General features: G+C 48.6%; 2 protein-coding genes across 4 annotated transcripts; one reads left to right on the top strand and one right to left on the bottom strand.

Moving 5' to 3' along the window:
• Nucleotides 1-15,121: 15,121 nt before the first annotated feature.
• FITM2 (fat storage inducing transmembrane protein 2) lies at nt 15,122-20,655 on the top strand. Its single transcript, XM_082670650.1, has 2 exons — nt 15,122-15,337; nt 17,349-20,655. The coding sequence occupies exons 1-2, from the start codon at nt 15,165-15,167 to the stop codon at nt 17,962-17,964; spliced, it is 789 nt and encodes a 262-aa protein (XP_082526776.1). The 5' UTR covers nt 15,122-15,164; the 3' UTR covers nt 17,965-20,655.
• Nucleotides 20,656-26,877: 6,222 nt separating this feature from the next.
• Nucleotides 26,878-48,437, bottom strand: GDAP1L1 (ganglioside induced differentiation associated protein 1 like 1). 3 transcript variants are annotated; one of them, XM_082670347.1, is made up of 7 exons: nt 48,234-48,437; nt 42,624-42,816; nt 41,418-41,591; nt 38,548-38,645; nt 37,633-37,765; nt 27,617-28,288; nt 26,878-27,519 (listed from the first exon to the last, which is right to left on the bottom strand). In XM_082670347.1, the coding sequence occupies exons 1-6, from the start codon at nt 48,411-48,413 to the stop codon at nt 27,945-27,947; spliced, it is 1,122 nt and encodes a 373-aa protein (XP_082526473.1). In that variant the 5' UTR covers nt 48,414-48,437; the 3' UTR covers nt 26,878-27,519; nt 27,617-27,944. The 3 variants fall into 3 exon arrangements, with proteins under 3 accessions (XP_082526473.1, XP_082526474.1, XP_082526475.1); XM_082670348.1 differs by having other exon boundaries at nt 37,651-37,765; XM_082670349.1 differs by lacking the exon at nt 48,234-48,437 and adding an exon at nt 43,081-43,157 and having other exon boundaries at nt 37,651-37,765.
• Between the last annotated feature and the right edge of the window lie 12,562 nt (nt 48,438-60,999).

Here is a 60,999-nt window from a genome sequence, read left to right as displayed (position 1 = left end):
CTGTACTCCGGTGTTGAGAGTTTCATTTTCTCTTCTCTGATTACTTGTATTCTCCACAAATAACAAGTGACGCTTTTGCGATGGGAATGGACAGATTTACAAGGAAGATGTTACATAAAAAAAACCCAAAGTTGAAGCACTTGTAACCCTTCAGCCTCCTCTTCCAGAGACCTTGGAGAATTCCCAGGCAGAACCCAGTCTCCGGGTGCCAAGCAGAGCCCTGGCCCAGGTGGCGATGCAGGGCTGGGGGCTGGGACCGGGCTACTGGAGTGGGGTCCTCCCCAGACACATGGAATTCCTGCCTCAGGCAGCCGCCCGACCTCAGCCTTGGCGGCCCAGACAGTGCCTGCTGCCAAAGCACACACCTTCACGCTGGGGCAGCTTCCCCCGGCCCAGGCTGACTGCTGGGTGCTGGGAAAGTGGGGCAGACAGAGGCAGGGGGGCTGGGAAGTGCTGACCCTGACCTCTACACGGCTTTCTCATCACGCCAGAAGGACAAAGAGGCACCGGCTCCAATCTAGCCCTTCTCTGCCTCCAGTATGCTGGATGTCCTGGGGCAAGTTCCTATCCTTCTCTGGGCCATTGAAGCAACTGGACTGAGGGCTTTTCTGCCTGTGGTGGGCTGGGATCCACGACCTACCAGAGGGAGCTCTGCAGCCCAGAGGAGGCAGAAACAAACGGCTTTGGCACTAACGACCCAGGAGCGTCCCGATGATGCCCCGCTTTCTCAGAGCACTTCGTACGGACCTCTCCCATGTCGCCGGCACTTGCAATGGTCCAGAGCGTTACATCCATGACTCACTTGGTCCTCACAGCTGCCTGTGAGGCCGCAACCCCGCCCGTGGACAGGTGGGGACACAGAGCCTCAGTGATTTGTCCTAGGGCCTGGAGTTTGTCTGGTAAATAGGGTTCTGGCAGTGAACATTCTCGCCCACTTACAGCATGCACACGCATCCACCATGCACACACCACACACACATGCACACACTCGCACACGCATACCCTCCTCCCACAAATCACAGAGACAGCTGGCTCCCCTAGCCCCTCAGATCCTTTCTGATAGATGCCCTCAGGTGCACTTGCATAAATATACAGAAACCCACCCTTTACACATTTAATCATATTAACATATATAAACTGTATTTGTTCTTATCTCGGTGCTCTGAACCGTTTCAGGCACTTTACCTGGAATGAGGCCATTCAGTCTTCAGAATAACACTATCAGGTCGGTACTATCATTGTCATCATAACCATTTTTCTATACGTGAGGAAACAGGCACACAGAGGTGAGCTGCTGGCCACAGTGGGTGGCAGAAGTGGGGTGGGCCAAGCTGGTCCCATTGCCTCTCCACAGAGACAGACAGACAGACAGACATCTGAGGAAGGCACAGCCTCACAGTCCAACCACATATACAAAATCACCATCTCCTACCCCATGTATTCACACATCCAGGGAAACCCAGAAAATCGCACTGGTGGCAAACACACAGCGACATCCCTGGCCGCTCCACCAGGTAGGACCTTCCCTGCTGTCCTCGTTGACTAAGCCTGTTCCCAGGTTCACTTCGGCAGGCTGCCTGTGGATAAAAATGTTAGGGGTGGAGGTGGGAAATAATCTGGGATGGCCCAGATTAATGCCCTGGGCTGGGATCTCATTTCGGGGTAAGAACTTTTCTCACCCCTGGAGAATCTCACACTGGATTCAGCTATTGCTTCATCCTTACCTCTACTGGAATTCTCTCTGGTCTTGGGCAAGCGAAGGGGAAATTCTTCTAGATAGCAGTAGTATTTGAGGCAGTATATCTCAGTGACTAACACTGCTGGCTTTGGATCCAGACAGCCTAGGTTCATGGCTCACTAGCTGTGTGACCGTGAGCAAGTTACTTAACCTTTCTGTGCCTTGGTTTCTATTCTATAAAATAGGGCTGCCTCGTGGCATTGTTTTGAGGATTCAGTGAATTAATACACTTAACACAAAGTCTGAGTAAGCAGTCAATAAATGTTAGTTATAATAATAGCTAAAAATAATGACAACAACAATAGCAGTTAACATTTATTTAGCACATACTAGGTGCCAGGCACTAAATATTGTAAGGGTATGATCTCATATAAGTTTTGCTCCAGTTTTATGGATTAGGTATCAGGATCTCCATTCAACAGACGAGGAAGTGGAAACTCAGAGAGGTTAAGTACCTCACCCAAGTTCCCACAGCTAGTTCCAGTGGAAACTGGATTCTAATGCCAGGTCTCTGATTCTTATCCCAGTATTCTTTTCACCCAGTAAAGTTGCTTTTAAGAACAACCTGTGCTGTTCTTATCAGAACAGCACAGGGAATATAGCCAATATTTTATAATAACCATAAATGGAGTATAACCTTTATAAATTGTGAATCACTTTATTGTACACCTGTAACTTATATAATATTGTACATCAGATATAATTTAAAAAGAGAGAGATAAAAAAAAGAAGAAACTGTGGGGCAGGAGCCTGCTGCTTGAGCAAGGAGGCTGAGAAAGTTGGAAGGCCCTTAGAGATCTTCAGGGTCACCCCTTCATTTGCCAGTTGAGAAAGAGGTTCAGAGTGGGTGAGTGACTTGTCCAAGGTCACACAGCAACTGGCAGACTCAGAACTGCAACCCAGGTCTATGTCACTCCAAATACAAACAAGGGAGTGAAGGAGCTGGAGGGAGGGGTACACATGTGAAAAATAATAGTGGTGATCCAGACTCTTCAAAGCTCTTCAGGACTTCTCTGGTGGGGCAGTGGTTAAGAATTCGCCTGCCAATGCAGGGGACACGGGTTCGAACCCTGGTCCAGGAAGACCCCACATGCCGCGGTGCAACTAAGCCCGTGCTCCACAACTACTGAGCCTGTGCTCTAGAGCCCGCGAGCCACAACTACTGAGTCCGCGTGCCACAACTACTGAAGTCTGCGTGCCTAGAGCCCGTGCTCCGCAACAAGAGAAGCCACCGCAATGAGAAGCCCACACACCGCAACAAAGAGTAGCCCCCACTCGCCGCAACTAGAGAAAGTCCGCGAGCAGCAACGAAGACCCAATGCAGCCCAAAATAAATAAACGTATTAAAAAAACCCCAAAAAACAAAAAAAAAAACTCTTCAGTCAAATGCTCCAGACCCTTCCAAAACATAATGGAGGAGGAAATCAGTAGAGACTCAAAAGATATACATTTTTTATATATGGGCAAATTTTTTTACGGACTTGACTGTTTAGAGATGCACACTTGGGTGATAAAACTAAAAAGAGACACAGAAATACTATAAAAGTCAAGCTGTGATTGGGGTGGAATATTTAAGGGGCTTCTATTTCTTGATCTAACTGGTGGTTACAAGTGGTTTGCCTTATTGGGTCCCATGTTTGTTTTATGTGACTTTCTGTATTTATGTTTTATTTTGCAATAAGAAGACTTTTAAAAAAATAACAGCTGTGGTAATTTATACCATCGTACCTTCCATCTGTTACCACCATAACCCTGCATGAGGATTTTAACCTTCTTTCGACAGTTAAGGATGTGAGGTTCAAAAAAGGAGGCAACTTCCTCACAGTCACCCAGCAAATAACTCTCGGAGCCAGCCCTGTGGTTGGTGTGTCTCTGCAGCACTACAGTGGCTGGGCTGCGGGTGGTGAGTGGTTCCTGATCCAGCAATGGGGAGTTGGAGAGATCTCACAACAGATTCAGAGACACCGACTCCTCGGAAAATAAATAAAGCACACCCAGAAGCACTTTTGAGCTCCTAGGTCTGACTCCTGCTCTCTCTGCATCCAATAAGCCATGTCACCTCTTTGGCAGGTTACCCAGAGGGAGGCAGGATGGTCTAGTAGTGGGCAAGGACCAGAGCTGTGTCATTGGACTGGTGACCCTGCTCTGGGTGACCCAAGGCAAGTCGTGAGCTCTCCCTGAGCCTCAGTTTCCTCATCTGTATAGTGGGAACAATAAACAGGCACTACATTATGTGGCTATAATGATAAATTCAGTGAGATACGGGAAGTGTCAACACACAAAGCAAGTTTGTTTAGTGTTAGCTACTAACCTCCCCAAGCAAACACTGTGTGACTCTATTGACAAGATACTCAGGAACAGGCAAAACTAATTTACATGGTGAAAGTCAGAGCAGTGGCTACTTTGAGGGGTGCTGACTGAGGGAGGGGCATGAGGAAGTTCTAACTGAGGGTGCTCTATCTTTTACATTTTGATCCAAGTGGTGATTACATGGGTGCATGTGTATAAAAATTCATCTAGCTGTACACTTAAGATTTGGGCACTTTAAGTTATACCTTAATAAAAATTTAGAGGTATAGATGGTTTTAAAAGTCTTAGTTTAATTTAAAAGAGTTCTTTCAACAAGTATCAAATTAAAGTCTTACATAAGAAAAAACACACACACCAACAGAAATATCCCATTTTTTGTCTCCCTGACACACACTTTCTACCCAATACACATAAATATTATACCCAATACACCCACTAAAACCCCCAACACTGTACACACATTGCCAAAGACCCCAACGTCAACACAAACAGAAGTCACAGCCCAATAGAGCAGACATGCCTGCACTCCCACTCAACCCACAGCACCTCCATCTGTAAATATAGATGCTGTTCCACTCTGGGTGCGTGGAAACACACCTTACATGCAAACACACAGAGGCACACACAAACCAAACCCATAAACCGAATTGACTTGGGCAGATTCGTGAGTCTTGGCCCACCACTTCCTCACCATAGGACCTAGGGCACGTCATGTACTTTCTCTGAGCCTCAGTTTCCTGATCTGTGAAATGAGCCCAATAAGATCTTCTCACATGAAATGAAATAAAATAAAAAAGAAGACCATGAGCAGACAAGCTTATTGAGGGAAGGAGCTGTGTGACTGGTCTCTGTATCCTCAATGACTCACATCATGTCATTATTAGTAAACTTGCATGTGTTGTCAATTCTCACCAGATTAATCTTAGATTTGATACAATCCCAATGAAAATTCCAGCCAAGTTTTCAGAGGAAATTGGCAAGCTGATTCTAACCTTCATGTGGGAGAGCCATGGCCCAAGAATTTTCAAGATACTCCGTTAGTCATAGTATTAGTAATATGTGATGATTAAGCAGAAAACAGAACAATGGGGGGAGGGTGAAGTTGGAACATAGGGGAGAGCCAAGAGGGACGGCAGTACACGGAGGGGGGACAGCATGGGCAAAGGCTCTGAGGCTGGAGGGCATTTGGTTCATTTGCAGAACTGAGAAAAGACAAATTAGGGAAGACTAGAAGGGACAGAAGTGTAAGAGGTGGTCCAGAGATGGGAGCAGAGGTGAGCAGAGACCGTTTTTGCAGCCTGGAGGCCTTGAACGCCACACCAGCTGCAGAGCTGGTGAGGACCTCAGATTCTCCTTTGCTTTGCCCTGTGCCCAGTCCTGTTGCCCTACTGGGGGTAGGGGATGGCAGATGGGAGGAAGCAGGGAAAGTAGACCATGGCTTAGCCCTTCAGGGAGATGAAAGCGCCTCACCCCAGGGTGACCTCCTAGGAGCTGGTTTCCCATGGACCCCCAGAACCCCAAAACCAGAGGGATGTTCCTGAGGGGTCCCTCTCTGTCCTCTGCCCCCCAGTAAGCATTCTGACCCAGGGAGCCCCTCATCCTCCTGGGTGTCAGAGAGGACTAGCCCCCTTCCAAAAAGGCCGGGTGAAGGGGAGTACCTGGACGGTGGGGCTGATCCGGTGCGCTCAACCCCGAGGGGGCGCCCGGTGCTCCTGTGCCCTGGCCCAGCCATCCTGGCCCAAGGCTACCAGGGGTCAAGGCCGTACCCTCCGGGGCCGGCGGCCGGAGGACTGGGAAATCCACCTCTCCGTCCAGCCCGGACAGCTGCAAGACCAGGTGTGGCCACGGAATTTGCTGTGTCGCCGGTCTGCGCAGCTGGAGCGGAAAAGCCTCAGCGTCAGCGCCCCATCTTCGCCACCATTCAGGCCCCGCATTCCTGCGCCGGGCGCCAAGTGGGGGCCGGCGGCCACATCCAGAAGCCCGATCCGAAGAATTCAACAGGGCGGGGGCGGCTAGGGACCCGTGGACCCTCTGGGACTCCTCACTGCTCGGAGGCATGAGAACTGAGCCAGACGTCCCATCTGTTCAGTGGGGATGGTGACACTATAGGCCTTGTCTATTTCATAAGCTATGAGCCGCCAAAGATTAGCATCTTTATTCTAGAGGTGATCATCTATTGTGTGTCTACTGTGTGCCTGATACCCGGCAAATAATGTCTCCCTTACTTGTCTGGGCAACAAAGCTGGCCGGGTACCATTCTGGTTTTTCAGGGGAGAGAGAAATGACTAGTTATACAGGTAATAAACTCTGGGTTTAGATTTGAACCCATATCTGTCTGACCGTATTCTTCCCTAACATACTACGTGGCCTCTACACCCTGTCAACCGTAAACTTTGCAGAGCGTTGTGACTAGGTGGCCGTTATTTCAGCAGGCAGGTGAGGTCGGACCTGGGAGGCAGTGTGGGCCAGTGGTTAAGGTTTTTGCCCCTGGGGTACACTGACCCTAGTCTGAATCCCAGCTCTGCTGGATTGCTAGCTGTGTGACCTTGGCTAAGTTTCTTAGCCTCTCTGTGCCTCAGCGTTTCCATCTGTAGACTGGAGTTGATCACAGTACCTACCTGTGTGGTTGTTGTGAGAAGCAAGAGAGTCAAGTACAGTAAAGCACTTAGCACAGTGCCTGGCACCTGGTGAAGGCTCAGTATATGTTATGTTATAAATCAATGTTACTTCCATAAAAAAACAAAAACAAAAAAAACAACTAGCTAAATGTTTAAACTAGAAAAATAGAAAATTCATGTTTAACTCTGGTTTAAGAATAGGGGCATTAAATTACTATGTAGGTGCATCTGGATTCTGTGCTATGCTTTGGTGAGAAAGACTGCAAAAACAAAAACAACTTGTTCTTCCCAGAACCTAGGCATTTTATTCACAGTTTGGTGTTCCTTTTTTAAAAAAAAATTACCATTTCTTAAATTGTGAAATATAACAAATGTACAAGATTTATAAAATACAAATTATAGTTTAATGAATTTTTTTTTTTTTTTTTTTTTTTGCGGTACGCGGGCCTCTCACCGCTGTGGCCTCTCCCGTTGCGCAGCACAGGCTCCGGACGCGCAGGCTCAGTGGCCATGGCTCACGGGCCCAGCCGTTCCGCGGCATGTGAGCTCCTCCCGGAACCGGGGCACGAACCCGTGTCCCCTGCATCGGCAGGCGGACTCTCAACCACTGCGCCACCAGGGAAGCCCCTAATGAATATTTTTAAAGCAAACATCTCTGTGACTATCCCCAGGTAAAGAACACTGCCTACACCTGCAAAACCCTCTGATCCCATGCCCTCTAACCCTATCAACTGTTAGGGTTAGAGTTACCCTCTGTCCTACAGGTAACTGCTGTACTGACACTGGGGTATTCACTTCCTTGCTTTTTTCTTCTTCTAACTTTACCAATGCTCGTTCGGGGGAAAAAAAAAAAAAAGCCAGCCCCCTCCTTCCAAGCCTCAGCCCTGTGACTGCTTCAGAGAGGAGGGTCTGGGGTTTGTAGCACTCAGTGGCCAGAGGAGAAAGCAGGAAGGTAGTCAGGGTCCTTGGCCCCTCCTGCCACTCTCCCTGTGGCCTGAAGATGAGCAAAGCCAAATCCCTGCTCTGCTGCACCAGCCCTTCTGACCCTGTACCCAAATGGGCCCAGAGGATGCGCAGCCTGGGCTTGTGTGTGTTGGGGGCACAGCCAGTGGATATAACCCCCTCCCAGTTTGGCAGTCAGGCAGCCTGGCCTCTGGCAGCTGCTGGCTTTGCTCAGCTGCCTCACCCTAGGGAGTGGCTAGCCATCCCCTCCGGCCGGCAAGAGAGGTGGCCAGAGGTTCAGAATGGGGGAGGCATTGCAGAGGGGAGCTCAGAGAGAAGGAATTTGTGCTGGGGATGAATACTTCTGCTCTCTGGCTAGGAAATATGGCCAAAGAGGGCTGCCTGCTGGGAGGATTATTGGGCTGCGATGGCCCTTCCCGCCAAAGCGGGAATGAATTATTTCATGCACACCAGCCAAGAAAAAAGCACCTGCTGGTTGCCTTTCCTGGAATGACTGCTTCCCACAGTTCCTCTGGCCACCCTCTAGCCAGTCCTTCCAATCTCAGCTTAGACAGAAATCATCTCTTCCTCGAACTCTTCTCTGACCCTTCCCTGATCCTACGGGGTCCTCTTCTCATGGCCCCATACATCCTCTCCTTAACCCGTTATCGTTCTACCGCGGCATCTTGCAAGGCCTTATGGAACAGAAACCCCTTTCACAGCGATTTAAAATCTTGGGAACCCCTTACTAGTAAAAAAAATTTTTTTAATTCCATAATTATTATTTTCTGCTGTTTCTCTTCTGTTTATAAGGAAGCAATTTAAATTTTAAAATCATATTCTTTCATCAGCATATTAATAATTATTCTTTTTTTTTTTTTTTTTTTGCGGTACGCGGGGCCTCTCACTGTTGTGGCCTCTCCCGTCGCGGAGAACAGGCTCCGGACACGCAGGCTCAGCGGCCATGGCTCACGGGCCCAGCCACTCCGCAGCATGTAGGATCTTCCCGGACCGGGGCACGAACCCGTGTCCCCTGCATCAGCAGGGGGACTCTCAAACACTGAGCCACGAGGGAAGCCCTATTCTTTAATTTATTTAACAAAATAAATATTTTTTGAGTGCTTAGTAGGCGCCAGATATGGTTCTAACGCTTGGGATGCCTTAGCGAACAAAACAGGCAATGTTCCCTACCCTCTAGAGCTGATATTCAAGTAAGGGAGACAGAAAATAAACAAATAAGTACATTATGTTTTTTTTTTTTTAGTACATTATGTTTTTAAAAGAATCTTTGATGATACTCCTAATCCATAAAGACCTTCTGCCTTTTGCATTTAATCAAGTGATACAGGCCAATTGACCCTTAAAACAGACCAAGATCACTGTCAAAATAAAGATCTCTTTTCCAGTGGAAACACTCACATTTTTTTTGGTATTCTACCCTAGCAGAATTTTTTTTTTTAAACATCTTTATTGGAGTATAATTGCTTTACAGTGGTGTGTTAAGTTCTGCTGTATAACAAAGTGAATCAGCTATACATATACAAACATCCCCATATCTCCTCCCTCTTGTGTCTCCCTCTCACCCTCCCTATCCCACCCCTCTAGGTGGACACAAAGCACCGAGCTGATCTCCCTATGCCATGCGGCTGCTTCCCACTAGCTATCTATTTACATTTGGTAGTGTATATATGTCCATGCCACTCTCTCACTTTGTCCCAGCTTACCCTTCCCCCTCCCTGTGTCCTCCAGTCCATTCTCTATGTCTGCATCTTTATTCCTGTCCTGCCCCTAGGTTCTTCAGAACCATTGTTTTTCTTTTTTTTTTTTTAGATTCTATGTGTTAACATACAGTATTTGTTTTTCTCTTTCTGCCTTACTTCACTCTGTATGACAGTCTCTAGGTCCATCCACCTCACTACAAATAATTCAATTTCGTTTCTTTTTATGGCTGAGTAATATTCCATTGTATATATGTGCCACATCTTCTTCATACATTCGTCTGTCGATGGACACTTAGGTTGCTTCCATGTCCTGGCTATTGTAAATAGAGCTGCAATGAACATTGTGGTACATGACTCTTTTTGAATTATGGTTTTCTCAGGGTATATGGCCAGTAGTGGGATTGTACCCCAGCAGAATTTAATCTTATGGATCAGTGGTAATATGGTTATAAAGAAGAAAAATTCTTTACAAGAAGGCAGTCAAAGCTTACATTTCCTTTTATTTAATCTTTAGTTTACATATATTCATATATTCATGTTCAACCTGGCCAAAGCCCAACTGTAGCCTCAGATGATTTCCAGGCAACCATTCACAAATTTAGTGAGTTTACATTTTCAAAGAACTAAAACCACCATCAAAATAAAAAGACAAGTGATTTTCAAAAAATTCAAAAAGCAGAGTGTTTATTTGTCCAAGAGAGACTCAGACTTCAAGATAAATTCTATAATCTCCAAACTGTTGCAACAAAAGTAACATACATGTGGAATTTGCTTATGGAATTACACTTAGCATTCAACAAGAAAATGCTACTCTTTTGTAGCAGACATATTTTTGCTTCTAGTTCTCCATTTCTGTAATAAACATGAAGCCATGTGCTTATAAAACCTGACCCTAAGAAACCTAAAATATAAAATTCTGAGCAAAGGTCATAATTATGATAATCTGATTTAAAATTTTTAAACCTTATGAGATGGATCTGTAGAGATTTAGTTGACAGTGCTTCACAGTATCAAACTTTTCTTTTTATGAATAACTGCAAACTGACTTCTTTTGGATGAATCTGACTCACCCATATTTCAAACTAACATTTTAAATTTCCATGTCTAGTTCTGTTGTTCCCCCTTCATTTACTCCTGGAGATATTTTCTTTAACAAGAAATTCATCTCCTCCTTGGTTATTCAGTGGTTCAGTTCCCATAGGAGTGGCAGGAAAAATGCTTGATTCTTTCCCTTTATTTACTAGTTGTCAAAATGATGAGTTGATTTCTCCAAAGGTATCCATTAGTTTAAGTACATTATGAATGTCTGGATTTAAACATATGTGTGTATTTCCATGCATTGCAGTTAATACTCTTATTGAGGCTCAAACTGTCCCACCTTTGGCCTGTGAGCCTTTCTGATTGGCTTCTGTGTCCTCCTGAAATGACCTTAGCAGTGTTTGATAGCTTATGGTTTCCTTGCTTTCCGGTTTGACAAGATGGCCCCGGCCTCATCTTGCCTCAAGCCTGAAAAATGGTGTCTGTGTGTGTGTGGTTTTTTTTTTTTTTTCTTTTCTTTTTGGCTGCACGGCTTGTGGGATGTCAGTTCCCCAACCAGGGGTTGAAGCCAGGCCATGGGAATTAAAGCCCGGAATCCTAACCACTAGGCCACCAGGGAAATCCCCAAAATGGTGTTTATAAACAGCAATAAATCTATGGGTATTAAGGGAACTCATCTATCCAAAACACTGGAGGTCTTAACATCTAGCCCAATGCTTGGTGCATAGCAAATTGTTAATAAGTGTTGGTTGGCTAAATAAATTAATGATGATCACCTTCACTAGATTTTAAGGTCCTGGAAGTGAGAGGCCATATAATTCGAACAAGTATTTGTTGAATAAATAAATGAAGGAATGAAACCCAACAAATTAGGCGATACCACTGAAGTCTCAGGCAGGGCAGAGCCCTGATATTCGTAGTCTTCTATCACCCCCTGGTGGGGAAGGGCAGGTCATGGTTCTCCAATGCCTTCAAATCTAGCGAAGTGTTTTTCAAACTACAGATCCCCACCCACTAGTGAGTTTTAAAATCAATTCAATGGGTCATGATCAGCATGTTTAAAAAATTGAATTTATAATTGAATAGAAAATATTAGAGTGCCTCACACATAGTAGAGGCAAACTCTGTCATGAACTGTCATAAAGCTACATTTATAGCTATACCTATATATTTATTAGCATATATATTCACTTATGAATGAATACATATATTTTTATATATATACAATATATATATTTATATACATATATATATTTATATGTGTACTGGATCACAACCAGTGATTTGTTGATAAATGTTTAACAACTATCTCTCTGGGGAAAATGTATAAGTATGTATGTACATAAGTGTATTATAAATTTCTCTTTTTTTTTCTTTTCTTTCTTTTTTTTTTTGGCTGCATCGTGCGGCATGCAGGATCCTAGTTCCCCCACCAGGGATCGAACCCATGCCCCCTGCATTGGGAGAGCAGAGTCTTAACCACTGGATTGCCAGAGACGTCCCCAAATTTTATTTATTTACTATTTATTTGACCACACCGCAGATCTTATTTCCCTGAGCAGGGATCGAACCTGTGCCCCCTGCAGTGGAAGCGTGGAGTCCTAACCACTGGACCATCAGGGATTCCCCAACTTTCTCTTAATATAAAGAATGTGTAGCCATAATTTTAAAATAATAAAATATACAAATTCTCTTTACTGTAAATTCCATATAGTGAACTGATTCTCCCAGAACGCTTTCACTGATGTTTGCTGGACTCTTGTATCCATCGCCAACCTATAGTTTCAGTTCAACCATGTTTGACAAATGGAGCTGCATACCAGTCTAGACAGTCGACAAACCAAATAAAGCCCTGATTTATAGCACCTGCCATTTCCCTTAGTGTAAATACTCCTACCAGGGCTGGTTTCAAGCTACAAATGTGACACCAATGAACACACAGTTGGGAAAAGTTGCATGGTAACATACTATACAATAGATGTAAGCAACCTCAGGGGCATAGGTAATAGTGAAACAGAGTAAAATAATTTGGAAATGATGGGTTTTGAATAGTTATTGTGCATTTAATTGTTCATTTATATAATGTGATTTTTAATACTGGCTTTAACGATCAGCTGGCAGAAGTCCGGAAAATTTAACAATCTGTTCTCGCCATCCATATGAGTTCGCTCCAGCACACAGCTGGACCCACAACATGAATATGTATTTCTTCACATGGGTTGAAGTTTTTAAAAAAGAAAAGAAAACTTCAGAGACCTACAAAATTTCAGGTCTGGGTGTAGCTCAGTCTTCAAAAATTTCCAGGGATTAAGCTGTAGAGTTTCAAATAGAACAAACCCGTTTCCTTTCTAGAGAAATACAAATCCTGAAACATACAGGAGGTATGTTTTAGCTGGTTCCTCTGGGTGATGTCTAGAGTTTCTGTCACCTAGCGCCCTTTCCCCTTTTCTTGGGGGTGGGGGATTAGCATCTAGCATTTCGTCAAGGGGGACCACTTAGCTAATAATGTCCAGTGTATCTCCCTGTTCTTTATTTTATTTATTTATAAATTTATAAATTTATTTATTTAGGCTGCATTGTGTCTTTGTTGCTGTGTGCAGGCTTTCTCCAGTTGCGGCGAGCGGGGGCTACTTTTCATTGAGGTGTGCAGTCTTCTCATTGTGGTGGCTTCTCTTGTTGTGGAGCATGGGCTCTAGGCGCGTGGGCTTCAGTAGTTGTGGCATGCGGGCTTAGTAGTTGTGGCTCGCGGGCTCTAGAGCGCAGGCTCAGTAGTTGTGGTGCATGGACTTAGTTGCTCCGCAGCATGTGGCATCTTCCCGGACCAGGGATCGAACTCGTGTCCCCTGCATTGGCAGGCGGATTCTTAACCACTGCACAACCTGGGAAGTCCTACCTCCCTGTTCTTAACCATTATGCAGCTTGCTATGGAAAGTAACAATAATTCAGCACCTGACAATCTTCAGGAGATACAGACGGTTTCAGATACTATTTATAAGCTGCCTTCACAATTAACATCTTGCCAGCTGTGTGGTTTTTATCTCCAATCATGAAAAGGCAAATTAGTATAATCACCAGTACCTTTGCTTTTTTCAACCTAGCTTTTTGAAGACCCAGAGACGTCTTGCTACATAAAAACTATGATCAGAGAAATGCAATTTACCGATCACCTTGAGACAGTTTTAAGGCATTAATACTTTTACTCCTATTAGTTTATTGATTCCCTGCATGAGAGATTTTAAACATCATTGTATTATACGTGTAAATCAGGCCAGTGTTTCCCAAAGTGCAGTAGCTATCCTTGGTTTAGGGACACGAGATTATTTTAGGCAGTTAGAGATGATGCATATTTCAATAGAAATTTTTTTTTGTAATAGAAAAAACATAACTGGCACACAGAATCTATTATTCCATGGATATTTCTGCTTGGGAGGCTATTGAATAAGTATCTCAGTTTTAAATGTGTGTTGTTTAAAGAAAAATGTTAAGGAATAATAGTATTGGTGGTATACGGACATAGCAAAAACAGTTAAGGTGGACGTAATGTGTTGAATGGTGACACCCCCCCCCAAAAAAAGATATGTCAAAGTCTTGATCCCTGGTACTTAGGAATGTGACCTTATTTGGAAATAGGGTCGTTGCACATATAATTAAGGATCTCAAGATGAGATTATCCTGATTTAGAGTGGACCCTAATCCAATAACTAGTGTCCTTATAAGGGACAGAAGGAGAGAGGACACACAGAGACACAGAAGGGAGAAGCCCACATGAAGACGGAGGCAAAGATTGCAGTGATGCAGCCACGAGCCAAGGAATGCCAAGACTGCCAGCAGTCACAGAAGCTAGGAGAGAGCTACGGAAAGGGTCCTCCCTCAGAGCCTCCAGAAGGAACCAATCCTGTCAGCAGCTTCATTTCAGACTCTGGTCTCCAGAACTGTCAGAGAATAAATTTCTGTTCGTTTAAGCCAACATAGTTGTGGTAATTTGTTATGGCAGCACTAGGAAACTAATACAGTGGCAAAGAAATGCCGCAAGGTTGGGAAACAATTAGACACCCAGCCATGACAGGGGATGAGTGGGTTTAACTCTGTGATAAACGAGTGACTGAGTCATCAACGCCCTCATCTGATGGCCGTTAACCCCCAGCGTCCAGCATTTTCTCTCAATACCAATCACAGTTGTTTTAAAAGTGAAAATAAAGCTAATAATTTAAAATGCAAATCTAATGGTTATTTTATGCATTTATTTTCTCATGTCCGTATGTCTGGACCACCATAATGAACCTCGAGTTCATAAACTAACTCGGGAAAGGTTGATCTCCTCTTGGCTCCCCATGTTACAGATGAGAAAACTAAGGCTCAGATGGAGGAAGCATCTCCAAGAGAGACTAAATGATGCTGGGACCACTGCTCCAATTCCTACAACTCTACGTTTATTCTTCCCCACCTCCAGCAAATATTTCCACAAGCGCTTTTTCCTCCGATCAGAGCAAGGCACAGAGGATGTGTGCCTTTCCTTACCGGGAGCATGTTACCCTGGCGGCGGGATTTCGAGAAGGCAAGGAGGCAAGCGAGGATTTTGGAAACAGGAGCGCTGCAGGGGCCGCAGGTGGCCAGGAGGGGGAGCGCGCGGGCTCCGGAGCGCGAGCGCGCGGGCTCCGGAGCGCTCACGCTCCTCGGGGGCGGGGCCTGCGAGCGGCGCGCGTGCGCTCAAAGGGAGGCGGTGGCGCCGGCCAAGACGAAGGGCCAGACGGTGGCCGAGAGGGCACGGGGAGGCTGACGGAGGCCGGCAGGTCGGGCATGGAGCACCTGGAGCGCTGCGCGTGGGCCCTCAGGGGGACGCTGGTGCGGGCAGCCGTACGGCGCTACCTGCCCTGGGCCCTGGTGGCCTCCATGCTGGCGGGCTCCCTCCTCAAGGAGCTTTCCCCTCTGCCCGAGAGCTATCTCAGCAACAAGCGCAACGTCTTCAACGTGTGAGTGCGCCCCGGGTCCTCTCCTGTCCCTGCCGTAGCTGTCGCCTTGCCCAGAGAGCCGGGGGTTAGCTGCCCTGATGGACGAGTCATTGGAAGGGGAGATCCTTCTCCCCTTCGTGATAGCAGCGTCTGCACGCGTGTCGCGATGGAGGGACCCCGGAATAGCTAGTGTCACTAGCAAGTCGCGTTTGCACACCCAAACCAGACAGTCTGAGCTTGACTGGGCAGGGTGGTGTGTGTGTCTGTGTGTGTGTAGGGGTGGGGGGTGGGAAGGGGGGTGAACCGGCCTGTGTCGCTGCTCCCCCTGCCTCCCTTTGTGGGGTTAGGAGTTGGCCCCTGCCCTGGGGGAGATGCCACCTCCCTCCTGCCTGCCAATGTCAGACCCTGCGCCTCCGCCCTAAATCTGATACCCCCCAGCTGCTGACAGAATCCCATCACACCTGGGTGGGGCAAGCAGACCTGCCTTCTTTCGCCAGCACCCCCCGCCCCCCACCTTTGAGAGCCTGTCCTAGCCCATGCCAACCCCCGTTCCAAGACAGTCGCCCCGGAGTGGAACCCTCCAGTCCGTGACCTTACCCCTGGATCTGCTTGGATTTTCTCAGTAACTCAAAGTTCATGGCAGTGGCCTAGGAACACCATCCCAGCCGGGCCCTTTGAGACTTCTCCTTAAGTCCACCCACCCCCTCCTTTTTTTTTTTTTTTTTTTTAAATCTCTTGGATTTTAAGTTTATCGACGCAAACACCGTTGCAATAGTAAAGGGAAACTCTGAAAGATAAAACTCCTCCCCTGACGTGAGCTTCGACTCTCCTTGGGAGGTGCAGTGTCTGCAGCATCTCCCAAAAGTCAGTCCAACTTTGGTTATCTACTTAAAACCCTGGTTTCTCTCTCCAGCAGTTTCCTCAAATACCTGACAGGTCTTGGCTGTGGCCAGATTCTTGCATATCAGTCCCAGGGAAGATTTTAGCGACAGGCCCTTGGGTAGTGTCTGAAGAACCTTTGGAACCCAGGAAGAGTCCTTCTGTCCTTTGTGCACCTTCCTTCCTCACCCACCCTCAGGCTGGGCTGAGAATAGGTTATGAGAGTGGTCATGGCCCCAAGCCTCTTGCATATGTGTTTACCGCACCTGGTCCCCAGCTCAGCCACCTTTGATGAGGGCAGGGGAGGCAGACAAGACAGCTGCTGCTTGATCTGGCCTGGATGAGCTGGGAGCCGAAGAGCCTGGCAGACAAGTCCCTGTCTTTTGCGAGTTGCCGTGGATTCTGGTGTTTTGCTCCACACCTCTATGCCAGTTAATTATTGAAAGGGAACTAGTGAATCATTGGCTCTGGATTTAAAAATCGTTGGGTCCCCTCAGTTCTATTTAACAGTTGAGGAAATGGAGGCCTGGAGGTGTGGTAATAAGTCAGAGTCAGGATTTGAACCTGGGTCTTCTAGCGTGAAGTCAAGCTCTGTCTGTTCATTTCTACCACATAGGAAAAAGCCTTGGTGTAGAAAAAGCCTGGGCTTTGGGGCTGGCCAAACCTTGGTTTAACCTGGGCTTGCTGGTCATGTGAGTGTGGTCCTGGCAAGTTACTGAACTATTCTTTACCTATAATATGGGGCTAGTGACACCTTCCCCCCGAGGTAACTGTGAGTATTCTATGGGAAAGTGGATGTATGTGAAAGCTCTGTAATTACTTGCCTCAGCAAATAGCGTAGTGCTTAAGATCACAGAACCTGGGTTTAAATCCCGGCTCCACCACTGATGACCTCTGCTTTGGGCATGATGCTTCTCTGTGCCTCTGTTTTCTTCTCTGTAAAATAGGGATGATAGCAGTACCTACCTCATAGAGTTGTGTAAGGATTCAATAGTTAATACACTTAAAGTACTTAGTGAGTGAAGTTGTGGTCTATAGCTTTTATCACCTATTTCTCCTTTTTCCCTCCCTCGAGAGTCCAGAGTCCTGAGTGATGACATTGTTCCCTCTCCGCCATGTCCCCGTCTTCACTTCCACTTTCTTCCTCTGCCAGGTATTTCGTCAAAATGGCCTGGGCCTGGACCTTCTGTCTCCTCCTGCCTTTCATCACCCTCACCAACTACCACCTGATGGGCAAGGCCGGCCTGGTCCTGCGGCGGCTGAGCACACTGCTTGTGGGCACGGCCATCTGGTACGTGGGCACAGCCGTCTTCGCCAACATTGAGCACTACACAGGCAGCTGCTACCAGTCGCCAGCCCTGGAGGGGGTGAGAAAGGAGCACCAGAGTAAGCAGCAGTGCCACGGGGAAGGAGGCTTTTGGCATGGCTTTGACATCTCAGGCCACTCCTTCCTGCTCACCTTCTGTGTCCTTATGATTGTGGAGGAGATGGCTGTGCTGCACGAGCTGAGGACGGACCGAAGCCACTGGCTTCACGCGGCCATCACCACCCTGGGGGTCGCCCTGGGCCTCCTGACCTTCATCTGGGTGTGGATGTTTCTGTGCACGGCCGTTTACTTTCACAACTTGTCCCAGAAAGTGTTTGGCACCCTGTTCGGTCTGCTGGGCTGGTACGGGACGTACGGGTGTTGGTATCTGAAATCCTTCTCTCCAGGACTTCCTCCCCAGAGCTCTAGTTTGAACCTGAAGCAAGACGGTTACAAGAAATAAAAGAGAAGCAAAAGGGCTGACAGCAGGACAGTGGCTAATAGATTTTCCACTTATCTTTCTTAGTTATCGACTAAATTGTTGATCCCGCTTCCTGGAGGAAGCTTACCAGGCAGTGTGTGGGGTGGGGGTGGGGTGGAGTCTGGGGGGCGAGCAAGGTCAGGCCCCAGACTGTCCCTGGTGGCATCGCCCTGTGTCACAAGCACCGCCACTCCCAATCAGGCACTTTGCGTTGCTGGCAAGACTTGACCTTAATCTGGAACATCCCTTTTGGCCGAAGAGGGCCAAGCTCTGGCTCAGCGAGAGGGCGGGATTGGGAAAGCCTCTGTTGTGTGGCTGAAGTGGGGCCGGGGCCTCAGGCCTCTCTTCTGCTGCCATCAGATGCTCCCTGATTCTTCCTTATCTTCTGTGTCAATGGCTATTAGTGGTGTTATTTAACAGTAGTTCCCTCTGGTCAGTTTTGCAGAAGCATTTATTTCCAGCAGGGTTCTTTATGAAACAACCAACTGCCTGAAAGACACATTCTGGTTGTAGTATTTATTTCGTCCGCGGAATGTCAAATATTGCAAGTGGCTCGTGATTAGCTACCAAAACAGTTAACCTGGAGTGCCTCTGCGACAGAGTATTGGATGATTTTTAGGTAACGAACATTGATACTTTTCTGTCCATGTTGTCTATTATATATTGGTTTTCGGAGCAATAAGGTTACTTCCCCCCCCCCATTGTGAGTGAATGCTTTATAGTTTTTGATAACAATCATGGCGTTTGTTCTTTGTTGACAGAACTCCAGAAAATGACTCACGACTCTGCACTTTGGCACATGTGTAGATTGCTTTGAGGGTTTTTTAGAGCACTCTTGGCCTACGGTATTGAATTCAAGCACACGGGACTCTTTTCTCTGTTAGGAATAAAACCGGAGAGCAGACGTTTTCATAACCTGCTGAATTTTAAGCTGAGTCAGGGTAATTTTGCAAAATGCATATTGGCACTGAACCTCCCCTGACCACCCGTCAGTGGTGTAGACTGAGTGGTGCTTCAGAGTTGTGTGGTAATAAGCCTTCTGTTCATCGCTGTGGCCCAAGGCACTTTTACCCTTTTGGACAAGGTTATGCTAAGTCAGAAGTGGACGAAAATATCTTCCCTTGCTTCTGATGGCAAGAAGCCAACCTGTCTGCAAAAATGTCCCTGATAAATGGCGGCTTGACTTTGGCCCACCCTCCTCTTACTTGGACCACCACCCAAACCAGACCAAACGGGCCTGTCCATCTGCCCTTGAACTCAACCTTTTATTTCCCCTTGGCAGCACTTCTCAATTTCCAGCCTTGTCCTTGTGTGGCCCTCACCTTGGGAGTGCTGGGAGTGGTGAGATGCCCTGTCCCCTGTGCCCCACCAAGGCACAGTTACTGCTCTGTGATGAGATACCCCTTCCCTCTCTCAGGGTGTCTCTTAAGCCTTTCGAACCAAGCCCCTTGCGTTTTGGATAATCATCCTGGAAGCTTCTTTGACGCCCCTCCCGCCCCAGTCAAGCCTGGTAATAGCATTAACTGATAAGCACTGCACTCGCCTGGCTTAACTCAAGCTTAGGTTGGTAGGAGTCTGAGGTCTGGAAAATCTTCAGTGTAAAATGTATTGCGTATAAATATGTACTTAAAATATGTAGTTCGTATCTCATCTGGCCACAGGTTAACCTGTATCGATCAAAATGTGGGGTGTGATACATTGTACCCAAAGGTGGCAGAAACACCTGACAGTGAGATTTCGAAGGTGTCACCGTGGTGCTTTGGGAGCGTTGGCAAGCTATGATGGGCCCCGGGAGAATTGTTTTGCCCCCTGGAGCTTACATCTGAAAACGGGGGTGGTGGAAGTGGGGCCGGGGTAGGTGGCAGGGGCTTGCTGAAGGGATTGACATCTCTCCTACGTTTCACGTTCAGCACCAAAAGGCAACAGGCACAAGGTGACGCCAGAAGTTCACTATCTCACTTAAATGTCCAGACGTTTCTCTCCTGCAGGTCTGACTCAGGCTCAGCCTTACTCTGACTCTGCGGAAAGCGTCCATTACCGAATCTTGTATATCGAGGAGTCTTCTGCCACTTCCTGTTCAGTCTTAGCACCTTTGCCTGTCTCTAGGGAACATGCTCTCAGTCCCTGTGTGACACAGCGTGGCAAGGCTGAAAGTTTAGGCAAATGTGAGATGTGGGTCCAAATCGTGTCTGACCCTGGTCAAGCCTCAATTTCCCCATCTGTAAAATGGAGGTGGTACTGTCAGGATGAAGGGAATATGTATGTGAAGTGCCCAGCACACGTGCATAGCAGGTGATAACCCCCCTGCCTCCTCTTTCTTGATTAAGCCTTTAGAACCTTATGGCTCCTCTGGAGAAGGCAGGGAAACTAATATGTTCTTTGGAGTGCCGTTTGGGGTCTGGGTGTCCTGCTGAAGTAGCCTTGTATTGTCTTTTGAAAAGCGTCTGTTCCCCAGGTGCTGAACAAGAGGGTTTTGAGGGCATCGGTGATCACAGAATACCACCGTGCTTGGTTGTCTCTCCGTGTTGAGGTTCGTTCACCGGCGCCTCATTTTCCACGTGCATCTGTCGTCGTCTGAGTACCAGATTGTATTTAGAGAATGGCTCTCACCTCTGTTATGTACACATACAGATCGTGTGTGTAAACAGGCAAATTAAACTAGAGATAATGAAATCCCACATTCCTGCATTTCGTGTGTTCTTTTCCAAAACCCTCAATTCCAGAACCAGGACAGCTCAGCCCATTTTATGAAAGGAGAGTAATTCTTACTGGAGCTACTCGCTGTGTATAGGGGAATTTCAAGGCTGTAGTCACTCTTATTTTTTTTCTCCTCAATCCTGTGACCTAAGGATATGTTGTCATGTATTTCTCAGCCTGATTTACTCCTTCCCTTTGTGCCACATCTGTGTCTCAGAGTCCTGAGGCCTGGATCAGCCGGATTTGGGAGCAGTTTTCTTGGCAGTAAGAGGAAGGTTACACAAGAGCAGTTACAAAGTTCACTCAAATGAGGTCATCTGTGAAAAAGCCCTGGAGGCCTATACCCGTGTGAGGACTTTTCGTACCTTTTAGCGCCCTCTCCCGTCAGGTCAGCCTGACCTGATTGGCCCCTCCACGTAGTATCTGTCAAAAGCCCAATGGCTCCAGGATTTGAAGCTCCTCCTTTGGCAGAACTTCCCTGTTCAGATTCCGTTGGCAGCACCAAACCCTTCTTGAGTTTATCCTGTGAGCCAGGAGCTAGGACAGGATAATGAACTCCCTCCCTCCTGGAGCTTGTGGTCCAAAATCTATCCCTTCAGAGCTTAAGGTGTGAGTGGGGTTGCAAAGTTTGATTTTGCTACCTCTGTGCGTTTTTTTTTTTTTTTTTTTTTTTTGCGGTACGTGGGCCTCTCACTGTTGTGGCCTCTCCCGTTGCGGAGCACAGGCTCTGGACGCGCAGGCCCAGTGGCCATGGCTCACGGGCCCAGCCGCTCCGCGGCATGTGGAATCTTCCCGGACCAGGACACGAACCCATGTACCCTGCATTGGCAGGCAGACTCTCAACCACTGCGCCACCAGGGAAGCCCACCTCTGTGTGTTTGAGGAATTTTCACTCCTGGAGAAGATGCATAAGGAGTCAACAACCACCATAGAGTGTTCCGAGTGCTGGCCAAGGTCAGGGCCTGGGAACACAGAGCAGGGGACATCCAGGTGCCCTGGGGAATCACGGGATATTTTCACAGCACATAGTTCTTTTGGGTCTTGAAGGATGAGAAGGAGTTCAAGCAGTTAGGCAGAGAACAGACTCCAAGGACGCGAGAACAGCATGCACAAAGGCACGGAGCTGAGCTGCCATGATTTTCATCCAGAGATCCCTTCTCAAGAAACCTAACTTTCCCCTCATGTTCAAGAGCAACAGAGATTGAAGAAAGGCAGACTGAAAGGACTGTCAGTGGAGGTCCTGGATGCGCCCTGCTATGTTATAAGGAGCACTCAGCTAGAAGTGTGAACGCCCGGCTTTGAGCTGGCTTCCACCACTGCTTTTTCTGCTCTTCTGTGTGACCTTGGCCGAGTCACTCAACATCTCTGGGTCTCAACTTCCTTATCTGATAAATGACGGACACAGACTGGTTAACCTCATCAACTCTTCTGCTCTATTCTATTTCTTTGCTCAGCTTGATGAAAAGTTCTTCCAAAGCTGGTTATGACTTTTATTTAAGGAAACAACGTGAAAAGAAGCTCGCACTCAGCTGAGGTGGCAGCTGGCTTCCCGGTGAGTGACCGGGGAGCTGATCTCTGGGCGCGCTTTATCATACCCCTGCTTTTCTCTGCATCGACAGCCTAATGCAGTGTAGACCTGATTGCTTGGCTTCCTAGGGACTTCCTGGACATGGGGAGCTGGACCTAGCTCCCAGAGGGATGAACCGCAGAAGGCTTTTTAAAAAGGTCTCCAATTTCGATATCAAGGAGAGGGTAGATTCTGTTAAGGGAAACTCCGTGCAGTATAGTCACCTTCAGAAATTGTCCCAGAAATCCCTAATACAGTCTCTGGGGTGTTTTAAAATTGAACACACACAGCGTAGAAAACAGGTCCTCCCATACCTTAGGGAGAGGGGAGATGGTAAATTGGGCCCACGTGATTAGATGGTAACCTTGTCGTATCCAGACTTAAAATGTGCAGACCCGGGAGCTCCCTGGTGGCCTGTGGTTAGGGTTACAGGCTTTCACTTCCCTGGCCCAGGTTTAGTCCCTGGTCAGGGAACTGAGATCCCACAAGCCGTGTGGCCCAGCCCAAAACAAAAACAAACCAAAAAAATGTGCAGACCTAACAATCTCAGTCTAGGGACTTAGGCTATGGGAATGTTCATAGAGGTGGGCAAAGATAAACGCAAAGATTTTATTGCAGCTATTTGTGATAGTGCAAAGTTGTCAAGATTTATCTAACTGTTGCCAATTGGTTAAATTATGGTAACCATATCAGGAATATAATGCAGTCACTACAAAGAATAAATGGTGTTATATTTAGCACGGAATCTGGTGGCAGAAAGACTCTGCGTTCATGCTGACTAGAACTTACAACTGTGTGCCTTCAGTCAGGTCAGAATCTCTGAGCCTCTTTGTGAAGGGTAAGGTGGGGATAATGCCTCACCTCATTCAACATCCATTGCCCCGCTAGGTGAGGGGCACTATGCTGGACACGGTGTTAATTCAGAGACACGGTTCTGCCCTCAGTCTAGCCAGGCACAGGCAATGAAATGAGCACATCCACACAGGGTGCTAAGCGTCAAAAGCAGAGTGTTCCCCTACGCTACCCCAACATTGTCCCAGCTCAGGCAGAGATGATTTACATAACACACTCAGAAAAGCAAAGGACGGAGGAGATTATTCTGCCTCTGCCTCCACACTGGCTGACCTTGAACAAGTTCCTCAGTTTCTTCATCTGTAAAATGGGGATAATAGAAGTACCTACCTTGTAGAGTTGTTGTGAGGATTAAATGAATTGATACTTGTAGAGGGCTTACTTAGGACAGGACCTAGTCTATGGGAGGCACTATATAAAAGTCATTCAAGTGCACAATAAGTCCCTAATGTGCCATCAATACTATAACTACTTTAAAAGCAGGAAAAAGAGGGACTTCCCTGGCAGTCCAGTGGTTAAGACTCCGCACTTCCACTGCAGGGGGCACGGGTTCAATCCCTGGTTGGGGAACTAAGATCCCACGTGCCACATGGTGTGGCCAAAAAAAAAAAAAAAAAAAATTCAGGAAAAAGAAACCCCATACGTGTCAGTGTTTTAATTTTGATTGACTCAGAGATAGTTAAAACATGCAGTCGAATGTGGAAGGCCATGTCCCAGGGCCTCTAGAATGAATGGAGTCTCCGAGACTATAGTCTGGTTTCAGGGCTAACTAGGAGGTGGGGGAGAGTGAGAAGTGTTTTCCAGGAGAGCTGAGGGGAAAGGACATCCGTGTACCTGTGGGGTCCTTTGCGCCAAGGTAAAGTAGGTGTTTGAGGTGCTGTCCACTTGCAGGTAAGCTAAGGGCTGCTTGACCCTGGTTTCCAGGCTGTGTATTTGAGGGACTGGGTTGGGAGACTTATCACTTCTCCTGTCTTCTCTGCCAGGGCATGGGTCCCCGAAGGTGTGTCCGAGTGCCTAGGAGGTGAGTGGAGGGGGGAGCCTGGGAGCCACCCCTGATTGACATCTTAATTTCTGGAGCAAAGGTATTCAGGCCCTGCCTGAGCAAGCTGCTGTCACCCTTTCCCAGCTCCACTCCTTTCATGCCTTCTTGCCTTCCATTTGCATTTCCTGAGCATGTTTCATCTGCCATGGGCCCCATGCTGCTGGGGAGTGATGCAGGGCTGAACAGGTGGGGGCGGAAGCTGAGTTATCTAGAGTTATTAGAAGCCTTGGACTGGAGCAAGCAGACTGTATTCAAATCCTGCCTATCATTCCCTCAGCTGTGTGATCTTAGGCAAGTCACTTAACCTCTCTGGGCTTGTTACTCATCTATGAAATGGGGATGATTCTTTCTACGTCATTGGTCTTTGACTGGTTTAATGAAATGATGGGTAGGAAAATAAGTTCTAAACTTTAAAATATCAAGTGCCTATGAGGACTGCTTTTTACTGAAGAGATTTACTTTGCTTGGTGAATGTCTCTCTCACAAGCCTGGGCACTGTAACTTCTACATGTCCCCAATAACCTGAAATGGCTCGGTGTCTTTAATATAATTTTTTAAATATAGCATTGACTAAAATCAATAACAACTAGCAGCATTTGTTCTGAATTTTTAAATCTGCTGCCTGACATTTTTTTTTTTTTTTTTGCGGTACATGGGCCTCTCACTGCTGTGGCCTCTCCCGTCGCGGAGCACAGGCTCCGGACGCGCAGGCTCAGCGGCCATGGCTCATGGGCCCAGCCACTCCACGGCATGTGGGATCTTCCCGGACCGGGGTACGAACCCGTGTCCCCTGCATCGACAGGCAGACTCTCAACCACTGCGCCACCGGGGAATCCCGCTGCCTGACATTTTTACTGAATTATCTCAGCTGTAGTTCCCAACAGCCTAGGCCATAGAGAAAACAGGAAGGGCTTTGGCTTCATCCCAGCTCTGCTACTGTATTACTCAGCTATTGCAGTAATAACCCCCAAACCTGATGGTTTATGACAGAAAATGCTCACAGGTAGCTGCAGCTCTGCAGATATGGGCTGGCCTCAGCTGGTGAGCTCTGCTTCAGGCAGTGGGCCAGCTGGCCTTGGTTCGAGGCCACAAGCTGGGATCAAGTCTGTTCTGCTTTCATTCTAAGGTCCAGATGAAAAGGGCAGCAACTACCTGGGGCCTGCTCTTCTCGTGATGAACACTGAGGCACCCACATGGTACGTTTAAAGCCTCTACTCCCATCACGTCCTTCCACTAACAGTCCACTGGCCCAAGCTGGTCACATGGACAGTACCCTGATGGGGCAGGGAATAAACTCCACCCACGGTGGGAGGTGCTACAAAGTCACATGGCAAGGGTTGTGGATGTATAACCCTATTAGGGAATCCAAAAATCCAATCTACCACTTGTACCTTGGGTGCTAACTCTCTGAGCCTCTGTTTCCTCATCAGTGAGACATAAAAAGCTATGCTTTGCAGACTTAGACATAATTTATGTGAATTTCCTAGTACCTGGTTAGTACTCAAAGGATGGCAGCTATTATTATTATTAGCTCCATTTAGAGGTGAGAAAACTAAGGGTTTTAGGCAATGTGGGCCCGGGTTGCTAGGGAAGGACCAGACAGGTCTTTGGAGATAACGTTGGAATGGCCCGGGCAGATGATTCTGTGACTTTGGCAGTGAGCAGCCAATGAGCTGAAGGAGATAATGACCTTCAGCAGCCCTTACCGTCCTCCCCAACAGGCATCCTTCTGTGAATGTTGGATAGACCTTCTTAGCATTGTAAACACTGGGGGCGCCCATTACCGCAGTCCTGGCGGTGGTGGTGTCTGTCTTCCCAACTAGACTGAACTCAGCCCCACACCCTGTCCATCTCTGCAACCCTCCATGGCACCGGTAGAAGGCTCAGCAGCTGATGGATTCTGAGTAAACGTACGCATGTTGACTCTTTTCCACACCCGAGCTGCTCTCCATGACATTCCGAGATAGAAAGGGACCAGGGAAAGGACACTTAGCTCTAGCTCACTTGTTGTGCGATCCTGACCAAACCAGACACATGCCCATCCCAGGCCTCAGTTTCTGCACGTGTGGAACTGGCAGGTGGGGCCTGTGGAGTCTTTGAGTCTATGGTTCTCTCCAGCAGTCTGCCTGGGCCTCTTCCCATTCAGTGCTTCCTTATGTCAGAGGCTGCTGGCTGTCCACCAGGATCTGTTCTCTCCTTCCTTAGCAATAGGCTGCCCAATCACAGACTACATTTCCCAGCCTCCTTTGCAGCTGGGTGAAGCCTGGTAATTAAATTCTCACCCATGGACCGTGTGTGGAAGTCGCATGACCCTCTTCAACAGCTGGGCCTTAAAGTACTGGACATGTACTCTAACATCCTGTCTATCCTTTCCTATTGGATAAAACCTGGCCGTGGGAATTCCCTGGCAGTCCAGTGGTTAGGACTCAGAGCTTCATTGCCTTGGGCCTGGGTTTGATCCCTGGTTGGGGAACTAAGATTCCTCAAGCCATGCGGTGCAGCCAAAAAACAAACAAAAGACCTGGCCTCCCCAGATCCAGCCTTGGGCCCCCCAAGCAGCCATCAGTCATCTCTTCCTTCTCACCAGAAGTGAAATGGTCAAAACATTGGTGAGAGTCACGAGAGTCAGACTCACTGAGTCTCAACGTCGTACCTCCACCCCTCTGGCCCCAAACTCTGGAAACGAGAACTAGATGGACAGCACAGGTTTAGAAATGAAAAGCAGCTGCTCCTCCTTGATGCTTTTTATTGGGGGCTTTCAGTGTTTTCTAAGCATGAGCAGCAGTGACACCCAGACCCTCTCCCAACATGCAAAAGGCACAGGGAAGTGAGACGCCGCAAGGACGGGCAGCGTGGACGCAGAAACCCCCCTGCATGGCATGGTAGGGCGTGGGGGGAGCCCCGAGAGTGAAGGGGAAGGCAGACGTTAACAGAGATGGCTTTGGCAGAGGCTGGAGGAGGGACATCCACCTCCAGACCCACCCCTGCGCTCCGGCCAGGGCTGAACTTCTGAGAGAAGATCAATGTGCCTTTTCCTGAAAGTCCACCTCACATGGTGGGAAAACTCAGCTCCGGGTGGGAAGAGGAGGATGGACACTGCCTTCAGGGACTTCCAGTAAAGTGCCCGACCGAGCACACTGGCCAAATCAAGAGGGGGATGGGAGGGTGTGCTCATGGCGTCGGCCCCAGACATGGCCTGTGGCTGGAAGTCACTGCCTTGGCCCAGCCAGTGCTGTCTCAGTTCACTTCCAGGAGGAGAATGAAGCCCCTTCCAGTCTTCAGGGGCCTCCTGTGGGGTCTCCAGGTCTCCAGCCCCACCTGGAGGTAGCGCTTAGAAGAGTCAAGTCTTGATGTTGGCTTTGTCCTGTGGAAGAGTTCCCTGGGCAAGAGGAAAAGGGAGGCGGGGGTCAGGCCCTCCAAGCCCCCAGCACCTCCCAGAATCTGGGCCCTGGTGAATGAAATGACCTGGGACTCACCTTGGATCCTAACCAGTCCCCACAGTTCCATCTTGAGACCTTGAATCGAAAAAAAAAAGGCATTCGTGTTTTTGTTTGTTTCTCTCTCTTTCTCTCTCTCTCCCACTCACTCTTTCTCTCCTTCAGTAGAACCGTGGCCTCAACTCACGGCAGTGGCAACATCTACTCCTAAACTATGGAATGTTTTCAGACTGACGATAGAATTGCTCCAAACAAGGGGTGGGAGGGGCTGTCCAAGTGTGCATGAGACGGTGCGTTACTGAGAGCTCACTGGGAATCACACAGGACAGAGACACCAACAGTCAGACACCAAGCCCGGGGCCTGGCTTTAGATGTATTTTTTCTTGAGGTACCAGTAGGCAAAGTAGCCCATCCCACCCAGGGAGCCCATGAGGAAGGATGCCCCAAAGAAAGATGGGGGTTTCCGCTTGACCAGCCGGAACGCGTTGGGGATGACTGCTGACAGCAGAGTGGTGTGGATGTCGCCCAGAACTTTCCGGAAGGCAAAGCGTTTCTGGACCCTCTCAAAGAAGGACTGCAGGTTGGGCCGGCTGCCATCTTCCCAGTATTTCTTGGACAGTCCCAGGAATTTGAGGCGGTGCAGGGTGGCTCCCAGGAGGACATCAGCAAGGGTGAAAGCACAGCCGCAGAGCCACAGCTCACATTTCTGCCCTAGAATGGAAGTGACAGGAGATGGGGGAGGGGAGGGTCAGCTCTTCTTCCGCCATACACGCCCTCCTCTCTCAGTGACGCCTCTGGGTTCTGTCTGCCTGCCGTAGTGTTCCCCCAAGGTCACCCACTCCTGCACTTCTTTCATGATTTTTGCCAGATGCATATACTACCTCTATTATTTGTTTTCTTTAAATCAACTGACTTATTAAATGCAAATATATGTATTTAAACTCCGGACTCATATATCCCACTGCCCATTTTCCAGCTCTCCTTGCGAGTCCACTGTGCATCTTAAACGCGACATGTCCAAAACTGATCGTCACCCCCAAACCCACCACATTCATCCCCATGTCAGTAACAGCACCTCCATCCTTCCAGCCACTCAGGCCAAAAGCCACGCAGGCCATGTTGAATTCTTTCTTCTCTTTCTTTCACACCCCACATACACTTTGTCAGCAGTTCCCATCAGCTTTATTTTCAAAATACATCCGAAGTTAGATGTTACCTCCGATGTGACCATCCTGGTCCTAACGACCATTATCGTTTGCCTTTGACTCCCTAGAGTCTATTCTCAGCACAGCAGAGAGAGGAATCCTGTTAAATCTTAAGTCAGGTCATGTCCTTCTCTCTGATCAAAGCCCTTTAGTGACCCCCTGTCGTAGTCAAAGCTGAAGCCCTTCTAATGGTCTAAAGGTCCTACGTGATCTGGCCCCCAGGTACCTTTCAGACCTAGGAGTCTACTTTTTCCCCCTTGACTCACTCTTTTTTTTTTTCGGCTGTGCTCCATGTCTTGCGGGATCTTAGTTCCCCAACCAGGGATTGAACCCAGGGCCACAGCAGTGAAAGCGCTGAGTCCTAACCACTGGACCGCCAGGGAAGTCCCCCGCCTTGACTCACCCTTCTTCAACCACACCGGCCTCCTTGCAGTTCCTCATTCCAGGCACGTTCCCACCCCAGGGCCTTTGCACTTGCTGTTTGCTCTGCCTGGAACACTCTTCCCCCACAGAGCTACAGGCCTTACTCCTCCACCTCTTTCAGGTCTTGGCTCAGTGCCATCTTCTCGGGGGGCTTCACTGACCACCCAGTTAAAATTGAAACCCCAATCCCAGCAGTCACTGTCCTCCTCCCCTGCTCTGTTTTCTTCCATACAACTTTTCCCCAGTGTTCCACCATATACTGTACATGCTCATTTTGTTTATTGGCTGCCACCCTCTACCAGAATGGAAGCTCCATGAGGGCAGGAATTTAGGTCTGTCTTGTTCACAGCTGTATCCCCTGCACCTAGAACAGTGCCTGGCTCACTAAATCTTTACTTAATGAGTGATGAATGAGAAAAGAAACTATCACTAAGAGTATCATTTGCCATAACCTATGTGCAATGATAAAAGTACATTTAACAAAAGACAAAACAAACGCTATTAAATTCCATCTGGATACTACTGCCTGCCCAAAATCCCCGAGCCCAAGACTTATTTATTTGTTTGAAGAAAAGGGCAGGTATTAATACATAACCCCTTTATGGGAATTAAATACTAGCATCATACTAACACTCTTTAATACAATCAAAAGAATTAAAAAGAGAATAATTCTCATCGTGTGGTTTTATATTAGTTATCGCCATGGTCACGGGACATCTAAAATTAGCCTGTGTACTTAGGAAACACTAGACTTGAAATTCTGGAGCCCCTTTGGTCTCCTTCATCACTGCTTTGCTCAACAACCTGAAATTCTCCCCAGTGACTACACATTAATGTCCAGATTCCTCTGCGTGGCTTTTAAGCCCTTTCAGTAGTTGGATGAGCTCCAATGTATTGGGTTGGCCAAAAAGTTCGTTTGCTTTTTTCTAGAACATCTTACGAAAAACCCAAATGAACTTTTTGGCCAACCCAGTACTTCTCTGATCTTCACTTCTCACAAATTGCCCACTTGCCCACTGTTCCCCTCAAGCAAGCCACGCCCATTTTGGCCTCTGGGCCATTGCCCCTGCTGCACCCCATGCCTGGAATGCTCTCCCCTTCCTCTCCACTTCCGGTGAGGTCTGCTTTCTTGGGAAGCTTGCTTCTGCCCTTTTGTAGAGGTGTTCCTTTCAGCTCAGAAATTCCATGAGTCTAATACCTTTCACCCTCACAGCCTGAGCCTCCCCCTTTCACTCTGTGTCCTCATGTTCATTCATTCATCCAACAAATGTTTATCTGGTAGTATGTGCTGGGCATGAAGACATGACAAGACACAAATGTCTTCCCTCCAGAGGCTCACGGTCTCAGGGGAGGAGGAGCTAAAGTGTAATGAAGGCTCTGATCAGAAGTTTGTTCTTGAATATGGAATCTTCCAGATGCCTGTTAGACTTCTGAGGGGAGATGATGTGTCTGCAGTTAGAGGTACAGGTGCACAGCATCATCAAGGGCGTGAGTGGAGACAGAGCTGAGAACAGAACCAAGGACTGAGCTTCGGGGCCTCAAGATTTAGATATTGGGCAACAAGAAGCAACCAGCGAAGGAGTGTGCGAAGGAGTAGCCGGTGAGGTGGGAGACGACCCAGGTGAGTGTGGTGTCCCAGAAGCCAAGATAAGAAAGTGTTCCAAGGACAGAGCGCTCAGCTGGCTTCAGACGCTGCCGGGAAGTCACAGAAAAGGAGCTGAGAATTGGCGATTGCATTTGGCGACTGGTGACCTTGACAAGAAGAGTGGGAGTAGATGCTGACGCTGAAAGCCTGGTTGGGAGGGAGTCCAAGAAAGAAAGGGAGGAGAGGAATCAGAGACGGTGAGCAAAGGTCACCATTTCAAGGAGCTTTGCTGTCATGGGAAGGATATGCCGATAATGTGAGACGGGTCAAGAGTGTTTTGGGGGACTTCCCTGGTGGTGCAGTGGTTAAGAATCTGCCTGCCAATGCAGGGGACACGAGTTCAAGCCCTGGTCCAGGAAGATCCCACATGCTGTGGAGCAGCTAAGCCCGTGCACCACAACTACTGAGCCTGCACTCTAGAGCCCAGGAGCCACAACTACTGAGCCCGCGCGCCTAGAGCCCGTGCTCTGCAACAAGAGAAGCCACCGCAATGAGAAGCCCGCGCACCGCAACGAAGAGTAGCCCCCGCTTGCCACAACTAGAGAAAGCCCGTGCGCAGCAACGAAGACCCAACACAGCCAAAAATGAAAAGATAAATAAATTAATTATTTTTTAAAAAGAGTGCCTTTGTAAGTTGGGAAGAAAAAAACAGCACGTTGATGGGAATGATCGAGCCGAGAGGAGGTGATGCTACAGGACAGAGTGGAGAGAATCACTGATGTGGTGTCCTTGAAGGGATGAGCGTGGATGGCATCAAGTACACAAGGGAAGGGACTAGGTTTAGCTAGTTCAAGAACAGTTTATCCTTGGTAACAAGAGGGAGTACAGGGCACCGTCTCTCAACAAATCTAAGCTGCTGTCAAATGTAAGACATCTACCTGAGAGAGTACTTCATCATACATATGTATGTATCTCCACTGACACGTAGGCCTCTTTCAATGGGTACATTTTTATTTGGGTCTGTGTGTGGACCTATGTGTCTGCATCCTGCATGGTGTGTATGTTTACCCATGTGAATGCCTGCTCAAATCCATGAAGCTGGTTGTGTATTAGCATGTAGACAGCTGCACACATGGGCATCTGTGTCCATGCAGTGGGGGGATTACCACATGCATAAGTGAAGGGTATGCCCACATGCACTTGGTGGTTGCCTGCAGACAGATGTTCATGAGTGTGTAAGCGTGCATCGCTATTTAAGTATGTCCATTCCTGTGTTTCTGTTTGTAGGCAAATACTGCTAGCCATGACTGCATAATGTCCACGGGCGCGGGTAGCTATCTACCTGGCATGTCAACAGAAGGTCTTCGGTTTCCCCCGCTCCTGCAGCTGTGGGTTCCCTTTGCCAAGTCGCAGCCCTGGATGAACCCTGTCTTGTGCCTTCTCCAAGTCTGCCAGCTGAGTGTGCTGGAGACAGGTACCCTTACCAGTTACACTTTAAATCCTGACCACAAAGCCCGGGAGGGCCGGCAGCCCTGCCCAGGTCCTGTAGCAGTCCTGTAGCAGCTCTGGGGGATGCTCGCTTCACCGCCCCCTGCAGAGAGACGCACATCTTTCATCTTCTCTCCTCACACCCGGTGGTTTTCTCTGTTGATGACGTCACCTCATGCTTCATTCAGAAAACAGGAACCTTCAGACATGAAAGCCCTTACCTCCCACCATGAAACCCACAATGCCAGGCCCCTGCATTTACCACCTGCTGACACAAGGGAGGGTGTGAGCCACCTACGCTCAAGGTCAGGCCCTCCGTGGTCCTCTGCACCCACCCAACGCTGCACATGCTCCCTTTCCCTTTCTAGAGCCACTCTCCTCCCCTCCCCACACTGCTCTGCGCCCCCCAGGAGGCCAACTTGACAGATACACTGATGGGACTCCGTGCCCTCTGGCTCCAGGGGTGTTTGGCCAGTGGGGAGCAGAGGTGGGAGATAGGATGGTGGGCGAGGGTGAGGTCAGAGTCTTACTTCCCTCAGTTTTTTCTCTGCAGGCTGCCACAGGCTGGCCGTGTTGGTTTGCTTATTTGTTTGTTTTTGGCCACACCAGGCAGCAGGCAGGATCTTAGTTCCCCGACCAGGGATCGAACCCAGAAAGTCACAGCTCCTGTCAGGTGGCCCTCTTTGTTCTGGTTCCTGAAACTGCCCCGATCGCTCACAACCCGAGGTCCAGGTACTGCACTTTTCCTTGTGGTTTCCCTGTGTCCCACCCACACATCTGTAAACAGTCCCCTTATGAAGGCCTCTTTGATTTACCCAATTTGAGGGTGCCCTGTGTGTCCCCTGGGGACCCTGCCTGAAGCACACGCTCTCAATCCTCATTGGTTCTGCATCACTGATTTCTCCTTTCCACTGAGGCATTTCTATCAGCCTGAAAACACAGTTGTATCTCCTATCTTGAAAACATTCCTCCCTTTGCCCCACAGCCTTCTTCAGGCACCACCCCATTTCTCTATTCCCTCTACAGCGAAACTTCTCAAAACGGTTGTCTACACTAGCCATCTTCACGCCTCACCTCCCATTCACTCTTCAGCCATTGCCCTTACATTCCAGTGAAACTGCTCGTGGCAAGGTCACCACCAACAGCCATGGGACAAAACCCAAGGGATGCTTTCCTAACCTTGGTTTATTCAGCCTCTCAGCTGCATTTGACACTGTTCTCCCTCCTTAGAACACAATCCTTTCTGGGTTCTATGACACAAGAGTCCTCACGCCTCACTGGCCACCGTGTCTCATCAGCTTTGCCAGCTCGTCTGTCTTTACCCTTCTCTCAATGAGGGGGAGCCTCAGGGCAGATGTGGTAGTTTTAAAATACGAAACAGTGCTTGTCTTTCTCTGTGGAATCTAAAAAATAATATAAACACATGTATATGCAAAACAGAAACAGAGTCACAGATATAGAAAATAAACTAGTGAATATTACTCAGCCACTAAAAAGAATGAAATAATGCTATTTGCAGCAACATGGATGGACCTGGAGATTATCATACTAAGTGAAGTGAGTCAGAGAGAGAAAGACAAATATCATATGATATCGCTTATATGCGGAATCTAAAAAAAAATGATACAAATGAACTTATTTACAAAACAGAAACAGACTCACAGACTTAGAGACGGGGAAGCGTTGCGGGGAGGGATAGATTGGGTGTTTGGAATTGATATGTATACACTGCTATATTTAAAATAAAATGCCTTTCCATAAAGAGAGAGAGAGAGAGAGAGAGAGGGAGAGAAAATAAACTAGTGGTTACCAAAGGGGAGAAGGAAGGGGGAGGGGCAAATTAGGGGTATGGGATTAAGAGATACAAACTACTATGTGTAACATAGATAAGCAACAAGGATACACTGTATAGCACAGGGAATTATGGCCATTATCTTATAATGACTTTTGATGGAGTACAATCTGTAACAATACTGAATTACTACGCTGTACACTCGAAACTAATATAATGTTGTAGGGAATTGCCTGGCTGTCCAGTGGTTAGGACTCCACACTTTCACTTGCCCAGGGCCCGGTTCAACCTCTGGTGGGGGAAATAAGATCCCGCAAGCCGTGCAGAGCAGCCATAAATAAATAAATATAAAGTTGTAAATCAACTATACTTCAATTAAAAAAAAAGAAAAAAATACGCTCATAGGTTACTTGATACTTATCTCTTTGGTGGAGCCCAATTTTTCTCCCCTTGAATATGGGCTGTATTTAATGCCTTGCTTCAGATGAATAGAATGTGGCAGAAGTGACAGAAAAAGATCATGTGGCTTCTGCTGCTTCTGTCTCTCTGGGATCACTTGCTCAGGGGAAAGCCGGCTGCCGTGTTGTGAAGAAACTCAAGCAGCCCTAATAAGATGCCCATGTAGTGAGAAGCTGAGGTCTCCGGCCAACAGCTGTGGGGAACTGACACCTCTAGTGAAGACCCACGTGAATGAGCCATCGTGGACCCTTCAGCTCAGGGTGTTGCAGCCCCAGCCAGCGGCTTGACTTAGAGACGGGGGAAGAGTTGGGGGGAGGGATAGATGCATCATGCATGTATCCCTGCATCATGCAACCCTGAATTAGAAACACTCAGCCGAGCTGCTCCAGAATTTCTGATTCACAGAAAATGTGTGACATGACAAATGCTTTTTTTCTCCTTTTTTTTAAAACTATGGCCCTCAGCTCAAATCTAGCCTGCTGCCTGTTTTTATTTATTTATTTATTTATTTATTTATGGCTGTGTTGGGTCTTTGTTGCTGCACACGGGCTTTCTCTAGTTGCGGCGAGTGGGGGCTACTCTTCGTTGCAGTGCACGGGCTTCTCATTGCGGTGGCTTCTCTTTTTGTGGAGCACGGGCTCCAGGCTCACGGGCTTCAGTAGTTGTGGCTCGCAGGCTCTAGAGCGCAGGCTCAGTAGTCGTGGCGCATGGGCTTAGTTGCTCTGCGGCATGTGGGATCTTCCCGGAGCAGGGCTCGAACCCGTGTCCCCTGCATTGGCAGGTGGATTCTTAACCACTGCGCCACCAGGGAAGCCCGACAAATGCTTTTTGTTTGTTTGTTTAAGCCGCTGAGTTTGGGAGCAGTTTGTTATGAGCAATAAATAACGAATAAGCAGGTCTTGATTCCTCTTTGTCTCTCTCCACTGCCCTCTAGGCGACATCATCCAATTCTACGGCTTTAATCACCGTGTGTATGCTGAAGACTTGCAAATGTCCACCTCCAAATTCTGACCTCTCCTTTGAAAGTCAGACTAGAATACCTAATGGCTTATGTGACATCCCCTCTTGGGGGTGACACTTACGTGCGGAATCTAAAAAAAACCTGAACTCTTGGGTCCCCCTTGCCCATATCAGGAAATGGTACCACTCAGTAGCTCAGACCAAAACCTCATGAGTCATCTTTGATTCCTTTATCCCCTCTTACTCCACTCCCTCCAATACCCTCGACCTTTCAGCAAGTTCCTGCCCATTTTATCTCCAAAATACCTCTCAAGCCTTTCATGCCTCCCCATCTCCACTGCCACTGCCTCAGTCCAAGCCACCACCATCTCATCTGGGCTTCTGTCTCCCTTGAAATCCATTTTCACAGCAACCAGAGTACTTTTGTAAAATCAGAACACCTCACCCCTGAGTAGATTGCAAACATGGCTGCAAATTCCTCCCATTCCTGCACGCTTGCCCCTTTGCAAAGGCTGTGCTGCTTCTGCCATCAAGAGGCAGAGTCCAACCCTCTACCCTTTTAATCCTGGCTCTGCCATGTCACTTGCTTTAGCCAATGGGGCTTTCGTAAATGTGACACAAGTAGAGGCTTAAAACATATTTGCACCTTGGGGCTTTGCTCTCTTGCTGCTCTCAGTATCCCTGTGACCACCATCATATGAAGAGCCTGGCTTAACCTGCTGGATGATGGGCAACATGTGGTCCAGCTACTTCCATTGGCCCCTAAACACTCTTCTGTAATGGCCCCTCTCCAGCACCCTCTCTGATAGAAATGAGAAAGTTCCTTCTTTAGGTATGCATTGTTTTTACTCATTTAGCCGTACTCTGCCTTTTTCTAGAAAGGATTTTTGGCAGCTGGCTTCAGCATGCATGACACTGTTCCTGTTTAGGACCTTAGGTATCTGTGTGTGCCATTTGCTTGAGGCCTCAGCTGTGAAATGCTGGAAGAACATTGGACCCATTGAGAGGGAACCTGTTCTTACCCTAACTATGCCGTTTAAGAGCTGTGTGACCTTGAGTGAGTCACTTTATCTCTCTGAGCCTTAGTTTTCTCACCTGGAGAATGCACGTGCCTTTACCTGTCATATGTAATTAACTGGTATGTTCCAGGCGCTGTGCTGAGTGCTTTTCATTTTTTAAAGAGTTCAACAAGATGGAGTTTAGGTTTTAAATTCTACTATTACCATCCTGTTTCACAGAGGTTGAAACTGAGGCTCCAATAAGGAAAGGAACTTGCCCAAGTCACACGGTATAGGCAGCAAAGCTAGGACCCTAACTCATATCTGTCTCACTCTAAACCCATCTTTTAGAACACTGTGCTCCACAGCCTTCCCACTTACACAGACATCTCTGCGTGTGTGTGAAGCTATGAGCGTAGCAGTGCATGTTGAATGGGTTCCACAAATTTGCATTGTTGAGGAGACCAGACTAACAGGGTACCTAAAATAGAGCAAAATGGGAAGGTCTCGAATGAAATTTGAAGAAGGGTGCTGGCAAGGATGGTGTATAGATGCAAAAAGGAGCAGAGTGGTAAGGAGAGGGTACTCCAGGCTGGAAGAGCTGCAGGAGCTAAGGTGTGGTGGTGGAAATGTAGCTGGCATGCTCAGCGTCCAGAGAAGAGAGGCACTTGAGAACAGAAAGAGTCAAGGTCAGAGAGTCCGGGTGAGCCTAGATGTCTGGCTCCTACAGCATGAAGGAGCCATAATACATCCTTCAGTCGGGGAAGGGGGAGATGGTGTAGTGGAAAGCGATCGCCACCACCATTACCATCATCATCTTCAATAGCCTTTATTAAATACTGTGTGCTAAGCGCTGATCTAAGTATTCTACATATATTATTTCATGCAGTGTCTCAGCATCTCTCTGAGGTCGGTCTTATTATTATCTCCATTTTATGGATGGGGAACTGAGGTCTAGGGAGGTGAAGCACCTGGCCCAGGGTCATTCAACTAGCAAGTGGCCAAGCTAGGACTTAAACTTAGGTCTTTCTGACTCCATGGCCCATGATCCTAACCACCTGGATGGTCCTCTAAGATCTTTGAGGGGAAAGATGCTGGGACTGTCATGGACAGAGTGGGCTGGATGGGCTCCAGCACTCACCTACCCCAGAACTGGCACCCACCCTCGTTCTCAAGCTTCCTCTTCTCCAGCTCAGCCTCGATCTGGTCCAGCACCATGGCCAGCTCCCCCAGGATCTTCTTCAGGTAGCTCACATCATCGTGCTCCAGGATCTTGGCCTGGGGGCAGGACAGACAGGTGCTAGAGGAGCTGAGTTGGCCTCAATAGAGCAAGGATGACCAGGGATGGAAGACTCTTGGCCCAAATCCCCTTCTGCAAACCCAGTCTCCTTATATCCCCTTAAGTGTATAGGATACCCCCACTGTTACAAGGCATCCTCATCTGGTGTTCACAATAGTCCTGTGAGCTTGACTGTCCTGGCCAGATCCCTTTCATGGGGCTGGTACTCTCATACACCAGCTGCCATGAGAGTTGGTTGACAGTGGCTCACAGCTTCCCCTTCTCCAGAGAATTGTTCTCAGCCAACGAGGAGTTTCCTGGAAATACTTGGGAAATAAATAGGTCAATGATTGGCTGATATAAGGGTATAAAAGTCTGTCCCTTTGTCTCAAGGTGGATCGACTTTGTGGCACCATTTATCTTCCAGAGCTACCTGTGGGATCAGGTGAACTTAGCCCCTTCTTCATCCTATCTCATCCTTACTGAGTTCTCCTTAGAGCGCTCCCTCAATACCTCGCTTACCCCAGAACCTCTGTCCAATGCTCTGCTCTTAGGGACACAACCTAAGACATTAGGAAAGTGAGGCTCCAGGGCGACAGTGACTTGCTCAAGGTCAAAAGGCCAGTAAATGACAGAGGAGACAGGATTGGGAAAGCAAACCAGTGGTTTTCCCGTTTCATGTCATCAGCTGACTCTCTACTTAGAACCAGCTTCTTCCAGTTCTTCTTTTCCATGGAAAAGATGGTGGGAAAGGGGAATGAGCAGGCCTGGGGTCACTCACCATGAGCTTCTTCTGTTTAGAAAGGTAGGGATCAGAGAGCTGGGGCTCCTCTTCATGGTCCAATTTCATGAAGTCCATGGTGGCGTTGGCTAAATGTCCTGGGGAGAGAATAGGAAAGGTCCCGTTCTTCTGATACCTGGTGCTCTTCCTTTCCCTTCCCCCCAACAACTTGGAATAGGTCCCATTCAAACAGTAGTCCAGGAAGTAACAATATCAACAGGCATAACTAGGAGACACTATGTCATTACAGGCTGGGACATAGGGATGGATGAGATGCCATCCTGCCCTAGACCATAAAAGAGATACCTACAACATAGCATGATCAATCTCTAATGAAGAGTGAACAGAATGCTGTGGGACCCAGAGGGCCACCTGCCTGGGGCACAAGGTGTCAAGAAACCTCACTGAGGAGGAGACTCTAGGGGATGAGTAGGAGTTTGCCGGAAATGAATATCACCCTAAATGTGGACAAGCTCGTGCTTCAGTGAACATCTCCCTCACCCCTTTCTGTAGTGAAGAAACGGATTCAGAGAGGCTAGTAAATTCCACACTAGTAAATGACAAGCAGATTTTGAATCAGGATCTGTCCGATTCTCAGTCTAGAGCTCACTCACTGTAATCCACAGGGAAAAACTTGTTTTACAAAAACTATAAGAGAGCTTGGTGTCTTGAAACTTCCACTTCTGGTGAGGCAACTTCCCTGAAGATTCAGGGACATATTGATCACCTTTCCTGGGAAATTGGCCTTTTAAAGATGCTGAAAAGGCCTGGGTGATGGAATGTGGGTCAATGATGGAACTCAAGGCAGCACCTTGAGAATTATACTTAATGGGAGAGACAAAGTGTCCTATAATCTGACATTAAAAGTCTAGCTGTAAGCTGTGGGTTTTACAAGAGGAGGTGGAAGCATTAAGTGGGATAAGATCCTGAGGTCTGTTCCATGACTGGGGCAGGATTTCTCTGGAACTCTTAGCCAGTAAGTATGGGACATGATGGGCCAGGTGTGTGGTGGGGCCCAAACCTGGCCTGCCCTCTCCCCTGGGTCCCAGCCCCACTTGGACATCTCTTGGACTGGGATGGGCATCTTCTCTGGCCCCACTGCCTCTATGTTCCCCTTATCATAACACTGATTGGTACTAGGTTAGAAAAATTTTAATCAATGTGGGTTGTTTGTTTTTTTGCCACACTGCGTGGCATGCGGAATCTAAGTTCTCTGACCAGGGATCAAACCCATGCCCCCTGCAATGGAAGCACGGTGTCTTAACGACTGGACCGCCAGGGAAGTCCCCAAATCAATTAGTTTTGAATAGATTATACATGCATGTTTGTTTAAAAATTCAAACAATATTAAGGAACGTACAGTGAAAAGTAAATCTCTCTCCTCTCAACCTGCAGTCCCTTAGTTCTGCTCTCCCAATCTTCTCATGCGTCCTTCCAGAAATACTCCTTGTGTTTGCAAGCACCTGTGTATCCATTCGATCCCTTTACATATATTAATGATAGTACACTAGATGCATTTTTTTGCCCTTCACTTTCTCCCTACTTACTAATATATCTTAGAGAGCATTCCACATGCCTGTTATTTTTTTTAACAGCTGCACAGTATTTCATTGTTTGTATGTGCTAGAATTTATCTACCCAGTCCCCAAATCATGGTCAACTGGGTTATTTCCAGCCTCTTGCTATTACCCCTTATGCTGCAATGCATATCCTTGTACGTACTTCTTTGGTGCACACATCCAAGTGTCATTGCAGGACAGTCTCCAAAGTGTGGGCCTTTTAATATTCGATATAGAGGGCCAGACTGCCCTCCTGAGAGGTTGTTCAAATTTACTTAGTCCTGCATTGTAATCATCTGGTCATTTGTCTTTCTGCTTCCATGAAACTGTGACCCTGGGAGGGTAGAAGCTGTGACAGTCCCCTTCTGTCCCCAGCCCCCTGCCCAGGGCCTGGGTCATAGGAGACTTCATAAATGTTGTTAAATGTTGTTGACTCAATGGGGACAGGACAATATAAATATGTCCTGAGTCCTGTTCAAGGGCACTCTAAAGAGACAAAATCGAGTGCCACAACCTGGCCCACCCTTGGACGTAAGCCTCATTCCTTTGAGAGAGAGGAAGTGACCGTTTACCGAGCACCTATTATCTACTTGGAATCATCATGCTTCATCTGTATATTGGACCCCATGGTGTCTGCATAGAGCCTGGACCAAAGTCTGTAAACAGTTGTTGATGGATAATCTGATTTAATCCAACACTTATTTACTGAGTACTGAAAAAAATGAAAGGATAAAGTAGGCTGTGGGCACAATCAGGCTGGCAGTTAGGACAGTATATGGGGATGCTTGAATCAGAACTCAGAGGCCCGGGGCCTGGCAATATCTGGGCAATCTTCCTTGGTGATGCCAGTCCTGATGTCACTCAGTACCCTGGGCTGCCAACCCCAGGTGTCTGGGGCTGAGATGCCTGTGGAGAGGTGTCCCAGCTCCCATGGACAGGCAAGCCTCTAGGGGGACAGATAGCCCTATGGCCTCTGTATGGGATGGCAGGACAAGAGGAGGGGGCAGGAGAAGGGAATGAGAGAGAGACTGCCAGAGAGGGAGAAAGACATATTCAGCTCGAAACAGGGTGAGTGAGACGGAGAGCCAGAGAGAGAGAGAGAGCCAGAGTGAGAGACAGAGACAGACACAGGGATGGAGAGAGAGGCAGAGGCAGAGGGATATCCATTGGGAAGAGGAGAGAAGGCGGAAGAGGAGAGATAAAGGGAAGAAAGTGAGTAAGAGATACAGGAATGGGAGGAAGAGGGAGGAGGTCGGCGAAGACCGGGTTACCCTGAGGGTTCTGCACTCCGACCCCGACCCCGGGACTCACTGCGGATCTCGGCCGTGGCGTACTTGGGGATCATGGAGTCGGCGGTGAGTTCGGGGTGCAGGATGCAGCCGTGCGTGTAGGCGTCCATGGGCAGCGCGTCCAGCAGCTCACGGTACTGCAGCACCCGCGCGTGCTGGGGGCTGCCCGCCTCGGGCATCAGCGCCACCACGTGCTCTGCGGGGCATGGCCGGGGGCTGGGCGGCGGCACGCAGGGCCCTGTGTCGGGCCTCCCGCCCCCCTGATTCAGAGAGGCCAGCCTCTGGCATCCCATCCCCCAACCTCAGCATCCCGGAACCGCGACATGTCCAGAAGTTTGGGGCCCATCCCCTTTCCTTGACTCTTGAGAGAAAGTCCCCAGCAGGCTGACAGGGACCCTAGTGATCCTGCCCGCCTACCTCTCCTCACTGGAGCCCTGCCGAGCCGTCCCCTGAGGGGCAACTCCTCACCTGCCTGGGCTTGTTGCCAGGTGGGTCTCTAGGCCTAGTGTTGCCAGACTTGGAGAGAAGCTGGAAACCTGGATGTTTGAAATTGAACTCTCCTTGGTTTTTAAATGTTGGCAACTAATTCATGTTCTTTTAAAACAGTGCATGTCCGGGCCCTGATCTCTCAGCTGCATCTGCAGCCTCTGCCATGGGCACTGAGCTTCTGGACTTGAGCGAGGCCAGAGGGAGGGAAGTAGGGACGGAGGACATAGGGTTCTGTGGGGTTCTGGGGTGCCGGGCCCTGCTCATGTCCGCAAAGTTCTCGGGTATCCGGGCCCATGTCTGTGGGGGTTCCGGAAGAGCCTGTGGCCCTGACTATGCATACAGGGTTTCAGGGGGCTGGGTCCTGGCCGAGCCCTGGCATCCCCGGGAGATCTGGATCCTGTCTGTGGGGACTTAGAAGGGGGTCTGGGTCCCGTTCACGCCTGATGGGCTCCAGAGTGTCTGTGGCCGAGCCTGTGACTCCAGAGTCCCCTGGCAAGGAGGCTATAGCCCCAGCCGCTCCAAGGGGGGTGTCTGGGCCACGCCCTTTCCCTCAGTACCGGGGAGGGGGGGTCAGATCTGTGGGGTCCCCAGGGACCTGTGGCCATGCTCTGCGGTTCCTGGGCGGCATCTGAGCCCTGCCTGTAGCCCGTGGCTCCTTGTGGGGGAGCCCGGGCCCGCGGGGTTTGCCCAGGCTTCCCAAGGTGCTGGGGCGCTGTCAGGGCCCGCGCGGCCGCCGTACCTCCCGTGAACGTGCGCTCCACGTAGTCGATGATCTGGTCGTAGTCGCTGATGATGTTGTCGCGGTGGATGATGACGGGCACCTCCTCGCCCAGGTTGAGCCGCATGAACCAGGGCTCCTTGTGCTCGCTCTGCGGCAGGCTCACGTCCCGCTCCTCACACGCCAGGCCCTTCTCGGCGATCACCAGCCGCACCTGCAGGCGCCAGGGTCAGAGCGGGGAAGGCGGGCGGACACACAGGGACACTCGGCCCAGGGGGGACGGGGCGTGCGGGGAGGGAGGTCCGAGGTCCCACACTGGAGGGGACCGTGTTGCTTCCAGCCCACTCCTGGGCCCCTGGGGTACGGGATGGGGGATACATCCCCGGGGTCTGGTGGTGGGAGGAACACAGCTCTGCCCTGGGGACAAGGGGCAGAGCTGCCTGGTGGTTATGGGGCTGGGTGTCACTGCTGGACGTACCTGGGATAGGATTTCTGGCTCTTCTGTGTGAGTTTGGGCGGATTCGTTACACTTTCTGGCCTTCATCGTTTTTTTATTTGCAGAATTGAAGTATTAATAGTAGCACCAACACAGTGTCTGGTATATAGCTAGTGCTTATTCATAATTCTCATTATCAGGATTGGACTCTCAGCCTGGCCTCCAAACGTGAATCTGGCCATGAAATTTGCAGAAATTCTTATCATCACCATGATCAGTAGCAAAATTTCTCAAATTATTTGAGAAACAAAGTGAAGTGAAAAATAATTTGCCAACATCAGCCTAGCCCTTTATTGTCCCCAGACACCTTCCCATCTGGTGGTTGGATGCTCACAATAGCCTTCCAGAGGAGGGCAGAGCAGAGACTATCTCCTGTTTTTGCTGATGAGAAAACGAAAGTCCAGAGAGGGCGACTAACTGACCCAGAGCCACACAGCCAATTTAGCAGTAGATCTAAAAGAAGCAATGGTTCCTGACTCTCAGACCAGTGTTCTCTGCCCTGGGGGCTCCTTCCAGGGAGTCCTGGGCCTGGCCCCTCCTGAGTCTTTCCCTAATCTCCAGGGGGTCCCAGACAAACATATGACCTGGTAGATGCGAACAGAGAGCCTCCTGACAGTTCTGAGCTGGCAGGTGGTTAATGATCACCTAGCCCAACTATCCCCTGCCTGTGGACTGAGGCTCAGAAAGTAGGCTAGACTTGTCTAAGGTCCCCCAGCAAAAGGATGGCAAGCTCCACTCCTACATGCTCCCCCCTACTTCTAGCTCCAGCCCAGGAGAAAGAGAGGGCACCCCAGAGAGAGGCAAAGGTCTATTCCTGTTAAGCATCGATGACCCCTGTACATACCTAGGTGGCAGTTCCCATTCCCTTCCTGTCTGCCCTGGCATCCTCCTGGCAGGTTCTGCCCAGCCACCCAGCGTCTGGGTCAAGCTGGGATCTCTGAACGGACGGAAACAGAAACTAAATCAGGCCTTTGCCGTTGGCGGGTCCAGACGTTTGGCCTCCCATCCTGGCAGGGCCTCTGCTCCCAGGGACCGCTCCCTGGGCACTGCCCTTGAACTCCAGTGAGGGTTCCTGGTGGGGCTCCTGCCTGGGGAGGGGACTGTCTTTAGAGGAACAACAGTCCTGCTTGGAGCTGCCTCAGGATCACACCAGCAAGCAGCCAAGGAGACTTTCTCCTCTAGCTGAGCTGCAGGCCAGAGCCATGTGCCATCCTGCAGGGGAGGGGGCGGGGGAGGGCGCGCGGCCACCAAGGCCATCTGCCTTCTTTGCCTCCTGGAACTGCGCCAGACTTAGGTGGTCACCACTCAGTGTGACCAGACATCAGCCAACTCTGGGCCAACTATCCCCCCTGTGGGTGCCTGAAAGTCACCCACTGGGGCTTCATTGTCATGGCTAGGTACTGTCCCCCCTCACCCGGGCCCTTGTTTATGAGAAAACTGTGATGGGCTGGGCTGGCGTCTCTGCCCAGCCACTTAGTTGCCGTGTGACTTTGTAAAAGACACTTAGAGTCTCGGAGTCGTAGTTTATTTATCACAAATACTTTAAAAAAATTAATAAGCTTTATTTCTTACACCAGTTTTAGGCCTGCAGAATCAAATGCCTTTTTTATGTAACATCTTATGGCTTACAAGTCCGCCACTTTTCAACACTTATTTATTGAGTGCCTGCTCTGTGCCAGGTCTTGTTCTAAGTGCTCAAGACTCAGCCGTGAGCAAAACAAAGATCCCTGCCCTCAGGGAGCTGACATTCTGGTGGAGGCAGACAGATGAGAAGCAGTTAAAATGAGACGGTGTGTCAAAAGACAGTGAGCTCATCGGAAAAAAGAAAATATAGAGCAAGGTAAGGGAAATTGGGGGTCCCAGGGAATCAGGGAAGCAAGTGGCAATTTTAAGTAGGGCGACCCATCAGGGCAAGCCTCTCTGAGAAGGTGACATTTGAGCAAAGAACAAAGAGAGAGTAGTCCACACAGGGATCCAGGCAGAGGGGACAGCCAGTGCAAAGGCCCTGAGGTGGGAGCGTGTCTGACATGTTTGAAAAATGGTGAGGTGGCCATCCTGCTGGAGCAGGGTGGATGGAGGTGACAAAAGGAGAGGAGGTCAGAAAGGGTCATGCACAGGGACATTTAATTGAGACTCCTAGACCCAGGGGTCTATGAATAAATTCAGGGAGTCCTCAAACTAGGATGGGAAAATTACAGGTTTATTTTCAGTCATGTCAAGCTGACACTTAGCATTCTCTTCAATTATGAGTGTAGGCAACAAAGCATGGTGGTGTTAGCAGTGCCTGTAATATTGTCACTACTAGGAATCAGATATTTTCATCACTTCACAGTTGCTGCAATTACATCCGTCACGACTTCAACATTACAGTAGTTATTAGTCCTGCCACTAGGTCATGTGATACTATGGGTTAATGCAGAAACACATACTATTATGTAACAAATTTGTTTTGAAAATATGTCAATAGCTTTACTTCAGTATGATTGGTTTTCCTTCTAATCTAATACTCCTATGTATTTGATGTTATTCAATTAACAGTACTATTCTGAGAAAAGTCCATAGGCTTCCCCCGAATGATGAGTGGGTCCATGACCCAGGCAAGGTTAGATCCTGCAGTAGGGCCTGAGGCCATTATGAGGACTCCGGCTTTTTCCTGGAAGGACTTGTGAGCCACTGTAGGCTTCTGAGCAGAGGAGTAGTGAGATGTGCAGTTCTCGCCTGTGGACCTCCTGGGAGTGGGAGAGGGGGTGGTAAATGGTCAAGGGCAGCATGGACAGGGCTGGGGCGCCAGTGCCCAAGAGCTTGAAAAGTAAGGCCAGGGTGGCAGGTAGAGATCATTTACTTCCCTTCTGCCATGTCTGGGAGGGCCCTCTGCATGCAGGAAAGGCCCTTTAGGACTGATGCGAAAGAAGGAAATGTGCCTGCTAAGCCCATACTGTGTGCCAGACACTTAACACATGTCCCTGTCCTTTCAGTCCCCCAGGAATCCTACAGGGTTGGATGTAAACGTCCCCTTTTCCAGATGAGGATGTTGAGGCACAGAGGAGGTGAAGTGACTTGTCCAAGGTCACACAGCCAGTAAGCACTCAAGATGAGACTGGAACCAGGACCATCTGACTGCAGAGCCCATGTGTTTTCCATCAGGCTACACTGCCTCTAGAACCCACCACAGGCCCCTGGGCAAGGGGAAGGCCCTGGCAGGAGAGGCAGGAGAATGCTAGGCTGCCTTAGTCAGAGGTTTGGTCACAAATGGGATTGCAGTGGGTGGTCCCATCCCTGACTAAGGGGCCACCTTAGCCCTGAGCTCATGCTGAATAAGGAATATTCAGGAGGCTCCCTCAGGAAATGGTGAGGGGAAGGGCCACCCTCCTACCTCCTGGTCACTGGGGCCTGGCTCCTGAGGTTCTGGGGAGGAGGACATCCTGGCATCTGGAGGTCAGTCTGATTCATTCCCAAACCCCCCAGCAACTTGTATAGAGCCTGGCATGCAGTAGGTGTTCAGCATGCATGTACAGAAGAGTCCCAGCATGACCTTGGTTAACTCCAACCCCTCCTTTACCTAGCACTTTAGTGATATCATAACACCCGTTATGAACAGAGCCTTGACACCATGCCAGGCACTGCGATCAGCACTTTTTGTGCATCATCTCATTTCACCATCACAATAGCCTTCTGAAGAAGGTACTGCCACTAGCTCCATTTTACAGATTATAAAACTGAGACTTTAGGGAAGCAAAGTGACCTGCCGAAAACTCCATGGTGAATTATTGGAGAAGATGGCTCTCCTGCTGGGGAATTTCTGGCCTCATAGTCTGTACTTTAAACTAGGAACTACTCAAAGGGGGATCAGTGGACCAGCTTCATCAGCCTCACCTGGTAGCCTGTTAGAATGCAGCATCTTGGGCCCTACTCCAGATCTGCTGAATCAAAATCTCTGGGGTGGGACCCAGTATTCTGTGCTTGAACCAGTAATGTATGCTCAAGTTTGACCAGTGCCAGTGTAGAACACTAAGCAGTACCGCCTGTTCAACAACCCTCAGCAATCCTGAGAGGGGGTTGCAATTAGAAGAAGTTGCTGTTATTGTTATTATTATCCCATTTTCCAGATGATGGAACTGAGCCTAGACCAAGAATCAAACCAAAGAGCCTGGTTCCAAGGCCATTTCTCTTTAAGGAATCTGTTTCTCCATCTGGAAAATGAGTGAATGGAACAAAAGGATCTTCCAGGGAGAAGAGAAGTCGAAGGGTCAGGCAATGGGTGACCCTTAGGCTCCAACAGGACCGGCTGCTGGGACCTGGCCATGGTGCTGAATTCGTACCCCACAGAGAGGACAGCCCAGGGTGAGAGGCTGCGCTCCTAGAGGCCCCTGGTCTTGCAGGCTCAGTGCTTGGACCTCACCCCCAGGAAGCGGGAACCCCGATAACTCAACACCAGGCTGCATTCCCAACCGCCTTCTAGCTCCCCTGAGTCTGAGATGGGACCGTGTGGCCGTCTGTGCCTTTAAGAGCAAAAAGCACAGACCTTACGGGCCTGCTGAGCTGGTTTGAGGAGATGGGTTAACTCCTTCCTTCTCAGCTCAGGATTGGGGGTGGGGTGGAGGGAGGGCTAGGGTCAGACACTTCAAGCCCCAATCAGAAGGCCCCCAGCCGGGCAGAAGGGCAGAGGAGCTTTGACCCGCAGGCCTGTGGCATGGGGACAGCAGCGCGGGGGGTGGGGGGAGGGGGGGAGGGCCTGCGATGGGACTACTGGGGCCGGAGGCTGGACCCCAGGAAGCGCCCCTCCCCCCTCCCCGCAGCAGCAGCCCCCTCCGACAGGCCGCCTTCCCAGCAGTGCCCATTCCCTTCCCCTTGCCTTTGTCTCTCTTCTCAGCTCTTCAACAGACCGGGTCTTTCTGGGAGGGAAAGAGGCAGAACGGGTGTTCCTAGAATTAGGGTCGGTGCTCCTGGGGCCCAAGACAGCGCCAGTCACCTCCCGGGAGGGCAGCCCAGCTTCCCCCATCCTCTGGGCCCCGAAGCCCCCCGATTCTACCCTCCAGTCTCTCACCAGGTCTTCAGACCCCTTAAGCCCTCCCAGATCCCCTCCCCCAAGCCTCCTGGTGCATGGGTCGGGTTCCCCTGCTCCCTCCGGGCTCTACCTTCTGCGAGCTGAAGGACTGGGTCCAGTGGTACAGAACCAGGCTCTCCTTGGGCCAATGGGCGTGGCTGGCCGCTTCGGATGCTTCGGGGGCCTCCACCGGCTTGGCCGCATCGCTCTCCAGCGCCGAGATGGGCCACCAGCTGCAGTTGGTGGGGGTCAGGTTATTGGGGGTCGCCATGACAGCCCGAAATCAGAGGGAAGAAAGAAGGAGGCTCCGGCGGTGGCGGCTCTCTCTCGCCCAGCATCACATGGCCTCGCCGAGCCTGCCCCTCTCCTTCGCTCCCTCCCTCCCATCCCCGTGAATGTCATTACTCACTGGGCGAGTGGGGGAGGGGCGAGGGGGATCCCGGGAGCTCCTTTCCTCCTCCTCCCCTTGGCCCACCCCTGGCCCGTGCCAGAAAAGCCACCAGTCCAAGGTCAGGCTCGGTGGAAGGGCACCAGGAGCCATAGGGAAGTGGGCCATGCCCCCAGATAGCTCGAATCTGGCCAGCCACCTGCCGAAGATTCCACCATTATAAACGCATTCTGCCTCTCAAATCTTCTAAAAGGCAAATAGGACAACTGGTGTTATAGAAATACATTCCTTTATAAATCAGTGTCTGGAAATAGCTCGTCTCTCTTTGAAGCTGTTATTTTCTAACTTTTCTCCAGAAGGACCTCTAAGGGCAGAAGGGAACACATTATGATTTATTGAACAAACACTTACATAGCACTCCTGTGTGTCCAGGCACCATCAATTCATTTAACCCTCACAATAATCCTATTAGCCTCACTTGACAGAGGAGGAAACTGAGGCACGGAGAGGCTAAGTGACCTTGCCCAAGGTCATCTAGCTAGAAAGTGGTGGAGCTGAGATTCAAATCCAGGCTGACCGGCTCCAGAGTCTCTGTTTTTAGCCATAAGGTCATAACATGACAATAATGTAAACAACAGCACAGCAAGCATTTATCAACCCAAGTACTCTACATGCATCACCTCATTTCACCTGCACAGTAATCATTTTTTCCACATGAGGGAGGTGAGGCTCAGCGATGTCAAGTCATTCATTGGTCCAAGGTCACACTTTCACCCCAGGAGACTGAGGCATGACTAGAGGAGCCCCATAATGCCTTTGCTGACACATAGTTTATCCTAAACATTCATGGGAACTTTACATAAAATTCCTTAATATATCCTTGCTTACCTTGCTATAATGTGTTATTTATCATTGAGCAACTAGATGCACCAGTAAAATAAGCTTCTCAGTTTGCCCTCCATTGGCAACTTTGATCTTGGACTTTCAGCTTCCAGAAAATACATTTCTGTTGTTTAAGCCACCCAATTTCCGGTATTTTGTTATGGCAGCCAGAGCAGATTAATATACCTACAATAGAAGCGCATTATTTGTATCTTTTCAAAAGAATTCAAGTTGGGGCTTCCCTAGTGGCGCAGTGGTTAAGAATCCACCTCCCAATGCAGGGGACACGGGTTCGAGCCTTGGTCTGGGAAGATCCCACATGCCGCGGAGCGACTAAGCCCGTGCACCACAACTATTGAGCCTGCACTCTAGAGCCCGCGTGCCACAACTACTGAAGCCCGCATGCCACAACTACTGAAGACCGTGTGCTACAACTACTGAAGGCCGTGGGCCTAGAGCCCATGCTCTGCGACAAGAGAAGCCACTGCAATGAGAAGCCCGCGCACTGCAACAGAGCAACCCCCACTCGCCACAACTAGAGAAAGCCCGCGCACAGCAACAAAGACCCAACGCAGCCAAAAATAAATTAAAAAAAAAAAAAAGAATTCAAAGTTGATAAAAAAAGAGATACTACTGGATTTCCCCTTACTACTGGGGGCAAAGCCGGTCTTGGTCCCCACACTACAGGAAAAGAGGGAGGAATTAACATGGTCATCTCAGGACCTTTAGCCAGGTCCTTTACAGAAATCCCACAAGAAGAGTATTAATGTCCACACTTGACAGAGGGGAAAACAGGCTCGGCAAACAGAAAATGTCTCACCTCGTATCATCACCTAGGAACCAGCAGAGCTGGAGCTGGGATCCGCGTCTACCTGATCCCCAGATACACCTGAGGTTTTGTTGCTGTTTTTTCTTAAAGATTTTTTTTTTTTTTGGATTTGGACCAATTTTAAAATCTTTATTGAATTTGTGACCATATTGCTTCTGTTTTATGTTTTGGTTTTTTGGCCACGAGGCATGTGTGATCCTACCTCCCTGACCAGGGATCGAACCCGCACCCCCTGCATTGGAAGGTGAAGTCCTAACCCCTGGGCCGCCAGGGAAGTCCCAGCACCTGAGTTCTTTTCTCCTCCTCCTGCTACCTCCATAGAACAGATGCTGAAATGGTCACAGGGTGGGGTGGGGCTGGACGACATCCTTTAGCCAGTAAGGATCACTCAGGAGATTTTGCTTCCAAATTCTGGGCAGGATGAATGGTTCTCCTGGGAATTAAAAGTCACCTAAAGGAATTCACTGTGAAAAATCCTAACAGCGAATACATCTAACTTCTACATCTATTACATCAGGGCCCGCTGACTCAGGAAGCCACAGAGATCAGAGAAATGCCATAAATGCCGTAAATATGAGGCCGGCCAGGTATGATCCCACAGGGTGTGGTGGGGATTGTGGCGACTCATAGACCCCAAGTTGGTCTTGTAACAAACATAGTTGTGAGCCAGAGCTAAGCCCTCGTGTAGTTTGTTTGCAGCCTCTGCTTTTGATAACTTAGTTTTTGCCACAATCCTCGAGGCAGTGTGTTAGTTAATATAGCACTAGCTACTGTAACAGCTAAACTGCCAAATCCCAGTGACTTTCTTTACCCAGTTGAAGTTTTTTTTCACTCACATTAAGTCCAATTAGCAGCCGGTGGGGGGAGAGGCAGGGGGTTCTGTCAACCTGCCTTTGCGGCTTCCAAGATCACCCAGGCATTGATATCCAATGGGCATAGATCTTTATGGGCAGATAGTAAAGAGAGAGCAGAACACCAGGTGAGCACTCCTCACTCTGCTCACATTCCATTGGACAGAACCCTGTGGCTGCCACACTTAAATGCAAAGCAGAGCTGGGTATGTGAGTCCCTGGCCTGTAGCAGCCACTTTCCAACAACTGTCCTATGGATGGGTAAACAGATCTTATCCATCCCTGCCTCAGGCAGTTATTATCATCTCTGGTTTATCAATGGAGATACAAATCTCAGAGAGGCTAAGTGACCTGTGAGAAGTCACACAGCCAGGAGCACTGTCTTTCTGACTCCAACCCAAGGATCTTTTTTCTGCCTTAACGTTTCCCAAACTTGCCATCTCATGAGCATCTCTTGTTAAACATACAGGTTCTTGGCCCTCACCCCAGACCTTGAACTGAATGTTCGGCAGAGAGTGTGGTAACTTGTACTTCCACTGAGAATCCCAAGATGATTTTTATATCAGTCTCTACCCTTGGGGCTGCACCCTGGGAACTTTGTGACACGCTAACCACTTGGCTTCAGCCCCTAGAAATTCTCAATCAATTGGTCTGTGGGGAGGGGCCCTGATATCGACATGTTGTAAAGCTCTCGGGTGACTCTGATGTGCGGCCAGGACTCAGAAACACTGCCTCTGGTCCCCAAGCAAACTGGGCTGGCTGGTCATCAGAGTCACCTGCGGGAGACTTTCAAACTAAAGCCGCAAGAGAGAGAGGGAGGGAGGGAGGGAAGGAAGAAGGGAGGCTATCACGTGATTCTTGACCCTGGGAATCGGCTTTTTAAAAAACTGTTCAAATGATTCTAACATGCAGTCCCGGTTGAGAACTACTGAATAAATGGACCAGAAGATTCTGAATCAGTAGAGCACAGGCTCTGGACGCGCAGGCTCAGCAGCCATGGCTCACGGGCCCAGCCGCTCCGCGGCACGTGGGATCTTCCCAGGGCACGAACCCGTGTCCCCAGGGCACAAACCCATGTCCCCGGCATCGGCAGGCGGACTCTCAACCACTGCACCACCAGGGAAGCCCCAAACTTTCCATATTTTTAAAGTTCTTCCAGGAGACTGTGATTCCACTGCCCTAGGGCTTTGCTACTCAAAGTCTGGTCTGAAGTATCAGCACATCACTGGGAACTAGTAAGACATGCAGAATCTCAGGCCCAACCCTAGACCTGCTAAATCGAAATCCACAATTAACAAGACCCCCAGGAGATCAACACACACGAGTGGGAAAAGCACTGCTCTCAGGCACACGGGCTTTTTGCAGGGAGGACAGCAGTTTATATCCTCCAGTCAGGGCTGACTCAGCTTCTCTCCATCCCCACTCATCCCCTCTTGAGGCTGCAGAACCTTTTCTAGTGTCACCAGCATAGTCTGTCCTCAAAGGTCTGGGCCTTGCTGCCCCCATGCCGTGGCCATCTGTTCACGGATACTTTGTTGGAAGGTCTGGGCATGCTCACAGGTCAATGACTCAACAGGGAGCTGGCAGGCCCTTCCTGCCAGGGCAGGACATCACAGATGCTGGGCATTGACTTGAGGAGCAGACCGTGGGATTGGTTGCTTCACCTGAAGAAGATCTCTTCTTCAGGTGGGAAGCATCTGGCACAGGGTCTGGCATGTAACAGCATCTGCCCAGTAAATATTTGTTGACCTAAATGTAAATGGATGAAAATGAGCACTAATCCTTTGTCTCTGAATGGTAATTTTTGTGCACTCCTTTTGTGCCCTTTAAAGCATTTTTGTCAGGTGTTTAGATTGTTTTTCTTCTTGTTTTCTCATTAAGTTCTAATTCTTTTTCATCTGGCTTCTCTCTGCACGGCATTCTTTGTAATGGTAAAATAATGGAAACATCCTAAATGGCTCATGAGGGGGGTTTGTTAAATCATTCAGGGGCTCTCTTCCCCCAAAGCCCATCCACCAATACACGTTAAGAACCTCTTTTCTGGAAGGATCCCAACAAGACACCAACAAGCACGGTCTCTGGATCGGTGGAATTCTGGGTGTTCTCTATGAATTCTCTATGAACTACTTTTCGCTTGGCTGTATCTTCTTTTTTTTTTTTTTCTGTTCTGAGCAACTATTACTTTTGAATAAGAAAAACTAACCAACAGGAATTGGACTGGTTCTAAACTTCATTTAAAATCTCTCACTTATTTTAGCCAGCTTTATCTAATTGACAATGTTTTTATTTAAGAAAATTGCAAATTGGAAAAGAGTTAGTGCCATCCATAACCGATTAGCAAGAAAGCTGAGGCCCAAAGAAGTAAAGTGGTTTATGTGTCCCAGAGAAAGAGCCAGGCAGGAGCAGAACTCAGGCCCTGACTTGTGGGTGGGTGTTCTTTCCCTCACATCACTCCCTTCCCTTCCCTCCGGGAGCCTCTTAACAGCTCTCTCTCTCTCTCTCTCTCTCTCTCTCTCTCTCTCTCTTTCTCTCTCTCTTTCTAAGTCTCTCTTTCTCTTTCTCTCTCTCTTTCTAAGTCAACAATGCAGGGGCGTCTCAGGCATCCATGGCCTCACAGGGTGGACATTCCATCCCACTGTGTGAATGGATCTGTGTGGATTCCAGAGAGTGGACAGAGCCATTAGACGAGGCGGCCTCACATCTGCCCTTACTTCCTGTAAAGCCACAGTGAGCTGCACATCAAAGGCATAGAACCACGGGCAGAAGCCCTGCCTGCCTGGCCCTGGGCCAGGAGGAGCTGCCTGCCCACTTTGAAAGTCTGCAAAGGCTTCAGGCAAGCCTACACCATTTCTGCCACGTGGGACATTTTCTCAGGAGGATCCAGGTAATACCAACCAGTCCTCCATGGACACTTCCTTCAGGCTGGCTATGGCTTGCTCTGGGCCAAGTAAAAGGAGTGGGACCCTTCTCTAGGGGTCCTTGCCATGCTGGGCTGGGCTTGGGGCAGGGCTCTAGCCCTTTTCCATTTGGACAGGACCCAGAGGAGGGAAATGTGAGCACATCCTTGACGCACCAGAGCTGATACCAGCAGCCCCAGGTTCTGCAGAAGCCCCATGGCCTTGGCTGGCTGTAATGCCTGGGAGGTGCACAGGGTGAATGGATCTCAGGTTTCACAGCTAAGAAAGGAGCCTGAGGATTTTACTTTTCCTGGCGTCTGGGCAGCTGAGTCCATGGCAGGTGTTCGGGTGCCCTAAGGTCAGCCTGGGAAAGCTTTTGTCTTGGAGCCCTGGTCTGTGGTGAGGAGTGTCTCTGGACTAAAATGATCCTCGGAGGTGGCTCCTGGGCCTGGGTGTCTGCTGGAAGAAGGTACTTTGGAAGAGAAATGGAGAAATTCTGAAGCCAGAGGATGGGGGACTTGAACCTGAAATATTGACAGCTTCTCAAGGCCCACATTGAGGATTTCTTGCTACGCCTTATCAGGGAAAAACAAGCAGGCACTTACACGATCAAACCTTAAGAATAGACTGCATACGAACCAGCAAAGAGGTATAGCTTTTTAAAAAGCCTTTAATGGCTTTTCAAAAAAATACAAAAATATTACATGTTCATTATGACAACTGCAAGGAATTCCCTGGAGGTCCAGTGGTTAGGACTCAGCGCTTTCACTGCTGGGGCCTGGGTTCAATCCCTGGTTGGGGAACTAAAATCCTGCAAGCCGTGAGCCTCGGCCAAAAAACAAACAAACAAATCAAATAATATATTAAGGAGGAAGTAAAAATAACTCCATTCTCCCGAAGAGGTACAAAGTAAAATAAGGTATCATTTTTAGAACTACCAGATTGGCAAGATTAAAAAGAATGGCAATATCCAGCACTGGCAAAGGTGTAGGTCAGGGTTTTTCAACCTCAGCACAATTGACACGGCTTAAGGGATTCCTTGTGCTCCACACTTTAAAATTCCCAAGGCAGCGGGACTTCCCTGGTGGCACAGTGGTTGAGAATCTGCCTGCCAATGCAGGGGACACGGGCTTGAGCCCTGGTCCGGGAAGATCCCACACGCCGCGGAGCAACTAAGCCCGTGCGCCACAACTACTGAGCCTGGGCTCTAGAGCCCGTGAGCCACAACTACTGAGCCAGTGTGCCACAACTACTGAAGCTCGCGTGCCTAGAGGCTGTGCTCCGCAGTGAGAGAAGCCACCGCAACAGAGCAGCCCCTGCTCGCCGCAACTAGAGAAAGCCTGCGCACAGCAAAGAAGACCCAAAGCAGCCAAAAATAAATAAATAATAAAATAAAATTCCCAGGGCAGCATCATATGCCCCATCTCACCAGATCCTCAAAGTAATTCTTCTAAATTGGCAGAGAGAGGTAGTTATATCCATTTTGCAGGTGGAGAAACTGAGACTCAGAGTACAGTGACTTGCCCAAGGGCTGAGCAGCAGGAAGCGGTAGAAATGGGGGCCCTGGAGAGAGCAAGAGGCAGCCCTGGTCTCTGGAGTCCCAGAGACCTACCCCCACCCCCGGGCCCCATAATAACGAGAGCAGGTCCAGCCACAGGCTCTCATAACCACAGGCCTAACATGCTTGCACTCCTTCTGTGGCCTCTAATCCTCAACTCCTCTTCAGCAATTATTCCTTCAACCAAAGCGGGTTCTCCTATCCCCGAAGTAATTCTCTCTTTAGGAAGAGCAGGGATTTAAGATCTGACCTTGACAATCTCCAGCTGGACAAGTGGCTTCACCTCTCTGGGCCTCAACTGTAAAATGGAGATAAACATACCTACCTCCCAGAATTGTTTTGGGGATTCAAGCTGTCGTGTGTGAATGCATTTTGCAAAATATAAAGGACTTAGAAACAGTAGTTCATTTTAACAAAGCTCTCTTTCTGTGAGGTTAGAATAACACTGCTAGGGTAACTGCAAGTGAGAGCAGTACATTGAATGGAAATCTGAATTTGAAATATGGACAAAGATTGGCCAGGTATATTGAGAAGAGAAGGCCACATGCAGAGTTCAGATTAATGGGTCTGTCCATCTAAGCTTGTAACTTACCTGAGCCAGGTTCCTTTAGAGCCTATTACTGGGATTGGGGAACTGTGCTGTCCCCAGGAAGAGGTGCCATGCGCTAAACATCTTAGGGCAGGGGGAACAGGGAAACAAGAAAACCCAATGTACTACCAGCGCCACGGGTTATATTTCCACACACGGGAAAACGGTCCTGGCAGGAAGCAAGTTAATATGTCTATCCAGGGTTTATGGGACTCCTCAGTTAATTTATTAACATTATAAAAGGTAACATATGCAGAAGCACCTTGGGCAGGGAACCATCTCCTACCATCTCAGTGAAATGTGGTAAATAAAAGTGACCTTATAAAGGAATGACAGCTACAACAGGCAGACTTAAACAAGATCATCTCACTGCTGGAGAGGGTGTAGGGAGGTGGACCCTGAGTGTGTGAATGGCTGATAACCTTTCTTTTAGGCAATTTATCAGTGCGTTACTGGCGACTTTAAACAGCTCATTCCTTCTCACTCAGGTGTTCCAGGTGTAAAATTCTACTCTAAGTAAATAATCATTCTTAGATATATATACACACACGTTTTTATGTGTATATATACACACAAACAAGGATTTTTCAGCTCAGAGTTCTTTTCATTTTTATTCTTGTTTTTATTGAAGTATAATATACATACAGAAAAATGCACATGTCCTAAGAATACAGCTTGATGAATTTTCACAACTAGAACGGGCCCATGGGCCCAGCGCCCAGATAAAGAAACTGTATGTCATCAGCACCACAGGCTGCCCCTCTCCTGCACTCTTCCAGTGACTTCTGCCCCCCACCCCACCATATAACCTCAGTCCTGACTTTTAACAGCATCGATTACTTCTATTTTTGCACTTTATATAAATGGAATCACACAGTATGTGCTGTTTTTCAGAGTTCTTTATTATAGCAAACACACACATATACAACACACACAGACACAACTGTCCAAAAATAAAGGAATGGTTAACTCCAGAAGAAATTATGAATATAAGTAATGGACTAGAATTCGGTCACTAAAATTATGTTTTGGGGACTTCCCTGGCAGTCCAGTGGTTAAGACTCTGTGCTTCCTGGACTTCCCTGGTGGTGCAGTGGTTAGGAACCCGCCTGCCAATGCAGGGGACACAGGTTCGAGCCCTGGTCTGGAAGATCGCACATGCTGCGGAGCAACTAAGCCCATGCACCACAACTACTGAGCCTGCGCTCTAGAGCCTGCGAGCCACAACTACTGAGCCCGCGTGCCTAGAGCCCATGCTCCGCAAGAAGAGAGGCCAACGCAATGAGAAGCCCACGCACCACAACGAAGAGTAGCCCCCGCTCGCTGCAACCAGAGAAAGCCCACACGCAGCAACAAAGACCCAACGCAGCCAAAACCAATTTATTTATTATAAATAATAATATTTATAATAAATAATTTATTATTTATTATAAATAAATAAATTTAAAGAAAAAAAAAAGACTCCACAATTCCACTACAGGGGGCATGGGTTTGATCCCTAGTTAGGGAACTAAGATCCCGCATGGTGCACAGCACGGCCAAAAAAAAAAAAAAATGTTTTTGAGGAATATTTTGTGCCATGGAAGATGCTTACAATAGTTAATGAAAAAAAAGCAGAATATAAAACTGTATACATAGTTTATCAGCAATAAAAATACATATATTTAGGGAATTCCCTGGCAGTCCAGTGGTTAAGACTTCACACTTCCATTGCAGGGGGTGCGGGTTCGATCCCTGGTCGGGGAACTAAGATCCCACATGCTGTGCAATGCAGCCAAAAAAATAATAATTAAATTAAAAAAATAGATACATTTAAAATAATAATAATAATAGCAGCTAACATTTGTTGGACACTCACCAGGAACCTGGCAGCGTCCTATCAAATCACTCACTCGATCCTCTCCAAGCCCTCTGAGGTGGGTCTTGTCATTACCCCCATTTTTCAGAGCAGTAAATGGAGGCACAGGGGCTTGGGCAGCATGTCCAAGGCCACACAGAGGGGTGGGTGTGGTGAAGCCGGACTTCTAACAGAGCCAGCCTGGCTCCTAGGCACATCACAGCACTGCGACAAAATGCTGACAGTGGTCGTCCCCGGGTACTGGTAGTGGGGGACAAAGGCTGACGGCTGCTGCAGGGCCACCCAGGGCTTCTCCCCTCAGAACCTGAATCCTGTGCAGAGCGGCGTGGAGGGATCACAAACGTGTGGCATCTGATGGCGAGGGGCTGCCTGCGAATTCCTGGGCCCTGGCAAAGGCTGTGTCCCCAGTCTGATGAGGCCTGGCTGTTTAGCATTCCCTTTTGTTGAGTGAGCTTTCTGATATCCTTCCAGTAAATTCCTTTTCCACTCAAGCTAGTCAGAGTGGATTTCTCTATTCTCTGACACAGGCTCACCCAGGGAGTGAATGAGGTGAGAAGCATGGTGTGGCGAGGCCTGAGGACCGCAGACGAGCAGAAGAGGAGCCTGGGGAGGAGACGGAGCAGGACAGGCAGCGAGGACGGCCTTGGGCGCAGGGATCACAGAAGCTGGAAGGGGAGTGAGTTGAGGAGGAGGCCACGACCAGCGTCAGCCAGTGCTCAGAACTCAAGCAACGTGAGAGCTGAGAAAGGGGCTGCTGGATTCAGTAGCAAGGAAGCCACTCCTGCCCTTGGCCAGAAGCATTTCAGTGAGGATGGAAGTCTGGTTGCAGCAGACTGAACAATGAGAATCAAAGGAGAGACACTGACTATGGTCTAATGGGGAGAAAAAGGACGGGAACTTAGGGGGAATCCAGGTAGAAAGGGGCTTTGTGGGTTTGGGTTTTGTGGGGTTATTTTGTTTGTTTTGTTTTTGTTTTTTTAAATACAGGAGAAGACATGATGTATGTTTGCACGTACAGAAAAAATGGTGTGAGTTTCCAGAGAAGGTGCAAGAGACAGGAACCAAAGTGATGTTACAGTGGGGGCTTGTCTTGGAGGGAAGACACTTTAAGGAGGTGGGAAGGGAAAAGAATGGCGGTAGAGACAGGCAAAGGTGAACGGACGAAGACCAAGGTCTCAGATGGCATCTGAGGGCACAGGAGCACTCTTTTGGTGAAACCTTTTCCTCTTCCCTCAGGCAGAATAAGATGCTCATGAATTATAGGTAGATGTCAACCCTTGAGAGGGCGGCAGACTGGTTTAGAGCACAGGCAGGGCAAGGAAAGAATTCTTGGGAGTTGAGTCTGAGCCAGGAAACCGTGACACAGCAGCTCAAATGCAGAATAAGTTGAAGACTCTCATCAAGACACAGCTTCATTCAAAGTTAAAAAACCAAACCCAGCCATTGGGCAGTTGGCAGATATAACAAGTATGAGAGCCTAGAAGCTTAGCTCAACAGCTTCAGAGCAGGGCTCTTTAAACCTGCCGCGGCTGTTGTTTGGCGTAGGTAAGATACTTCAGGATTCAAACATCAGAACCCAAGGTCCACGGTGCAAAGTCTGGCTCCCCCGCCCCCCCATGCTCTGACCTGCTTCTCTTGCTGTCCTGTATACCTTTTCAGTGTTTCTTTATTCACACACAAGTAATACAAATATATATTCTTAGCTCACATCTTGGTTTTTTGTTTGTTTGTTGTTTACTTACTGTATCTTGGAGAGCTTTCCTCAGTCCACAAAGAGCTTCCTCTGTTTCCAGCTACCTAGCGCTTCTGCATGGAGCCGCACCACGGTTTCTGTGCCCGGTCCTGTACAGATGGACATCTGGGTTGTTTCCAATCTTTTCGCTCTTACAACCAATGCTGCAATGGCTAACCTTTTACATAAGTCATTGCATGGATCTACAAATGTCATCTACAGGGTGGATGCCTAGACTTGTCATTTCACAATCCCTCCAGTAATATCTGAGCGAGCCTGTTGCCTACTGCCCACCCCCTACCTCCAACCCCACCGAATGTGCTCTCAAAGTTTGGAATTGTTGCCAACCCGATAGGTTACAATTGGTATCTCTGTGCACTTTTAACAAGCATTCATTTTTTTGAAGACTGAAAGTAAGCATCTTTTCATATGTTTGTATTTCTTTTTTTGGTGAACTATCTGTTCATATGCTTAGCTCCTCTTCTCCATTTTGCTGCTGCAAAAGTTCTTAACCTTGGGTCTTTTTCAGAGGGTCTTGTGACTCCGATAAGGTTAAGATTTATGCGGTAAAAAGAACAGTCACCCTAATCCAATACATATCTTGTGTTATACATAGAGGTTTTGTTTTTAGTTTTTAAAACATTTTATTGAAATTAATACATATACAGAAAAATGTACCTATACTATGTGTTATAGCTTGATGAATTTTCACAAACTGAACACATTCCTATAACCAACATCAGATCAAGAAACAGTATTACCAGCACCCCAGTAGCTCTTCTCAATAATCCCTTCCTGTCCTCACCATTTACAGATTCTTTTCTTCTGTAGCTTTACTGGTTGATTCTAATTCTTGGCCTTAATACCTTCCTGATGTCATCATACAGTTTAAATTGCAAAGTTGAATGAAAATTTGAGTTAGAAGGCAAGTGATTCATAACTATCAGTCTTCAACAGTTTTGAAAACCCACTCTACTCTGTAAAGGGTTTTAATCACACTTAAGAGAATCTGCGATCCTCGCGCTCCCCCTGCTGGTGATCAATAGTTACCAGGAAAAGCCTCCCATCCCCGCTCCAGGCTCTGAGGATTGAGTCCTGGGACTCAAGCTGCTGCAGATTTAACCAGAACCAGTGCCTAGAGGGATAGAGTGAGGTCACTTATCAAGGCATCCCGAAATTCCCATTCCCTCCCCTTTCTGTGAGCCAATATTTGAGGAAGGCAACTATCAACTAACAGATCATAATAAGTTTGGGGGCTATGAATAGAATGACA

This window comes from Grampus griseus, assembly GCF_964374135.1.
Source record: "Grampus griseus genome assembly, chromosome: 14".
Taxonomy (NCBI): Eukaryota; Metazoa; Chordata; class Mammalia; order Artiodactyla; family Delphinidae; genus Grampus; species Grampus griseus.
The sequence above is the reverse complement of the archived record's forward strand: the minus strand, read 5'-3'. Positions and strand labels throughout refer to the sequence as shown.

Coding starts and splice junctions, on each gene's coding strand:
- FITM2 (XM_082670650.1), top strand. CDS start 15,165: ATGGAGCACCTGGAGCGCTGCGCGTGGGCCCTCAGGGGGACGCTGGTG. Junction 15,338..17,348: donor AAGCGCAACGTCTTCAACGT/GTGAGTGCGCCC, acceptor TTCCTCTGCCAG/GTATTTCGTCAAAATGGCCT.
- GDAP1L1 (XM_082670347.1), bottom strand. CDS start 48,413: ATGGCGACCCCCAATAACCTGACCCCCACCAACTGCAGCTGGTGGCCC. Junction 38,646..41,417: donor CGCCACGGCCGAGATCCGCA/GTGAGTCCCGGG, acceptor TTCTCTCCCCAG/GACATTTAGCCAACGCCACC. Junction 28,289..37,632: donor GGGTGGGTGCCAGTTCTGGG/GTAGGTGAGTGC, acceptor CTTCCATTCTAG/GGCAGAAATGTGAGCTGTGG.